The sequence below is a fragment of the Pseudopodoces humilis genome, chromosome 1 (genome assembly GCF_049639895.1).
Source record: "Pseudopodoces humilis isolate 2021_Gansu_Grassland_sample_001 chromosome 1, ASM4963989v1, whole genome shotgun sequence".
Lineage (NCBI taxonomy): Eukaryota > Metazoa > Chordata > Aves > Passeriformes > Paridae > Pseudopodoces > Pseudopodoces humilis.
In genome coordinates, this window is record NC_142200.1 from 48,954,694 (window position 1) to 49,026,782 (window position 72,089).

Below are 72,089 nucleotides of genomic sequence, written 5' to 3' on the forward strand. Positions count from 1 at the left end.
GCCAGCCTGTAAAGCCACCACCTCGAGGTATTTCCATGATTTCATTAAAATGCACCTTTCTGAAAACTCAATCAAGATTATTTTTCTTCTTAGCAAGACATAAAAATGCTTTTGAACAAAACAGAAAGGAAGAGGCCAAACTAAAAGCTGTGGCTCAAATTAGTTTTGAAAACCAAGGAAGTGAAACTGCCTCAGGACCTCTTTCATGCATGATTTTTATCTGTCTGTAGAAGTATGGGTAGCAGCTATTTGTTACAGCGTCTATTTATTACAGAAGCAGCCTTCCCCTGGGTTTGATGACTTTATTTCCCAGCAGAATTACCCCCTTACATAATGCACTGACAAAACTGAGACTCCACGATAACCCAATGGATACATGCAGAGCACACATTTGCACTACCGTCACCAGAGAAGTTTCACAGTTACATTAATTTTTTTGGAACAGGCACAAATTAACCTTGCAAATAAGAAAAGCCAAAGATGAGGGAGACAAAGAGAAAATAGGATACTTTAGGTCAATTGCAAGCAACTTTAATTAAACTTTCAATATATTTCTGCACTTGTTGCCCTTTCTTCTTGCTTAAGAAACTCAACTGAAACTCAAACCTCCCATGGCTGCCGCTCTATGCTACACGCATCACAGGAGTGACCATGGGATCATGGAACTCAAGGCCACCAACACTTCAACCAAGCCAGAATGCAGTAAAATATGAAAGCAGACATTGGTCTCTACCACCTGCCTCCACCCCATGAGCTGAGACAGTGAATTACCCTAAGGGGAGGGGTGGGAGCTGCAGTGGAGGTAACACTGAACAGGCACCAGATAACCCCAGAGACTCCAGCCAGAGGGAAAGAGACTTTGTGCTGTGGAGCATGCAAGATGTGTCATACTGTAAATCACAACTCCGTGGCAGTTGCTGTGGTAACCACACCTTTTTAAAAACACTTGGCAGATAAAACACTTACACACTGTCACACCCTTCTTTTGCACATAGGTGAAGGCTACAAAAGTGTACAGCCCTCATTTGGCATAGGCTTTTATTTTCCTTCCATGAATTCTCTACCACCACCCCCCCAAGTACTCAAGACCGGTCAGCAAAGAACGAGGTATAGACTGGTTTCCCCAATTTCTCTGTACGGAGATGAATAGCAGCATCCACTCAGGAAAAAAAAAAAACAAAACAAAAAACCACAAAAACAACAAGAACCAACTTTAATCTATTACTGCCTTTTTCTCCTTTCCTGATTTTCTCAAGATTATGAATGCATTGTTCCTAACTTGAATTTCAGCTAAGCTGTCTTGTTTGTTTTGATACATAGACAGTTCTTTTTCATGAGTTTACAGAAATAAATGTTACCATACTACAGTGCTGCTAGAATGCTTTATCACTTTTATTATTAGAAGATACTATGCTAAATGTCTCAGTACAATTCCTTATCTGTTACAGAACCTTCCATAGCACAATAAATCCTGATGCTCACCCCACAGAGGACAAGTGTAAGACCTATATTTGAACTTGATCCCAGTGCACTCTAGGTGACTTTGGCATGAAGAATCCTCTAACACCATTTGGTACTCCATGTAATGGAACCTTCACTGGAATCTCTCCTTTGACCTTGCTCTTGGTCTGCTGGATCTGCTCTCCCCCAAATTAATTACAAAAGACAGAAATGAAAGGGAAACCCTGGCAAAACCACTACTAAACACAACCATAGGTTGTACAAGGACAAAATTCATGAGCAAACATTTCTGTTACGCTAAAATATCAGTGTCCTACAAGAGAATTCATGATACCCCACAAGCCAAACTAACATAGCCAAAAAGCTTATGTGTGGATTATTTTACATGTACTAAATTCCTGGATGTTCCCAGGGATTCTGTGTATTTATTAATGGATGAATTATCGCAAAAGCCTCATGGTTAGCTGCTGCTGAAGGCCCGTTCAGTGTACTTAACTGGGCCTGAAAGCACAATACAATATATAACAGGCTCATATGTAAAATGCAATTTTAAACGCTGAGCTCAAGATGCATAGATTTTTAACTTACTCTCCTCAGGATCTTGAAAATAGAAATCTTATCTGTGGTGTCATGGGGTCTGTATAATGCTCCTTGGTATTAATCAGTATTAAGTCAAAAGGAAGAAAAACCCAATCAATGGTACACTGCTCTTTTCCTTAAGAAAATCAAAGTACAACAAAATACAGTCCTTACCCATTTCTGTTTTTCTTAGGGGGGGGCAGGAAATATGACAGAAAACAAGCCAAGCATTCCCTCTGCTAATCTATCGAAATATATTAGGAACTTATTTAAAAGATTCCTTACCAAATAGATGTTTTATTGAAGCTGAGAGTGAGACTGTGTATGAGGTTGTTCACCACCCTCAGAGGCTATTTGTGACCACAACAAAGAAATAGCAGAGATCAAGATACTTGCAGACTCAGAACTGAAATTGAGGGCTTGGTAGAACAAATGTTCCGGAGGTCAAAATGCTGCCATGGCTCATACAGCATCTGTATGCTCATGCATGAGAATTCGGGACCCAATTTATTTCCTGATGATATTCACAGAGAGGAGACAATTTTGAACCAATATTGTCATTGCAGTTTCCTCATTTTGAAGGAAGAAAAGAAAGCAGCCAAAGCTGTTTTCTAGCCAATGCATGGGAAGGAGATAAATGTGCATTCCCAGAACTGCATTGTGCCAGTGGAAGGTGGCACCTCCTTCCTGCCAGCCCACCCAGCTGTTCACTAGCAGGTGGTGCTGGGGATTTCTGCCTTCCTCAAATCCCCTTCCATCAAATCACACAAAGACCAATCTTCACAGTTTGAACTAAGACAGATAATTTTGCTTGATTTGGAAGGATTGCTCACTTGTACAGCTCAGCCAACAAAAATGAGGGAGAATGGCATGGGGTGGGGAAAACAAGGCAGGTTAGCAAGCAGAGGTTTCCTGCCTGCAGTTTAAGTGTTGGTGAGATGACACCATTTATTTTTTTTTTATTTTTATTATTTTTTATTATTTTGTTTGTTTGTTTGTTTCTTAACCATGAAATATTTCTCCAAATTAACATCTCAGAGTTAATCTAATGCTGAAAAACAGTGTTGAGGATTTTATCACAAGCAGAGTATAGCCTATCTTTTTGAAAGGGTAAGTACTGTCAGTGAGCCAGCAGCTCAGGGGACATGCAGGAAAGATGGTGCAGCTTCACTGACTTTGTCCTTTAATGCCTACCTGCAAGGATCTTCTGCATTCTGCATGTGTGATAGATGATCATTCCTCAACCACTATGGGAGGTGGTTCTCGTTATCTTCATTTCATATGGTACATTTCCCAAGGTATTTATATTATTTTTCCTGTATCTGATTTAAAAAAAAAACAAAACAAAAAAAAAACCCAGAGAAAAAAAGTCCCAAAATTCAAAAGCAAACAAACCCCACTGTCCCACTGTTTACCACAAATCAAAACATCTAAACCAGCAATGAAAAGCTTTATTTCAATTATAAATTACTGCTGTTATGCTCTACTCATTGATTTTATTAGCAGAGAATTAAAGTGTATTATAAGGTTATTTGTGTCACTTGCAAAGTTGGGACTTTTATCTTATTCATCTCTTGAATGTGTAACTATGTTTACTTTCAGTGTAACCACATTTGCTTTCATCAGGAGGGAGTCTGGCTTATTATCTCAAATGTTATTGCCATGAAGTGCATGAAAATCCCAGTAAGAAGTGCTTTCAGAAAACAGAGATTGTTTTGCACTATTGAACTTGCTTCTTAGTGGAAAAGTGAAAAAGGTAAGAAGTAATAGTGTCCTTCAAGGAGGAAATAAAATAAAGCTTCCATACGTGTCGCCATGACACTTTTCTACAAATAATGATTTCTGTCTATGATATCCTAAATATCAAAACCACTTCTAATGCTGTTGCTATAGCAAAGCACTCTGCCTCTACTGTAGGAAAGATCTTTTACCCCCCTTTTTCACCAGTGGTTTGTATACAGCATGTCTTCAAAACCCCATCAAAGCCTGAAAAACACAGCACTTACTCACTGATGATTCCAATATTGATTCAAAGGCATTCAAGTTATTATTAGTCTCTCTCTGTGGATGCACCACTACTACTAGCTGACTTCCAATGGTAGTAGTCCACCTCTGTGAGACTGAAACTGTCAATATCTCAAATCAAAACAGCTGGCTTGAGACCAACTTAGATCAATAGAGCTGATGGATGATGCACACTCCCACCCCACTTAGACTGGTAATATAAGCAATTTAAATGTTTTTTTTTTTCATTCTTTAGTTCCTACAACCCAGTCATTAACACTCTGAGATAATTGGGGTTGATGGATTATTGAAGTGAGCACTGTACAACTGATCCAAGGTGACTCTTTCCCCACACTTGTCTCCAACCCCTGTTAGATGTACTACAGCCTGAGCAGCTGCTGTGTTCAGCCCATGCCAGGTATGAAGCAATTCAGCTCTGCCTTTAGTTGGTGATCATTACAGCAGGTCAATGATGTTGCACACTGAAGCAAGAGAGAAGCAAAAGGAAGAGACAGAATAGAAAAGGAATAGAAAAGATTGTAGGGTAGAAAGAAAAGTCCACCATCAGCTACTGTGTTCCTTTTCTCCAGCCTTCTTTTTGTTATTATTAGCTTGCCCTCCCTTTACAGCTTATGACACCCTTGAAATTTCTATGTAACTATTTATGAATTAGGCTTATTCTGTAATTTTTCTAACAGTTTAGGAACAACATAGAGACTCTGGAATCCTGCTGAGCCTGAGAGTCTAGTTTCTATTTTTTTTTTTTTTTGTCTGAATATAAAAGGTAGTTTCTGAAGACTAAGGAAATGAGAAACGTCACTGTGAAACAGAATGATTTCTGATGCAAAAAAAATCCTTTTTCTGCTTTTAGATACCAGAGACATGGGTTGTTGGCATTTTAATATTTGGTTGTTTATTCTTCCTAAAAAAAAAAAAAATCACTTAGAATCACTATTTTCTTCATATACTGATTACTAATGATTATGTATAGCTATTAGACTGATACAGTTTGCCACAGGTTAAATGTTCCCAAGCTGTGGAATTATGTTAGAAGTAAGCACAGAAATATCTGCAGTACTAGGAATATCTGCAACAGCTGACACACTGCCTCTAAAAAAGGATTTTGTACAAGAAGATTAACAAAAAAAATTTAAAAACCCCAACCTTTCCAGTTTTGAAGGCTCAAGGTATCTATGAAGGCCTAAACCAACCCAACTCCAACTCAGATCCTGCTTCAACTGCTACAAAAGCAGCTTTGCATGCTTTGAAGTCCATGACCTAGTCCCAGCTTTTACTTACGATTTATGCTCCGTGTCACACTACAAAAGATAATCACAGAAACAAAATATTTGGGACTTATGATGGGCATCAGCTCCTCTCCACCAGCACCGAGGTTCAGACCAAAGACAGTGTCATATACTTCCGAAACCAGATTTCACTGGGCTGCATTTGTCTGCAACAGTGTTTCCATTGACACATCCTTTTAATTTGTAATGTGACTAATTTTTAAATAGAACCAAGGTCTCCAAGAACAAGTACTTTCATCTCTGAAACTTAAACCTCAAATTATTTTTTTCTCCCATCTTCTCAAGGACTCTGCCAGCCATTTTCCTCAACACTTTAATGCCTTAGAGCATCTTTGATCTTGCTCCTATAAGAGCACTGCTTTTTTAGTCTTATGCAGACATTTAAAAAGGTAGCATCTTATCAACATACTATGTGCGTAGTAGGAAGTTCAGAAGGTCTTCTCTCCAGAAACCTTCTCTACTTCTCAGTTTTCCCTGCTGAATTCAACATCGGTAACTTTCCACAGAAGGGCTTGCCATTTTAACATAGTTGCAAGATCACAAGCAGCAAATGTCGTCTAACATGAATATAGTGCTTTTCTCTTCAATCAGCAGCAACCCCCACCAAGCCCTCAGTACTCCTTTTTTTTTTTTTTAAATTTTTTTATGTGTATTTCAGAACTGAGAAATCAAAGTCAATGCCTTTCAAAATGAGGTCATGTATAGCTCCAAAATTATTTTCCTGCCAGACTTCCATTTTCAAATAAAAATAGAAGAATTTATTTTTACAGCAGAGGAATAGTCTCTGCTCAGGGGTAGAAATTTTGTTTTTTCAAACATCTGAAAACAAACATCTGGCTCCAAAGGGAAGGCCGAATTACAGAAAAATATCAGTTCAAAAGACGAAAACAAGAAATCATTGCTGGCAACTGGAAAAAGGAAGCTGAACAGAGAATATTATGCAGCTGATGCTAAAACAAGTCCTGCCAAGCCCCAATAGTAATACTTCACATTCAACTGGTTGTGTCCTTAGAGGCATGCAATAGTGCACACAGAAATTTCTGCATGGAACTAGAGCTCCGACTTCAGCCTTGGAGTGTTTTACTTCAGTATAACATAATAACTCAATTTTATAGTGCTCTTGGACATTGTAGGAGAAAGTAATTTATAAACAGGAGGACATGATGTGCTCCAACAGGAAGCCTGCTACCTCACAGCTCCGTCTGATTTATTAATTTCAAAGGAAAAAGAGAATGGCAACTGCAGCCATAACAAGTATTTTATTTTCTTTTCAAGTCTACCACTCATTAATAAAAGTAGAGAAAGAAACTTTCATTGGTCATAATATAATAATATACACCTCAACATATCCAGCACACAAAACAGTGATGGCAATGCTTGCACAGGCCCTACCTTGAAACAGCTTATTTTGTACTGTCGAAAAACATTTTTGTGCCAAAATGATAGGTGAAAGTATCACCAGCAAGACAATTTTCAGTAAGATCCCAGAGTAAAGTGTTTCCACACAATGCCAGAGGTAGGTTCTGCTGTTCAGCCCTTCATATCCAGACATTATTTCCATCATTATCTCCACCATGATGTATGGAAATGGTTGTTTCAGTGGCATACAGGCGTGTGTTTTGTTATTTTTTTAATCTCTTTAAGAGTGGAATCAAAGATATTTTTTCTGTCTGACCTTTCTTACTGACTTTGGGTTTTTTCAGCTCTTAAGTTAGCCATCAACATCCTTGAGAAGCAGCTCCCAAATAGGCAATATGTACCTGTGAGGTCTTCTCAGAGCTGACTGGAAATCACAAGATGTAATGTAAATGTAATGAATGTAAACATTCATTATTAGTGTGTTACAGTTTTATGTTCCTGCTAGGTTACATCTGGGTGAAGCTATCCTTATATCAGTAAACAGCAGCCTCCTGAAGTCCTCCTGAGGTTAACTGCTAAAACTGACTCTGCATCTTGTCCCTTTCAGATTCTTCTTCAATTCTTCTTAATTTTTATTTAGAAGAAAATGCTAAAGGTTTCAGAAGTTTTCAGTGCACTCTAATGCATAAAGTAGAATTCTTATCCATCTGTCTTAATTTTCTTTTACAGAAACCTTGGCCCAAAAGGAATCTATTTATTCAATCCTGAGTAAAGTAGTTTGTGACTGTGTGCAGTTTTGACAAACTGCAGTGCCATGTTGATTATAGTATCAAAGCTGGCTATCTGTATGTTCTATGAAGTGCACAGTCACTATGCAGTACCACACTCAGAGCTAACAGGCTATTCAAATTCTTAAATACCAAATGTCAAATACTGCCCTCAGCATCCAGATTGTTCTCAGCTGCCAGAACTATTGGCACTTTCTCCTTAAGCAACTCTTTCTCCATCTTTTCGGAAGCAAGGAAGAGATCAGCAAGAGTCAAAACCGTGGTTATTGCTCCCTAGAGGGATATAACAGAACCCAAATTTTACTAAGTTCCTAATGAAACCTGATTTCTCCTTCTACCCATCAAGAAAAGCCCAATGTAAATTTAGTTATACACAGTCTAACTTGCTCAACAAATAAAATATTCAATTTAATGGTCTTTATTGCAGCCATGGAGAAAATTGTGCTGAGGTTTTTTGATAACTCAGTAGTAGGTCCACTCACAAAGGATGATTCTGAAAATCAGCTGAAAATGTAAGGTTTCATAAAGTCCAAAGCTTTAATTCTTCATCCCTGACTTAAGAGTCTTTCTCTCCCCACACTGTTTCTCCCAGTTTAGCTATTAAGATCCACTTCCAAGAATAAATTTTCATAATGGCACCATATTTTTATAGTTCAATTTTCCTGCTTAGTGATTTCAAAACATTTTAGACTGTTATTTTACTGAGTGCAAAGTCTTGCAAACTGTAGAGCTTTGGCCCCCTTACTGTTTGATAGTGCCAAAAGCTGCAGCTCACAGACATGCCAAAAATATGTTGTCATACTTCAAATAGCATCTTATGCTTAGCATGATCAATCCAACAAAGAAATTATTTTGGGAAACAATTGGCACCTTTGTGTTCAACTTCAAACAACACCAGAGAGATCTGTATTGAAGACAAATATTTGCTGTTCTCTGAGATCAGAGGCCTATTCAAGGTCAACTGAGCAACAGATTTGCAGCAAGAAAAATTTGATTATTTCTAGAAACCTTGGCTACATAGCTTGAAGTATGTTGATTAGTGATGTTTTATTGCCATGAAGTTATGCTAAAACCATGACAGACATTGCTGCTTCTGTATAAACAATGCATGAGAAGCGATTGCTGTTCCACTCAGGCGCAGTGTGATAAGGCACAAAAGAAATGAAAAAACAAAATATTCCTACACAGCCATAAAAATAGTACATCACTTGCTTAAAAATTTTAGATATAATTTTAAATACATGCAGAGAGCAGATAACACAACCTTGTAATGATTGTAATAATTATCAAGTAAGCTTTTTAAAATTGTAAGGCTAATGGCATTGGACCTTGAGCAGAGACTAAGCAAAGAAAGCAGCAATTGAAAAGCAATTAACCTTGTTCTACTGCTGTAACTTTTTAGGATAATATTAAAAGCCACTTGCCATTTTAGACCTTTAGAGAATAATGAAAGACTAGGAGATATTATTCAACCAAGAGAAAATTTTGCTTAAATGTGTATTTCCCCATCATTGTTTGGAGGAATTAGATCCTACTTTGAGCTCAAAGAACAATCACGTGCTGGTGTAAATTGCTGGTGAGATATTAAACTTTTGTTACAGGCCAGGTTACACTTTGTTTGGATTGCTGCATTTAACTCTTTGCTCTAAATAGATAGCTTTCTAACTTCTATCTTTTGATAGCTAGACACATCACAGTTGAAAGGGCAAGTGCAAGGGACTTCATGAACAGAGTACTCTGGCTTGAGAGTCTCCATTAGTATTATATGAGAATCAAGGCAGAGAGGAAGCAGTAGAAATGGCATTGTTTGAACAAAGTAAAAACTTCATATCTGGGAGGGTCTATACACAAGTTTGGATGAAATACAAAAGCATTTGAGACAAAATATATTAATGAATATTATTTCCAGGCTTGGAGAAGTTCCTCCAGTGCAAACCACCTATGCAGCCTGAGTTGGTCTCTCTACTGCATCTCCCCCGATGACTTTGAGGAAAGAACAGATATAGCATTCATATAAAAAGTATGGAAAAAAAGGGGTATGTAGATGACACCAAGATGAAGAAGTACCAAAATACTCTGGAGGACAAAGACAGCATGACTATGATAAATTGGACAAGTGGTGGAAGAAGATGAAGGACAATAAAGAATTAAGTGATTGATTTTTCTATTGCTAGATTGAACACCTAACTGCAAAACAAGGACCATTGTCTCCAAGGACTGGAGTTTCAAGTGCACAAAAACTAAGTAAGAGTCCTTCTCACCAAAACCACCATCTAATGCAGATGAAATTGGGTAGATGTACTGCATTTATGACAGGCAGATGGTCTGTTCTACTTCACACTGATGACAACCACTGAGTCTCCAGTTTTAAGCACTACACTTAGAAACAAAGAGAGTAAAGTAAGACACCAAGGTGCTCATTCCTATTGTGAGAGGGGTCACCAGTGTGAGAGGGACCAGGCTGTTTGGCACCTGAAGGGTTGGGTCCTAATGTAGCTGCCATCTCTCCCACTCTTCCCATTTTACCGAGCAGCAATGATCCTTCTCCAGACATGTTCTGTCTGCCCTCACCCTCCTGTGTCTTTGATCTCTGCGTGGCCAGTGTTGAATTGTTTTATTTTCAGTTCTCATGTAAGTATGACTGTACTCAAATTGTACTTTCCAAACTGGAAATACACATTGAAATCAAGGTGCACTCTTAAGTCTGATTACCCCAGCTAGATTCATGTTGCTCAAATGATAAAAAGTTTTACAATTAGCAATGCTACTAACCAAAGAGATTAAATCAACTAATATTTTAGCCTTCTTGTGCTCAATCCCTAGAAAGGGGGGTAGATGTATATATCAACACAAATAAACAAATAGAAAACAATCTTCCTAGATTACTAGAATAACAGTTGGATTGCACACTACTAGAAAGATAGTTTTGTGTTTAAAATTTGTCCAACACTCCCCTTGGATTGATATTCATGCTGTATTCATGCAGTCATGCAATTCATGTAAACAGCCTTGAGGGAATTAAAAAAAATACCTAAGACACTCTGGTTCAAATATTTCGGTGCAGCAGCTTCCTGTCCAATTAGATTTTCATGCCTTGGGTCAAGTTCTATGTCAGATCAAGCTTTTTGTGCTGTTCTGTACACCATCAGCATTGCAATATACACCTCTATCTTTGAATTTTATGTCATGATATTATTTCATTTGAAAAAAATAAACAAACCTCTTTTCATGGAGCACTGTTACAATTATTCTATACTCTAGTTTAAACTTCTAGTTTGTTTGAACAGCATTGTCAGCCTACATGTTCCCTCACTGCACAGCTTCTCTGATAACTACTTAATTGTTATAGCAAAATAAATTTTAAAAAGTGAAATCTTGCATGACATATATTAATGTTTTATATTTTTCTTGGCTATCTTACTATTGAAAAGACATCATCCTAGCATATAGTGACACTAATTCTTGTTGTGACCTTTGTCTGGCTTTGCTTGAAATATCATCTACAGTTTCTGCGTGTTCACTTCAGAGCAAAATTCTGCAGGGCCTTTCACATAACTATATTGCACTCAATGATGCCATTGAGGTGTGAAATAAATGCACTTCTTTAAACTATAAAACAACCTATAAGATTCATTTTTGAGGAAAAAAAAAATCTTCTATATCACCACAAACTTGTATGCTTCTCTTCACATTTGATGCTTTTTACATCTTTCCAGAGACATGGAACAGCAGAGTCCAAGACCACCATGATACTCTCTGTGTTCACATTTTGAGGAATTCATGTGGCTCAGGTATTACCCCAACATTTTCAGAAGGACCATTTGTCTACTTTTCTTTCTAATTCAATGTTGATATAAATTATGGTTATAAGCATCTTCAGAAAAAAAAAAAAAAAAAAAAAGCAAAGTTTGGAGGGGGTCAGTGTCCACCTTTCACCCCATTTTTAAAGATATCCACTACTCCCAAATCCAAGTGGTTTGATGCCTCCCTGAGCAGAAGTGAGACAGAAAAGTGGATGGGATGGGAAACTAAACACATGTCCTCCTAGTCCAGAGCCAGCTGGCTCAATCCCTAGACTGAATTTTTCAGGGGTGAACCAGTAACACTTCTCCACAGGGAAATTGTGGAGAACTTTTCTTTTTCCTGTCTGTCCTCCACCCAAACTTTTAGCTAGTCTGTAGCTACAACATAAAGAACTAAAGATAGTAAGATTTTCATTAGCTTCACCCTGCCTTGTATAATTTGTCCCAAATGACCAATACTTCAGGGACCTTGAGCAAGCACTGATTCAGAACATGAACAGAGGCTTTATGAAGGTGGATGCTTACCTTATCACACAGAATAGTTAGGGTTGGAAGGGACCTCTGGAGATCATCTAGTCCAACCCCCCTGCCAAGGCAGAGTCTCCTAGAGCTGCTGACATAGGAACACATCCAGGTGGACTTTGAATGTCTGGACTCTCTCCAGTATCAAAGAACGGTTTGGGATGGAAGGCACCTTAAAAACCACCTAGTAAAAACCCAACCCCTTGCCATGGTCAGGGAGACCTTCCCTTAACCCAGGTTGCCCAAAGCCTGGCCTTCTACACTTCCTGGGATAAGGCATCAGCTACCTCTTAGGGCAACCTGTTCCAGTGCTTTACCACCCTCACAGTAAAAAATTTCTTTTTAATATTTAATCTAAACCCACTTTCTTCCAGTTTAAAGCCGTTGTCCCTTGTCCTGTCACTACATGCCCCTGTAAAAAAAGTCTTTATCTATCTTGTGGATCCCCTTTTACATAGGAGAAGGACACAATAAGTCCACCCCAAAACCTTCTCTTTTCTGGACTGAATAATCCCAATTCTCTCAGTCTTGCATCACAGGAAAGGGGCATCATCCCTCTAATCATCTTGGTGCCCTCATCTGGACTCATCTCAGTAGGTCAATGCCCTTTCTGTGCTGGGGACCCCACAGCTGGATGCAGTATTCCAGGTGGGGTCTCACAAGAGCAGAAGAGAGGAGCAATATCCCCTCCCTCACTCTGCTGCCCACGCTGCTTTTGCTGCAGCCCAGGACACGTTTGGCTTTCTGGGCAGTGAACACACATGGCTGGGTCGTGTCCAGCACCCCCAAGCCCTCCTCAGCATGCCTGCTCTCAATCTCCTAATTCTCCAGCCTGCATTGATGTCATGTGTTTTCCTTGCAGTGGGTCATCTAAGAAGACATGAGATTGCCATGGACCCACTTCTTGAGCTTATCCATGTCCCTCTAAATGGCACCCTATCCTTCAGGTGTGTCTGTGTCTCTCTTGTACTGCAGGGCAATGGGACACAACACTACTGGCTCTCCATAAGTGTTTTTGCAGTACCAGGCTAAAACACACAGAACGTGGCAAATTGTCTGCCATGATTTATGACTTTCTTGTGTGAATGCTGCTTACAGTCTTCCAGTTCATATTATGCTCTTAGTCTTTACAGTCATTCAGCATTTGGGCTGAGCAAACGTAACAGGTTCTGTTACAGACACCTCACAGTGTCTGCCACTGACTTTTTTTTTTTTTTTTTAATTGATAAACCTCTGTCTTTGCATTAAGCAGGACATGGAGAATGTTCCATTATGGCTTTCTCTAGCAATACAGCAAGAAGTTTGCTTCTTTTAAGCACAATGACATTTTACACAAAGCTAGGCTGCACACAAGAACTGTGGGCAGAAGTCAGGGCCTTCTCAAAAAGATCCACCAAAAAGCCCAGTTAAAACAAGAGCTGACAGAACAAAAAGAATCAAGTACTTGGTAATAGCTAGTTGAAATGCTGCTTCATTTTACAATTCTCTAATGAGGTGTACTATAACAGAGTGACCAAAATAACTTCAGGTAATGGGACTACCTCTATTAATCTACTTATAAGGAAGTTATTCATTAATTAGGGCGGACAGAGCAATCACAGGGTTGCTGAACAAAAGCAATACCAATTCACACTGTTGACAAGTATCTAATTAGAAATTAATGGCAGAAAACTGTCCAAATATATAAGCCCCATCTATCAGAGAAGTACATAGCACAGGTGTACATAATGAGAGAATCTAGCACATCCATCTTCAAAATAGATTCAGGAATCTGTTTAGAAAACATTAACCCTTCATTACACAACCAGCTCAAAGCAAGAGCCTTGTTAAAACAATCTCATTACTTCAATTGTGAGTCCTTTGTAAACCTCCAGATTTTTACTTACTTGAAGATTGACAACCTCAAATTCATTGAGCCATAAAAAAAAAAACTCCAAAAGACAACCTGGCAACCAAACCAAAACCAAACTAAAGCACAAAACCCAACCAAACCCATCAGCACACAATACTCAGGAGTTACCAAGCACTCTGAGCAAAGATGGTCAGGAAAGAGGATTTTTGGAACTCCTAATGTTTCTGTGTACAATGAGGAGTCTAATATAGTCTAACTCAATTTAATTAGGAGACACCTTTACACCTCTGGGCAGCATGCTAAGAAAAACTGTTTATGCAAGACTAACCTAATGAATTGTACATGTGTTTAAATATCTGGATTTGTTTGGGGTTTTGCTTAAACTTTGAGGAAGTTGAATATCTGGCAGTCGTATTTTCTGTCATCCATCTCAAGCTGGGCACAACAAATACTTCACAAACAGTTTATTCATCTGGAAATGCTGATATGCTTTAAAGATTGAAAGACCAAGGGCTTGATAAGCAAGCATATTGCAGTGCATATCTTACCTCCCCAAAAGTTTTTTTTATTTTTTAATAACAAACTACATTTATTAATCCCATATCTCCTAACACATCATGTGGAACTAAGTAATTAGTGCAACATCTTTCATAAGCTATATTAATAAACCCTAGCATCTCTGTGCATGCTTTGGGAGAGATTCAATAAGCAAAAGGACTTAAACTTCCAAATGACATTTGAGAAATTCATGTCTGAGGCAATTTGTCTTCCCTCACAAAAAACCTTAAGCCTGTCTTTCATTCCTGATGTCCTAGAGAAAGAGGGAGACCTGACTTGACCTCTTTGCAGGCCTCTGTTCTGGAAGTGCAGCTGGGCCAGACTGCTCCCCTCTGGGGACCACAAAAGTATGCTTATTCCCTTGAGGTGTGTTAACCTTCTCAAACAGGACAGGGATTGCTGCCCTTCAAAAGCCCTAGATGCTGACAAAGCCAAGGTCCATCAGGACAACAGTGTATACATTGGCAGTGTTCATGACTTCAAGTCAGCATGAGGCACATCTTGCTCGCTCATACTCGAGGTACACTCTTCCCACACACCACTAACCGTCTGTACTTGTGAGGAGTAGGGCTTTGGTACGCTCTTGATCCCTCTTCTGGCTTTGTTCCTGTGACAGATTAGGATTTGAAGCAAATGACAGGGGTATAAGGTACCTGAAGAGAGTTTTGTAGATCCTTTGGACTAGGCAAATACTCTGGCTGTACTTTACATGCAGGTGTTTGGGTGCTCAGCCCCAGAGGTTTTCAGTTTGAACTCTAGTTTTTTTAGGATGAACAAGAAAGGATTTGGTTCTTCTTTTTTAAACTGAAGTTTTCTTTTTAGTAGATGCCTGTTTTCTGATCTTCGGCTGTCCAGAACTTGTTTCTGCTAGTGCAACAGACTATTCTCACAGACAGAAGCAGCTTCTGCTGTAAGGGAAGGGCAACACCTAAGCCAGATTCTGAAGGTGGGAGGCAGGGTGCCAACCCATGTGGAGGCACAGACAGACTCCAGCTGCATCCCACAGAGCACACAGCTGCAGTAGCACTCACTTGGTTATTTCTGAATCCTTGGCTCAGGTACCAGCTTTTCATCTATATGAAGGACAATGCTGACAAGTTGGTGTTTTTGTTTCACCTGAAATAGAAGAAATTTTCTTTCATATATCTGGCACACTGCTATGTTATCGACTTAGTATGACAATGTTGAAAACACAACTGATGTTTTAATTGTTGCCAGGTAGAGCTTCCTCTGAACTAAGGTATTTTCTGTTGCCCAGGCTCTGCCACAACACCAGGAGGGAGGCACAGCCAAAACAGGTGACCTGAACTGAAGAAAGGGATATTCCATACCATGGAATGTCATTCTCAATAGGTACACTGGGAAAAACTCACTGGGAGCCACAGAGAGCTGCCCAGGGACAGGCTGGGCATTGGTCAGTGGGTGCTGAAAAATGGTATTGCACATCACTTGTTCCTCTTGGATTTTATTCCTCTTTTTTCATCATAGTTTTAGATTTATTTTTGTTTTGTTGCTTTTGGGTTTTTTGGGGGTTTTTTTATTTGGTGTTTTGTTTTCTGGGTTTTTTTGGGGTTGTGTTGTGATTTTTGGGGGTTTTTTGTTTGTGGTTTTGGTTTGTTGTTGTTTTGTTGTTTTTTTTTTTTTTTGTTTGCTTCTATTGTTAAATTTATCTCATTGCACAAGGATCATCTTTAGTTTCTGATTCTCCTCTTCACCAGGGAGGGAGGCAGTGAGCAAGCAGCTGTGTGGTACTTGATGGACATCTGGGGTTAAACCATGACAGCTGGGTAACTTCTCCTAGCCTGGAAGCCAAACCACTCTGCAGTTAGCTGAGTGCCACTTACACTGTAACCCTAATGCAGATTTGACAGCTTTTTACCTTGTTTACAGAAGCCTGCAGTAGGAAGACAATCAACTTTCCAGCACTGTTGTTCACAGATGTCTTAAATCAAGGCCAATAAATTAGTCCCCTCCTTGCTGTTCTTTGCACACCTTTTGCAGGCTATGGAATGCAGTGACCTCCTGTCCTGGCTCTGTGATACTTGGTTATGAGAGAAGCGGTGCAGACTTCTCTCCTCCCCTCTGAAGGTGAACAGAGAAAGAAGAGAAAACTGCATTTTCCTCACTACTGTAGCCCATCCTGCTTCATGCTTGAAATTAAAGGTGGGGGAGGAGGCAGAGGGAAAACAGACCACTAACTGTGAATGTGGTCTCAGCAATTTACTTTGTGCATTATTGTGAACATATCCCTCTGTTTAAGTGCTGTACAGCTTTACTTCATTATTTGTAGCTAACTGTGATGATGGAAGATAATGATTCTGCACTGTAAATTAGATACTATTATATGAGTTGTTTCAGATTGTCATCTTGACATTAAGACAATGTTACATTTTTAGAAGTAGACAGGAAATCTGCTCTTTTACTTTGGAAACTGTAAGCAAAATTCTGCTTTTTCAAAATGCGTGCATTCATGAATGGCTAAACAAATCAATTTCCCCATGGACATGCATCATTTATCAAACATACTGGAGAATCTGATCCTGCAATCCCTGTCACACAACAGTCCCACAGAGGCCAGTAAGGTCATTCTTAGAGCTACAAGACCAGGCTCTGCATTTGCTAGGAAGCAAGAATTTTGCAGACTACACTGGATCCACTCTCAAGAAATACCCTGAGTTTCCAACAGTGACCTTTGGATAAGCCCTCACTGCTGATCTGTCCTGACAATCTGGCAATAACCTCCAATCTCAGCATTTCAGAATTGCAAGTAGAGATTGAGAAGGTGATTTGTCTGTCTACAGAATGAGAGTACAGCATGTTTTTCTGAGGGATGCAGTTCATCCTAAGAAAAAGGCACACCTAGAAACAGCTAAAAAAGGGGTAGAGAAAAGAGAAAAACAAAGGAGATAACACTGAAAGCCAATGGAAAACAGAAGAAAGAGAGCATGAGCTGCACTCAGATGCAAGAGGAGTGGTGCTGCCCCAATCATTTATTGTTGGGTACAAGCCATGGACAGGGGTGAAAGCAGGAAGGTGCATGGTTACAGCCATTCCTGTGCATAAGTAATCTGATGCCACACCAACAGCTGCTACTATCAGGAGCAACCCACATTTCACCAAATTAATATCTTCAGATGACCCAGTGCTTTGTTCTTGAGCAAAGACTGGCCGGGTAAACATCGTCAGATTTATAAAGCTTCCTTCAGAGAGAAAGTCAGTCAATTCTCTATATGGGCAATGAAGACATAAGGGCTTTTGAAGAGTGCTCCAGAGTCCTTCAGGACGTCACTGCCTGTGGAGTTCATCTTCTGAAAGACCTCAGAGGCCATGAAGGACAAGCAGCTGAATGTGAGCCAACAGCATGCCCTGGCTGCACAGGAGGTTACACAGCAATCTTGGGCTGCTGGTATCAGAAGCACAGTCAGCAGACCAAGAGAGGGGTGACCCCTTTCAGATAAGCATTCTTTATATTGAGTTTGGAATATTGAACACAGATTTTGGGTCCCCCAACACAGGAGTTCAGCAAAGGAGAGCTAGGTTGGTCAGGGTTAACACATCTGCCCTCTGAGCAGAGGTTGAAGGACCAAGGCACGGTCAACCTGAAGACAAGACAGCTCCAGGGGCATCTAAACAGGAGACCCTCAGTACCTTTGAGGTTACCCAGTAAATGGAGGCATTCTCTGCACAGTAGTGGACAGTGGGAAGACACTGGGTATAGGGGCAAGTGAGAGGCACAGACTGGATTCAAAGAGAGACTTTTGCACCCTGAAAAGAGCTGTGCACTGATTCAGATTGGCAAGGAAAGCGCTGCAGGATATTTCTTGTGGTTTTCAAGACCAGAAATCCCATAGTAATCTGATCTGATCACTCTGCTTGGAGCAGAAGGCTGAACCAGAGATCTGCTGAAGTCCATGCTCTCAATAACACCTTTTTTCTTCTGTGTCCATAGAATGACCTTGAAAGGCAATAGTACTCTAGCTTATCATCCTCACAGAAACTCCACCTGGATGTCATAGTCCTTCTGTTTACTCAGGGGACATTTGCTCAGGCTGGTAGCTCATCTTCCTTCCTTTCTTTCCTCACCTTCCTTCCTGCACAAGCAGGTCTCTAGTAACTGGGGCAAAACCTTGAAGCTGTGAGTTGTCAGTCCTGGAACAGAAGGGGCTCAGGTCCAGATCTCCTGCTTCCCAGAGAGGTGATGGACAGAAAGAGCAACAGCAACACTGACTGCTCTAGTGGTTTCTCCAGCAAAACTGAAAGACTAAGTGGAATTTAGGTCTGCATCAAAAGCAAACTGGCTGATAACAAAAAATACCCGAGCCCAGATTATAAATTTTCCTCATCAGCTGAAGAGGATTGGATCTGTTCAGATTTGGGGGGTCATCACTGCCAGATGACACCATGAATAGGCAGACTGAAGAGCATTCTTCAGTGCTGGAGACAATATTTCACCTAAGATGGACTTATGCCCCTCTGTAGGCAATCCATAGCTTTCAGTGGTTTGGGGTGGAGAACTTGTCAAAATTCAGTGCTTGTGGCACAGCAGAGCTCTCAGGAGAAAGAAAAATCTCATACTTATATTTAGCAAGTGAGCAATGAAGCAAAATGGCATAGCAAATGCTGACGGTAGTGGTGAGGCTGTGGAGGTGGGAAGGGGGTGTGAAAACTGGCAAGAGCTTCAGAAGAGCAAGTTTTGGTATTTCAGATTAGGTGGTAAAGGCTAGCTGCTCTGCAGCAGGTACTGAAATTCCAGTGCTGTAGAAATTTAAACATCATCTGAGCTTTCTCCTATCTCCCACCCTTCTGTCTTGTTTGAAAAATATTTACAAGGGGGTGAAAGGCAACCTTCAGACGTGTGACCATAGCTGTGTGCTGATGGTTTCTATAAATATGGGTTTGCTGAAGCACTAAACTATGTTCTGCTGCAGTATAGCATTATGGCTTCTGCTCAGCAAAAGCTGTTCTTATTCTCATTTCAGACCCCTGCTAGTGTTGGCATCTGGCTCTCAGCTACATGACTTTTTTGCCCTCCATCATCAGAGCAGAGAAAAGCAAATACTCTCAAGTCAATCTTTGACTTGAGGAACAAAGTTTGGGTTTGTAGCTCAGACCTACATAATCAACAACAAAATAAAAGTGATTTTAAGTCTGATGATTCCAGACTTTATTCTGGGCACTGCAAATAATTTCATGCATAGCCATCACTCATTCTGTGGTTTTGTCTGTGTCCACTCAGTCCTCTGGAACAGAGACAGAGCAGTAAAGACAATTTGCATTTTATTTCCCCTCCCCCCTTTTCACAGCTTACTCCTTCCCTTTTTTCAATAATCCTGCTACCTGCATGTCTGTGGTAGACCCATTTGAAACCAAATTGCCCTGGGATACAAATTTATCTGCACAGCTCTTCAACAGTGGCAGGAGGCTTGCAAAAAACTGCATTTTTTTTTCCCCCCCCAAAAAATCATATCTCTTTTACACCTTCTCCATACTGTGGAGTGGCAAGTCCAGTTCACGTTACAAAGAGAAACTTCCTAATTATAGGAAAGGGATTGCACAGATATACGTGCTGGAGAAATCATTTTATATTGGTAGGCTTGAAACAAAATGGCTGCAAGGTCTAAAAAAAGTCTGCAGTTAGAGTTATATATGGAATCAGTAGCCAGGAATTTATTTTTTTTCCTTGATTGCATCATCATCCTCCTCTATTTAGAAATCAAATGAAGTCAACAAAGCATGCAAATGTAAGACTCAAAATTTCCATTTTACTCCTGCTTTTCTTCTATTCCCTTTCAGCACTACTAAGTACCCTATTTTTCCCTTGTATTTTTCCCCTTTTAAATGAAAGGGAATTTGTTTATGTGCTTATCTCAGCCTTATTTGAGCTGCAAAAGTAAAAGACCCAAAACAATATTTTTCACGCCCTTTGTTATTGAGCTTCTTCAGTTCATACACTGTAGTTTCACAAAGCCTAAACTGATCACCATGCAGATTATTCCAGACTAGATAGTATTGTGTGGACCTGGATGTGTCCACCCATGAAATAACCTCATGCCTGACCTAGAAGCAAAAATTACTGCCAAATTCTATTTTTCTAAAGGCCTTCCTGCTCTGGCATCTATGCTGATTTGCATTGGTAATTTGGGGAGCAGCCAAGAGGGAGATCAGTGTGGTTTTTTTCTTTTAAAATCTTCTTCCCAGAAGCATCTGTTTCAGACATTCCTGGAAAGAGGCTGTTGGACACAATGAACCTCTGTTCTGACCCAGTACGGGTGTTCTGCATCCTCCAAGGGCAGAAGTTCGTGTCATGTCTAAAGGGCTTGCAGCTAAACAAACGCTCATTACAAAGAGCGTTGAGATACGCATTTGAATCAAAATATGACACAGGCTGTGAAAGTCAAGGAATTGGAAGACCTGGTCAGGAACTGATAAAGGTTTTGTAGACAGACGTGCAAGGAGCAACTAAAGCAAGAGAAAGTGGTGAAAGTTGTTAATCCAAAAGTTCGGGGCTTAATCAGTGAGGCCAAGCTTACTAATTAGACTTTAGTATTCCCTCCCTCCCAGCTGTGCTGTTCTTTTAATAAAACCTGTTCTAATAAGCAACACAATTTTGAAAATTAAATACAAAGGTTATGAGTATACCTACATATTTCAGATTTGTTCATGTTATTTTAACCTAGCAGCAAGGATTTACAGAAAAAAATAGAATCTGAAAGAAGAGATAAATCATGAAAAAAAACCAAACCCTAAACCAAAAGAAAAACAGCTCTACAAATTCAACCTTGAAACAAGATGCCTTTTCTTAGCTGTGAGGATAATTAGACATTGAAAGAGCTTATCTGGTAGGTGGTAGACTCAGCAGAGGCTGGAGCCTTTAAAGATTAAATATTTAAAGAGATAACTCAATCCAATGTAGGAAATAACCCCTTGAAGTCCATAATGTAAAGAAAGCCCCAAACACTAGATGACCAGAATTGTCTCTTGTGACCATAACATCTGAACATATAGATAAAGCTATATATTTCCTCCTCCAGAAACCATGCAGTGGACAGTTTCAGGTGCTTTGGAGGCAGCAGAAAATAGAACCCTTCCTTTCTCCTGAGCTCTGTATCATGCTGTGAGACAGGGGCTTGCAGCCTCCATAACCCTGCAGAGAGGTCTAGGCTCGCTTCAGGCACACACGCTCGGGAGCAGAAAAGGCTCACCCAATCTGTGTCACTGGGTGGACACACACCAGAACTTCCATGTGGCACTTTCCCCCGGCAGGAAAACCAGCTGGATGAAGGCTGGATTGGGCACTGTAGCCTCTAACTGAAGAGCATGATGGTTTGGGGCTTTTTTTAAGCAGACACACTCACTCCAGCATAATTCTACTTCTCATACAAGCTGCATATGCCATTTCACCAACTTTCCTGCCATTTTGGGAACATTGTGAGCATTGTGAACAGTCACACTTGCTCTCTGCCTGCAAGCTTCTTTTCCAGGGACCAAACTATACAGGGCTAATGAAAGTACCACAAGTTAGGTCATCTGAGGGAAACTGGACAGCTTAAAGCTCAGAAGCCGTCAGCCAAGCCAACAGAGAGGTTTTTGTAATTTAAGACCTGAAAAGCCTTTTTAAGCTGCAGGTTTGCTTTTCACTATAGCTTTCCTACAAATCATGAGCAGAGCAGCAGCAGCAGGAAAGCACAGTGCTATTCTTATGAATCACTCCCCTGTTCTGCTGCATCTCTATTTGTGCTTAACATGTGACATTAAGACCTTTTCAGAGTGTCTAGAATCACAGAGAAAATGACAATAATACCTCATCAAACAGTCTCCCAAGTATATAAATAACATTTCATACAAGTCTTCCCATAGCATACATTTACATAACTTTAAAATGAAAAAGCCCACAAAAATTTACCTGTCTCACACTGTTCTTCAAAACAGTAAAAAAAAAAATCTATTCAAGACTCTTGGGAAAATGAGTGAGTACGTAGCAGACTAACATGCTGTGAAGCAACTGTTCTCCTGGAGCTACTGGGGACCTAAAGATATTTTTATCCTTTAGAGCTGTGGATTTTTTCTTGCTCTTTTGGAGAAGGGCCACTGTCAAGTCCAGGTTTTGCTCTCCTAACAGATGTAGGCAGCAGTCAGCCTAAGACTCCACTTTCTTTTCCAGCTGTATCCCTCAGCACATCCCCAAGCAAGGGCAAAGATTGGGAAAGCTCATGGAGCTATCAAGGGACACAAGTGACACACATTTCATCAAGGGCTGACTAGGCGTCAGGAAACACTTAAGTCAATGATAACAAAAAGCTGGTTATAAACCAGATAGAAAACAGAAGCTGATTATCTTGAACCAACAAATGTTAGAGGATACTTCTAATTTAAGAATCTTTGACACTGGAACATCTTATTGCCTCAGTGTCCAGGTTTATGTCTGCCTCAATTTCTGCAGCTCCTCTAGGCCCTCCTGCTGCTGGAGCACTGGCCTGCCTTTCCACAGCAAAGATGAAGTCCAGTGCAAGCCAGCTTACGGCACTATTCCAGCCTCAGCAGCCTCTTGGGACATTGTCCTTGGCAAGAACCCCACAAAAGAGCCCCCTGACAAGAACAACTAAATATATGGGGTGGGGAAGAAGTTTGTCATGCTAGGTAGACTCCCTCTTTGGGAAGCTGATGCCCTCTTATTCAAAATTTAAGAAGACCGGGTGTTGGTAAACCTGATCTCCTACCCTTCAAGGATTGACAAGTCTTCATAGAATGACTCTAACATGCTTTTGCCCAACATTTTTTTGAACATCCAATTATTAAACTCAATAATTATTAAACTCAATACCATAACCTTTAGGAAAAAATCACAGATTTTTCAGTACTGTTGCCAACTTGACCCCAAGTCCACATACTCATGCCCCAGCTCCACCAAAGCAAAATCACATTTGTCATCCTTCCAATAGCAACAAGCATCATGGCTGTCCACAAAATAAAAATTTTCTCCAAGTTCTTAAGGGAAGAGATGGGGAAAAAAAAAAAAGTCACCTGGTAGATATTAGTGATGTGCTCTGTTGCACAGGTAAGTCATATTTTGCTGTCACACACAGCAAGAGTGGGGATGCTCCAACAGATTAGGGCCCAACAGTTCATATGGTCCCTACCTCCATCCCTTCCTATCCCTTGGAAAGGAGAATATGGGAAAGTTTTAGTCACTTCTATCCTCCAGCTTAAATTTCAGTTTTTTAGGTAAGTGATAATCAGGAGAGAGTTGCAAATCAGTTTTTACCAAGAATACATGCACTAAGAATAGAGTCACCAGCAATTTGGATACATCTTCCTTCTAACATCCCCGAGCAGCTAGAAGTTGCTTCTAGCTACTGGAAACTACACTTCTGTAGCTTCCCCAAGAAATATATTCAGACATTTTACAACTCTCAGCATTGATTTGTCACTGAAAATACATGGATTATCAAAAAATTCTTGCCTGACTTTCATTTTTATGAAATATAGTTTCCCACCTTCCTAAACCAGGAGGGATTTCTGTTTAATGATTATGGTTATTGAAAACTCTGTGCAAGTCAAGCTAAAAAGTTCTTTGGCTTCCAATTTAGCTATTTCCTCAGTTGCTTTTTATGACCTCTGAAACTGGCCCAGAATCTAGATAAAGTTTCGGTTTAATCTTTTTTACTGTTGTAACCAGGATTATGATGTTAGTGTCTCATCAGAGGATGGTTTCATTTGGTGCATCTTTCTTCCATCCTCAAAGGGCTCCTACTGAGAATTGTCCCACTTGCTATGGAATGGGTCCTTTCATTATTCCTTTAGTGATTTTTGAATGGCCGCAGCCTGGCTCCCTGAATGGTCTTGACCTGGTCAGGAGTTTTGATTCTTCTTTTTGTCCCCTCCCTGCAGTCACGGAGGTTTTGGGACCCCTGTGCAGTTTCCTCTGACTAACCCCCAGAAAAACTCTGCAGCTTATTACAAACTTGGTAAATGGAAAGTATTAGGACAAAGATTAGAACAGATATAGAATTTCAAACCCTGTTGTTGACCTCAAAATTTAGAAACTGCCCTTGTCAAGCCATCAGTGTCACTGCCAATAGCTGTGACAGACATCTGTCCCTGACACTTCGGAAGGAAAAGCAGAGAGAGGAAACACTCTTATCATACAAGTGCTTATTTGTTGCATACTCTTCTGTGGCTGACCAGCTGACCTCCCATATCCCAGTCAGATGTGCCTGCTAACATTTGCAGTTTACTGAATATTTATTTTTCTGTTAAAGGAAGACACTGAACATCCTGAAAACACATCCACTGGAATTTTCACCCCTAACTATGCTGTCTCTTCCAGATACTGATCTCTGTTGGAAGAAGGCTTCTGCTTTGCAAGTTTGTGAGAATTTCTGAGCAAGAATTAAAGCAAATGGACTGGAGACATCTCGTATAAGTAATTTAAGCCAGAACATAGGAAAGAAAATTAAGAGTTGCAATACAAGTTTTTCTATAGTAATTCCAATTAGCAAGATTAAAGAAAATAAACAAAACTCAGTCAGCTATTTCCCACTAGACTAAATCACAGTAACTCACTCCTAGTAGTTGTGTTACTCACCCAGGTAAGCTGTGTCTAGAAAAATCTGCTTTCTTAACACACCTCCAGATTCAAGTGCTTGAGCCAAAAGCAGGTACAGATGTGGCCAAGATATTTTTTAATCAAAAATCCAAGTTGTCTGCTGATACATATTCTCATTTAGCACATGAAGCCACTTGACACCTCTTGCAAACACATTTAAGTTTGCTACATCTTATAATTAGCACTAGCTGATGAAGAATCTGCAAAAAAGCTTTTTCTAGAAATGTTATATCTTACTTCAAATTCAGATCCCACAATCCATGGTCTAATTATTGGCTTCTACAAACAAAATAGAGTAATGAAAGCCTAGGCTAATAGCATTTTGTATTTACTCAAATACCACATTCTTAAACTGCTTTCTAAAATACATCTACTGAACAGCCCAGGCCATTGCATGTCTAGGTATTGGACAGACTTGATTTATCAGACAAATAGCCAATAGTTTCAGACATTCAGCAGGTCTGGGCCCAGAGCCTAATATTATTCTTTTAGCTTTTGCCAAAGGAGACATATTTTCTCTACAAAAATATTTTTCCAGTAAACCACTAACAAGACACAGCCAACACAGAGATCTAGGGACCCAATACAACCAGCTGGGGTTGACAATAGTATATTATTTGCTTGAAAATTTAACAAAGTCTCCAGGTCCAATGTGAAGATGTCCAACTGCATTTGCAGTCAGGGGAGCTAGTTAATCCTCAGTAAAAGTCCAGCTGGAACAACCTGAAAGGCCTGTGCAATGATAAAGTCCATTTCTGACTGGATCTTCATATGTATTGTTTCCATTGACAAGTTCTTCTAAATAACTGCCTGCTGTTGGATTTACAACACCATCTTCAATTCCTTTGCCCTGCTCTGGGTTTGCAGACACTAATCCCTGTACAGCTCCCTCCACACTCCCTGCCTCATCTTCTTAATCTAATATGGGAAAGGTCCATCACCAATCTATTCCCTCCTGAAGTTACTTAACCATTCTTCGGGAAAAAAAAATTCAAGCCTCAGTTTTCACCCTTTCCTCCTTTCTGGCCCTCTACTAAGCCCTGATTCTTTCTTTCTATTCCCTGCTATTTTCTATTCTTTACTGCACTTCAGCTCTGCTCACACCCCCTCTGCAACCTACTGGATTTGAGCAGCTTCTTCCCAGCTGAGCATTACCTAAATATAGTGGGGCTGGGGAGAAATTAAAAAAAAACCAAAACAAAACAACACAAGCCAATCTCTGCTCAGTAGACACCGTCAGTCTTGGGTGCATTAGCAAGGAAAACAAATGCTTTCAAATAGGGAAAAAAAATCCCAATGACATATCAGTAAAACTGATACATCAGATGTATCAATGGCATTTTTATAATTGTAGACAGTACCCTGGAGGGCAATCACATAAAAATAAATACAATTTTTAAAATCATATGGGTTATATATCGCTATTTGGAGTGAGAGCAGCCATCTAAGATGAATGTCAACACAGAACAACTTAAGCTTTTTAAGCTCCTCTTTCATGTATATTTGAGCTGCATATAGCCAGGGACACACATCTTAGAAAAACATTCTTCCAACACAGTGAGATTACTGCTGCCTGGAAATTTTTTCAATCCCATTTCATTTATAGCTTCTGACAATGTTAGTGACAGCCATGTCACAAAGCCTTAGGAAAAATTGTGAGAATTAATTATGTGCTATTTGTTTAACTTCTCTTGTCATCCATCTCCGCTCCTTCTATTTGCAAATTCACTCGCTCACCTAAATCATCTTCCCCTCACTCACACTGTGTGTTAGCCAGTCCCACATTTGCATTAAGCACTTATCTCCTTTTTTTCAGGAAAGGAACAAATCTGAAAAAATGGAAAACCTTTAAAGTGTTTATGCTCCATTAAAACTTAATTCTGCTTTTAATCCCAGACCTATCTATTGATAGATTAATTCATATTAAATGGAACTTGAGTCTCCATAGTACCTTTTTCTCTAATGAGAAAGCTAGCACAGAAAGAGGAAGCTACTCATTGTGAGCAAGAATATTGCTTTCTGGTCCCACTATTTAATTCTACCTTATTATGGGTGTTCAAAACCGTACTTCATTCTCTAGCTCCCATTTCAACTTTCATTAACTACATAGTCACAGTTCACGGAACAGAATTGGAACAATTACTATGAGGGACACAGTTATTTAGGAAAGGAGAAGCAGTTGAGAATCTTCCCTGGCTGTTAAAACATAGCTCTTTGGCTCAAATATTCCTTTTACCATGCCAGGCTATTTCTAGACCCCACATACAGGTCCAACATTTACCTTAAGACAAGCTGTAATACTGGCATGCTTGGCAATATCTGTTAGTGTGACTTGCTATTGATATGATTCCTCAAAATAAGCCCCAAGCAGAACATCATTGAAATGTCAATACATCAGGTGCTTCTAATTTAGAAAAACAAAACACACAGACATGTACAAGCACAGTTCAACCCATTCTGTTTCTATTTCTTAGTAACATTTAATAACTTTATGCACCAAGTTGTCTTTCTAAACATTTCCATTCCTTGTTTGAAGACATGACATGACTGTGCAGAAAGTCTCATTCTCTAAACCCCTGCAATGCCAAATCCTTCCCTTTGCACTTGGGAGGGGTCATGGAGAGGAGTCACCACAGAATGAATCTTTGCCCTGCTATATCACAGCTCTGCTCAAAACAATCCCACACTAGACAACTTTCTGGGCTCGGCTCTGCGGTGCTTGCTCTGGGGTCACTGCAGTCTCTGGAGCAGGCAGCAACACCACCAGCTGCCAGGGGCCATGTAAGCACTTTCCTGAAACACAGTTTGCTTCCATCCACACATAAAAGAAATAATTTCCCTTGTTAACAGCATCATGCTGACAATGGAGACAGCATCTTGCCTGCCAGTCAGGCAGCTGCTCCCACTCCTGTGGAGCTGTGCATCAGCAGAGCCTGCCTCTCCCCACTGCCCACAGCACACTGGACAGTGCTGCCTGTCTCCCACAAATATCCCTTGGCTTTCTGCACCCCTCAGGGCAGGATGGAGGATTGTGTGTAAATTGTGGTATCTTTGTCACCTCTACACTTTCACCAGCCCTCTGGTAGATGCCAGACCATATTTCCTTCTGCTGCAGGATTACCCAGAGGAGTATGCAACAGGGCAGACCAGGCTGTGTATTCTGTTAAGGACAAAAGCCATGTGGGATGACCAGGACTTGATTGCCACACAGATTTTCTTAGGCTTTTCCAGGAAAAGTATGAGGTATTTCCACAGAACAGCTCAGTCTAGCTGAGGCCTGATTAAGCCAGCAGCCCTTGTTATTGTATGAGCTTCTGCTAAACCACCCCATAACACCAAATTTAATGGGCAGGATTTAACTGTGCTTTGCTGCCCACCAGATGTGTGTAAAAAACAAGCACTCCAGCTCCCCAAGAGAGTAAACTCTACTGGCAGTCTGGAACTTTTAAAGCTTCTCTGAAATATTTAGCAAAGAGTTCACCTGAACACAGAAACACAAAGTGCTGCTTTCCCTCTGGATAGAAGGTCACAGAAACAAGGGGAAAGGTAAGTGGAAATAAAAAGAAAACCAAAGATTAACTGTGGGTTTAACTGCTCATATTGTACCTTGCAAGTTTACAACTGTCCTGGTCAGCTGCAAGTAGAAGCAGCAGGGTACCTGGATGCAGAAAAGAGCCTGTGGGCGCAGACAGTGATCCCTTGGAAGCTAACAGCAGGAACTAATAGGATAACACATGAACAAACCCAACTAAGTCCATATACAGACATTTAGGTGTGCCTGGAAAGGCATAAGACTCAGGCCCACAATCCTCACCACTGCAGCACTTAGATCACATAGGCTCTCTGACTACTGTGGCAACATCCTCAAAACAGTTTGCTTTTCCACACTAGTAAAGAATGGTGATTGAGCCAGTAATTATTTATTGCCTTATGCCAACCTTCAGGAGAGAGGAAAAGGTATGTTCAGCAGTATGGTAATGCGCAGAAGGAAAACCATCTGCACTGCCAAAGGCCATGGAGCAACCTGTAAATCCTGAGTTACAAGTAACAAATAAAGCACAGAAGCATCTGAAGTGACTCAGAAACCCATTAAAAATAAAGGAGTCCCACAATACTATCCAATAGAAGAAATTAATTATCTGGTTTGGGTAATTTAAGTAATAATTATGTTTTTGAACAAAGTCTGCAAAGTGATAAATGCAAAAAATAAATCACAACTGACGGATCTTTTTTGGCAGCACCAGGAAACTTCCCTCTTGGAGGTGGAAGAGGGGGGAAGCCTCCTTCTCTAATAAAGATAAACTGGAAATCTTAATCATAGTCAGGTCAAAATGCTATTTAACTGTTTTGAAAACAGCATTTTACAAGCTTTCTGTAAACACATTTGCTTTTGAATTCATCTATCTTTATAAAATGTCTCCTCCCCTCTAATCTCCCTAGGTGAAACTTCCTTCCACTCCACTTCTGCAAACACTTGCAGACAGCATTACACCAAGCAGCTTTAATTATCTGTCAGCAGCTATTAGCAGCAACCATCAGGACAAGGAAGATGAGAAATGGGAATATTTACCAAGCTGCAGCCAGCAGTGCAGGGTAGGCAACCATGGCCAGTTTGTAGCCCAAATCCTACACTTTTCATCTCTCACCTCATTAGACTGTTGGAAAAACGCTTGGACAAGCACCTTGGCACTTCCTTGTGTTTGCTGACAGCACATCTTTATTCTGACCTATATGGTATTAACTTTTCCTTATCAAAACAGGGGTATTTAGTCATTTACATCCCTGGTGAGAAAGGAGGAGAAAAAAGGTAGTGTTCCTACTCAAAAGAGATCATTCTGTGAATTATATCAGGTACTGTTCAACAGCTTGAACACTAATCCAAAAAGATGTACAGAGAGGCAAGGGGTTGCAACTGCATACAGCAAAGCTGAAGGGATTTCAGTGTGACACATACTTTGCTTTTGGTTACCTCAGTTATTGAGCCATCTATCTAAACACAAACTGAACAATCCACAGACAAATCCCCAGTGTGAAATTTAAAGGCAGCTGGTGTAAATAATGCATAAGAATAACGGTGGAGCTTCTGGCCAGCACAGGGCAATTCACGTTACACATCCTCACACTCCACTCTCAACCTGATGTACAGAAACCAATTGCAGTTTCTGAGCTGAAATATTTGTGACACTTCACTGCCACCAAGAGCTTCAAAGGACATACTGTGCCATTTCCTTTTTGAAATAGACCTTTTTCCCAGATTCAGGGAAGAAGACAGTGACAGACAATTAAGAGATAATGCTATTTTGGTGGGAGTAATTTTTTTTCTTTGCCACTGTAAATGTTCCCTCTCCCAGCCTGTTAAACATTGCTTTACACAGGGAAGAAAATGTTCCACTTCTAGGATTTCCTCTGCTTCTGTTAAATGTGACTCTTAATTCCAGTGCAGAGATTGTTACGATTAAAGCGGATTAGCACTTCCAGAAAGAGTCATCAAGAACACATTATTTGTACAGGAGCAGAATACCATTAGCAGGGATCAATTGTAGCAATATAAGTCAGAAGACAGGAAGGTTTGTACAGAAATATATCAGGATGTTTGGTAGCAAATCCTGCCCAAAATCGATAGGTACTTTATGAAAAGGATGCATTCACCTCCACAATTTTAAGTATAAAGAACTCTCATTCTAATTACATATCCAACACATCTTGCAAGACACCTGCCACCATAGCAGGATGCAGCAGCAAAAGGGTGCACTCTTACTTTCCTACCCATTGCTCAGGTATATCTTTTCTCCTCACTCACCCACATGAGATGAGGGCCCACACATTGTCCCAGTGGTCTGGCTCACCACTCTGCTGCCGGTATTACTGCCAAGTCATTACATAAATTACTAGAAAGGCAAACATGTGACAAAGCACTACAGCACCCTAACAACCAAACTCTTCACAACAGCTGATCTAGAGTTTTACTTTCCAAAGAGCAAGCATCCTGTATTTGTTAAGGCAGAGTGAGGAAAAACTTGGAGAAAATATCAGTTGTCAGATTCAATGCTATCTGGGTTCTTTTCAGCATATAACAAAACCAAAACCACAATGTGACTCTTTTGTTTCTTCCCAATCCTCTTTTTAAATATGGGATCTTGCATATATCAAATTGAGGTTTCATTTTAAAGCATCTTGCTCTTCGCAATTTTTTCTATCATTGCAAGTAACACAGAAACAAAAATTCTGCTTTCTGTAACATCACTGTTTCCTGTGAGGCTTTCCACCACGATTTGGAAACCTCATGGTACAGGACACAATAAGTCACTAAGCTGTATACCCTAGTTATGCATTTCCAGAATAAGTAGAAATCATTTAAATGACAATTTCCCCTTCTAGGACTTTTTTTTTTTATTTGATTACTGCATAACAACTCCATCTGAGAATTTCCTCCTTGCTTAAGCTGACAGCGTAATGTCTGCTGTCTACGGTCTGGAATAATTCAGACAAATTCATAGTTCTGATATTTTACAAGCACAACAAGAGGAAACAATTTTGAATGTTCCTTAATTAACCACACGTTGAGTAATCATTAGTTGTGCAAGTGATAACAGTAATAAGTCATCAAGTACGTGAAACAACATTTTCACTTCTTCTGCATGTTAGAACAATGCCTGAGCGCTTCTAATAGAAATTCACTGTTCCAACAACTCACAAAGAACTTATCCTTGAGAGGCTTTAGGATTCAAATGCATGAGAACAGCAGAGAAAAGTAAAAAAAAAATAAAATAGGATAGAAGCAAAACAAAACAAGAGTTATGACACACAAGTATCAGATTTTTCTTAACTTCTGCTTCATGACTCACTTAGAAAAGGAGCATTTTAAGAAGACATAAAGCCTAACAAAAGGTAAGAAAATAAGGGAAGTAACTAGGAGAAGAGAGGAGTCAGCCCAGGGCACAGGAAGAGAGAAGCTCCTTTCAAAAAGACAACCAACCCTACAAAAAGCCCCCCAGACCACAAGTGTTCTGAGCACACTACTGGCAGCCACAGTACCTCTTCACTGGTTGTAGTTTTTCCCCTGGATTGCTTCAGTTAAACTTTAAGAACCAATTCAGTTAAGATAGACAATGACTACCAAGCCTCCCAACAGAGGCACATCCTGCTCTCTTGTAGCTGTGGGTGGCAGAGAGGTGAGTAATCCCAGCTGGAGCCTGTTGCCTGAAGTAGGTCTGCACACCTGCTTGCCTTTCTTCACAGGTGGGTATAGATCTATTGTGCTTATTAAAGAAAACATTCTGAATGATTCAGTATAGACTTATTATAGAAATGTTGCAACAATGAAATCATGTAATTAGACTATGCTTAATTAATACAAGCCCATTGAGCACATTTATGCTCTTTATCTTTTCCTTCTTTGCTTTCCTGGGTGATAAAGTGATGGAGTGTATCAGGGATTACCAGATGGTGCACAAAGGGTGAACAAGCATAGGCATGTGTGTGCATTGAGAAATGGGCAGCACAGTAAGTGCAGTAATCTAGACTGTGATGCTAAAAACACTGTGGGGAAAACAAGTGCGAGCCTTGAGCTCTGAAATGTGCTTGTCTTACTTTCCAGAGAGGAGTAGAAAGCAATTTGCTGAGATTTGCTGTTCTAATAAAAAAGAGGTTGCACTTCAAATCTCTGGCTGCAGCATGCCCAGATGTTTAGCTTATGGGTTAGGAGCAGTTAAAATCTTTCAGAGTGAGTACCACCAAGCTGTAAAGTAGCATGATGTCTTCAGGTTGCCTGAGTAGCCAGGGGCTGCACTCCTCTGCTGTGTCTGCACCTGTATTTAACTGGTACCCCAGGGATATCTCTGCATTCTGCTTTAGGACCTCAGGTGGCCTCTCCCAAAGCAGTGTCTGTGATGGAAAGCAGATTGGGCAGCACTGCACTGGGGCTGCAACTGAAAAAGCAACAGTGAAAGCATGACAGGAAAAAATCAGAATAGAGCTGAGAAAAAGAAGCACATGAAATGTCAGCAGTGACAGCTCAGGCAGGCCTATGTGTTTGGTAGGCAGGTGCAATGTGCATTATATCAGAGGGAAATGAGGCTTCATGTGGCCATCACTCTAACAAGAAAACTCTAATTGTCACATAAGCCACTCATGTTTTATTCAGGCTGAAATTACAGCCTCAGAGTGTGGTTACTTGCTGATAATTGGGCTGTGTCTTCAGCCACTTTAAATCTGCATGACTCCACAAATGCCAGAATAGTTGTGCTGGTTTAAACCAGCTAAGTACCTGTCCCTGAACACAGACCAAAGAGGCATCCTGTGCCTGCTGGATTTATGGACATGCTGTGCTAGCATGGATGAGCTCCTCCTTACAAGTCACCCCTTTGTGTCGTCCTGATGCTTTGAGCCTGGGCCCAGCTGGGCCATGCCCGTGCTGTAGAGTGTGCTGAGCTCAGGCCAGAGCTCCCTGCTTGTGCATGTGTCGTGCAGGGAGGCAGGCACAGTGCATCCTGATGCCCCATTGGGATTCATCTGAGGTACATCGTCAATCTTGGGGCTCCCTGGTCCCTTCTGTGACCCTGCTCTTGCCAGGATGAGGAGCATCCCTGTCCAGCCCAGGTTACCAATGCTACAGTGGGAGCCAAGGAGACCACAGGGCTGTTGTGCAGCACTCCACAGTATGCACATCTGGGTCTGGTCATTAGCAAATAAAAGAGAAGCATCAGAGGTTGAATAAAAAGTTGCAGTTTACCTGGCTATTTTCATCTCAGGTTCCTCTGCATAAAGCCCGCTTGGTGCTGGGTCCCCTACAATGCCTATTTAATAAAAAAAAAAAAAAATGTGGCTTCTGTTCTAACCCAAAACCTTTTCTCTTGGCAGAAGGAGGTTGAAAAGTGCACCTTGCTTTTGAAATCTGTCTCTGAACATTTCCTTTAGCTGCAACCACCAATCACATCTCATGAACAACCACATTTTTCAATATAATTTGTCTTTGTTGGTTCTAATTATTTATAGAAACACCCTTTTCCTGTGATCCATAATCTTCTCCAACTTCAGTAGGTTTCTTGCTGTGAAAAATTATTCACTCTGGGCTGACTGTATGGTGCTAGCTTCATAATGGTACATTGTAGGGCAATTTTTTATTCAGAAAAGTAAGTCTGGAAATGATTCCTGGGTAACAGCTCCCCTGAAGAGCTCAGCCAGTAGGCTAATCCAGTCTCCAAATGTTTAGGATCCTCCTGAAATTAACTGGAAGTGATTGCAGAAGTGTGAGCAAACATCCTCAGCTTTTTCTGTCAAATATTTATTGCATCTATTTTCTCCTCATTGACAAATTATGCAACTGGTGCTTCAGGACATTTACACACATGAAAGATTAGATCTTTGAATTTACAGAGTTAATTCTAGTGGTTGGAAGGACCCACACAAGCTGAAGTTTGCAGTCAAAATAAAAACCGGAAAGCTTAAATGCTTGTTTGAACGCCTATCAAATCTTTCTGATCCTTGAAACCAAACATAGACCAGGTTGCCTGTGGGACTGCAGCTACAGTCCTTGCAAGGCAGGGGGTAAATGCAAAGGAAAAGTCCTTGGGAAGGAAATTTACCCCAGTTTTGGTGAGCTTAATGAGCCTCATTCAAGTCAAGTTTACTGCAGAACCACAGCATTGTGCATACAGTCAGAAAGTTCTTTCAGATTTTTCGTGGTATATTTTTTTATAGTATAGCTTAATAGTCCTCTTCAAGGTAATAGCTTGTAACCAGGGTTTTGTTTTTTTTTTCTTTTGAAGGTAGATTTTTACCTTGGAGTTGAGAAAGAGGCATATTTTTTTCACCATAGAGAAAGATCCCACCCATACATTTCAAAGGATGGAGTTGTTTGTTACAAGAAATCACTTGGACAATCCCTATTAACATATTAATTGTGATTCAACAAGTTTTCCATGGCAGCCTAACATCAGTGCTAATTTCTCTGGGTAAGTTTTGTTACGAACTACTGCGTCATGGCAAACGGAAAACAGATCATTGCTGGAAGGGTTTGCTTTGTCAGATGTCATCCTAATTGGTGACAAATGCAGCCTCGTGGGGAGCGTTAGATGTGCTGGGCCAGGAGCTGGGGAAGGTTTCTCCCAGTTGGATTGAGCTGGGTTATGTGGCCCCAGTGCCCTGCAAACTGCACAAAGGAGCATCACAAGGCGGTTGTGTTCCTGTCAATAACTGGACTCGTTAGTGTTGCATGGTGAGTTGGCCTCCTGTTTACCTGCAGTAGCAGAGTAATGAATTTGTGTCATTTCTGTTTTCTCCCCTCCATGTCACAGCTGCTCAGTGTAGGCACTTTTTCCCTGGCAATTAGAGAACCTAACACAGGAACCAGAGTCAGATGGAAAACACTGTGTGTTAATTAGGGTTTTTTCAACTAATTGACCCAGTCATGAAAAAGGAATATATGAGATTTGGTGTTGCTTTTGCTATTTTCACCACTCGCATATCTGAAGCAATTTTCCATCGAATTGACTTAAAATCTACCCCAGATATGCAAAAGTTCAATAATGAAAGGTTTTGCTCTGTGGGAGTTTTGATGTGGAAAAAAGGAGCCACTTACCAACTATATCTAAAATACTTGAAAAATTCTACAGCAAAACAGTATTAGCACTGTTTTCTAGAGCAGGGGATTATGAAAATATACAGTGAAACAATGAATCGAATTAAACATTCTAGTATTTTTACCCCCGTAGTTAAAGGATTTGTACTGTGCTTAATTTCCCTAATATAGTCCCTCAGATGAGTCTTTGGTGGCAAAATCCTGTTTCCTATCCAGTCTTTCGAGGTTTACAGGGGCACTCAGTGTTTGCACATGCTACAAACCTTTTGGTTTTGGACTCATGTGATCTTCTTCCACAGGCTTCATTTCAATATCAGAACATGTATCTTTTGTCCAGGTACAATGATGAGGCACTACTTCATGCTATGCTGTCTAAGGCCTACCTCTGTCATCTGGAAAGCCACTGTCACCACTCCCAGGGATGTGTGACTTCTGCCCTGGCAGTAAGGCTCTTTCACCAGCAGAAAGGGGACAGACTTGTGTGAGCAGCCAGATCAAGCAGAGAGGCTGAAGAATTAACAATCAGAATCTGTGGGTTTGCCAGAAGCTATTTAGATTAGATTAGAAAAGGTGTTAGGAGAGATTAGCTGGGCATGGGCTCGGAGAGAGTGATAGGGGTCAGTGGGGACATTAGAGGGCACCCAGGGACAAGACTTTCTGGACACTGGCATTCCCCAGTCTCAGGGGAAAGGTTGTGTCAGGTATTGCTCAGTGCCTCGGAGGAGGAGGTGATGGACACAGCCCCAAGTGACCATGCCCCACAGCCTCTGGCAGAACATTACTACTGTACTCCTGTCCCAAACTGTAAATTGTCCCTAGAAATCAGCTGGTTAGATACCTTCAGGATCCTTGAAGACATTTACAGCAGTCCTGTGAACACATGGCAATGTTGAGCACTTCCCTGCTGGACTTGTGTTCTCTGGGCTTACCCATGAAGGGACTTTTCCAGAATAGGCGGCTTTCTGAGGACAATGGAATTTCCATCTGGACATCCAACAGGAGATCATTACCTTCCACAGTGGCATTGTCTTCATCAAACAAGATGATCTTCACTATGAACATTGCCTGACTTTTCATCCTCTCCCTTAGCCCCTATTCTGTGTTATTGGGGGTCTACCCATGCTGCCATCCCATGGTTGCAATTCTGCCCCATCTCTGACTTAATCTGGATATAATTCTTTTTCTTTCCTCTGCTGCTCTTCCATCTCTCTCCTGGAGTTGTTGTAAATGAACCTGGAGGGGAGACACACCTGGCTTGTTTTTCTTGGTCCTTGTAGACAAATGACTGTTGAAAAGAGTCCTCCATTTTTTTATACTTTCCTCGAGCTAATATTCACCTGCTTCTTGATCCTGGATCCTCCTTCCACATGTTCTCCTCCTGATATGTTCATAACACCCCCAACAATTACAGTAAAGAGATCTACCACAGGGTGGGACAGGAGACTTGTGAATTTGCAGTTTTCACTGCTGGTATCTGTAGTAGTTCAGGAGGCTTAATCCTTGCTCTGCATAATACACTCATGTCTCAAAATCCACCTATCCTCTAGTTAATGTGGAGAAACATCAGCAAAGTGACTGTGTGGACAAGGTGGTCCTCATATACAGAGGCCAAGGTCAGCCAAGTCGGGAGAAGCATGACAGGTGGATAAAGGGCACTCTGCATGGAGGAGAAGCCCCCATATCTTTAGGTCTAGATAAAGATTCCTCACAACAGGCCGCCTTGAAAAATAAGGCTCAACAGACTGGGAAGTAAAATGCTTTAACAAATTTAGAAAATTGAAAATGTAGAGACTGATTTTTAACAGCCTTAGCTCTGCCCTCAGCATATAATGAATGTAAATTCCAACTGGACAAAGGTGGTAACAGGAAAAATGTAGGACATGCCAAACATTTTGCTGTTTCAAAAAATGCAGATGTTGCAGTGAGCATCCAAAGGACTGTGAGTCACTTCGTTCAAGTATCTCCCCAGAACAAGGGGGCACACAGAGGACAACAGCCCTGAAGCATCACCAGCTCTTGAGGGAATGCAGCCACACCACAGCAGCGTGGTATCTCCACTCCTGCACATCTGATTTTTGGACATAAATTTATTTCATAGAGCTAAAAAACAATAAATCAAAACCCAAAACCAAATCAAGGGGGGAAAAAGGCCAAAGCCCAAATGAAACAAATATAAAGCTATACAAAATGTAAAACTGGGATAGCTGGGCTGTTTACACCAAAACAACCACAGCACTTTTACGGATATCAGTTCAGAAGAGGAAAAAATTATTTGGGACAGATAAAGGGAAGAAGATAAAGTTTTCAAAGTAACAGAATAACAAAGCTCAAAAACACAGTAAGTTTTGCTGAGGATGCGCACATTTTTATTGGACTGTTGTTTTAACACTATAAAGAATTTCTAATCTTGACAGCACAAGAGCTGCCGGCGTTGCTTTCGCTCCCGTCACGCTTTGCCGCCGATTGTCGGAGGTGCTGAGGGCAGCGCCGAGCTCGCCCCGCGCTCCGACCCGGCCGGGGAGCGGCGCTGTGTCCGCGGGCGGGAGGGGACACACCGCGGGCGGGAGGGGACACACCGCGGGCGGGAGGGGACACACCGCGCGGACACCGCGCGCGCACCTCGTGCACACCGCGCGCACACCGCGCCTGCGCAGGCGGCAGCGCCGCGCCAGGTGGCGCCATCACACCGCCGGCCGCCTCCGCGGCCCCAGCGCGCCGGGACGGCCCCGCCGGCATATCCCTGGCACCCCGGTATGACCCTGGCACCCCGGTATGGCCCTGGCACCCCGGTATGGCCCTGGCACCCCGGTATGGCCCTGGCACCCCGGTATGACCCTGGTACCCCGGTATGGCCCTGGCACCCCGGTATGGCCCTGGCACCGCAGGCACAGCCCGGGCACCCCGGTATGGCCCTGGCACCCCGGTATGACCCTGGTACCCCTGGCATGGCCCTGGCACCCTGGTATTGCGCTGGGACCGAGCTGCCATCTCCCTGACACTGCCTAGCATCGCCCTGGCATTGCTCGGACACTGCCCTGGCACCGCTCAGGCCACACCCGCATTGCCTGTTTTTGCCCTGGCATCACCCAGCAGCAGTGCAATGCCCAGCAGCACCTGGTACCACCAGCGCCAGTGGGCATCACCCTGGCACCGACTCGCCAGCACCTGGCACTGCTGGTCTTTGCCCTGGTGCTGACTTGGCAGCACCTGGCTCTGCCCTGCCCGCCACTCTGGCACTGCCCTGCACCACTGCAGCTTTGCCCAGTATCAGCTGGTACCAAGCCTGAACTGCCCTGGCATGGCCCAGCAGCAGCCTAGCACTGCCCCGGCACTGCCCCGGCACTGCCTTGGCATCACCCCTGCACTGCTCCAGCACTGACCTGATCTGGGGAGACTCTGCAGGACCTGGACATTTCCTTCCACATAATTAATACAAACACAATTTATTAAATGCATACATTGCTTTCCATTTTTAATCCAATGAATTATTCAGGGTGAGTACTTTATTAGGCTGTTTGTCTTCTCTCCTTCCCCCTTTTGCTGGGTGTCTCATATTCATCACAGGAGGGACGCAGCACTGCTATTTCTGCAGAGAAATACTTGTCTGGGGACCGGTTCTGGGTTTATGCTGCATGGGCAAATTTTCAAATAAAGTTAAATTTTTCTTCTTCTAGAAACAGAGGTGGGGTACAAAAGTTTTGTGTTGGAAAGTTGCAACCCTGTTAATCACTCAGTGATGCAATTCATTGGTCTGTGGTGCTTCATGTGACTTGTACCTTAGTGCATCCACATAAATCATGGAATAATTTAGATTGGAAAAGACATTTAAGATCATCAACTCCTACTATTCAGCCCAGTGCTGCCAAGTCCACCACTAAATCACATCCCCAAGTGCCACACCTACAAGTCTTTAAAATCCCCCCAGCATGGTGACTCTACCCCTTCCTTGGGCAGCCTGTTCCAGTGCTCAACAACCCTTTATGTGAAGAATCTTTTCCTAATATCCAATCTAAATATCCCTTGGTGCAACTTGAGGCCATTTCCTCTCATCCCAGCCATTGTTACCTGAGAAAAGAAACCGACACATACCCTGCTCACAACACCCACCTTTCACGTTATAGAGGGTGATAAGGTCCCCCCTGAGACTCCTTTTTGTCAGACTAAATAACCCCAGCTCCCTCAGCTGCACCCGTAACACTTGTGCTCCAGACCCTCCACAACCTCCACTGCCCTTTTCTGGACACACACGTCAACCTAAGAATAACAATGAAATGTGCAAAATAACTACTTTCTCCCTGAGCAAGTTGTTCTTGGTTTTCTAGTGCAGACTCCAAAGTGGCTATAAAATATCTGTTTCTGATTTAGGGGAAAAGCTGCCAGATCAGGAAACAGTTTGATGGGATGCTTCTGTCAGCAGTGCTGGGTGACAGCAAACATGGGCAGACACAGCTGCACAGAGCTCAGTGGGATTCTCTGTGAATTTCATCTGGCCTTCCTACACATTGAGACACATTTCAAGAGAAAAAAAAAAAAAAGGAAGAATAAAAATATCAGGAATTAAAATATATACAACTGCTTATATATTTTGACAGGTTTTCTGTGTAAGTTCAGTATGTTTTTTCAACAGCTTTGTGAAATGTGATTGCTTAAAGCCACTTGGCCACAACTCTTTCCCTGAAGAGAAAGATTTCTGAAATGCTTCTCAGGGTCACAGTGGAAATAATTTTTCAGCAGAGGATTGTGAGGATTTCCATGTCACAGCAGGCATAGAAGGAGCATCATCCTGCAACCTCTTGTTCATACAAATACTAGATTATTTCCAGAGGGTCCCTTCCAACTAAACTATTCCTAGATGTCTATCCCCTTCCCATTGCTCTGTTTTGCTGCTTCTGGAAGGTATCACTTATTCTCTGTGCGTGGTAAAGTTCATGGGACCTGAACCATTCAGTGCTGCCCTTTCCCAGACTGAGTTCAAAAACCCTACAGCTAAGCAAGTCTTGGAGAGTTATTTCCCAGAAATGGTGTTGAAAACATCAGTTCTTTCAAGAGCTCTCAAACCACCATAGCAGTGACCCATCTCAACTGGGCTGCCCAGAAATGCCCACAGAGAGCAGCTGAGGTGCCTGACACCTCAGTGAGGAAGGACAAAACAAAGCGAAAAGGCCCAAACACCAAAACTGAGTTTCAAAGGAAAGTGAGCTGGCCCAGCTTTATGCTTATGAAGCATTAACTAACCAGTGCCAGCCTTGTTTATACAAATTCCTCTCCTTAAGGGAAGTTAAATATGCTCTCTAGCTTCTACAGAGAGATCAGCAAAGATTTATTCTTTCTTTTAAGCATATAGTAGAATGGCCTTGGTATGTATATAATCAGTAACCCATAAAACCTTAAAGGGATTTTTTGTCCCAGAGACTCATTTCTGTCCTTAATGATTTAGTTGTAAAACTACAGTCAGGCTTGGGACACATGGGATTATGAAAAAAGATTTAAAATATTTCTTAAAATGCCTAATAACACAGACTCTTAAAGCATTTTGAGAGAGGAATTCTGGAATCTTTTGAAGTGACTCTCAGTTAAGCTTTTAAATGAATTAGGATGTTATTTCTATGTAACAGCTAGACCATAAATTTAGTTTCTAATTAAAAACTGTGTGAAAACTTCACATCACACATCACTGCTTGCAAATTTATTAACTGTTGGATTTGACTGAAGTTACTTAGAGAAATTCTCTTTTCTTCTCTCAGGGGCACAGCAACTGCCCTCTGGGAAAACAAAGGAAAGCTTCCATTGTGCTGTTCTATGGGAAAACAGCAGTTTCATTACTACAATAACCCAACTCACAGACTTCTTTTGCAGTTCTGGTCAAGATGTCACTCAAATTTCTCTGTCATAGTCCCCCAAAGCCTGTCTCTCTTTGGAGGAAGCCACCAGTTCCTGGTGCCACATTATTCCACAAAGGGTTAATGAAATTCATTTTTTACTGGACCATTTTCAGTCATATCATACTTTAAGAAAAATATGAGCAGCTTTCACTAATTTGTCAAAAAAGCTAAGGAGCAGATAATGCCAAGTCCTATTGGCAGCATTATGGGGCAATGTATTTCTAATAATTACACATTATTACAGGTATTACTATTTCTCTGAACATTAGGCCTGATAGCTCTTTTGTCTCTGTCCTTTCTTACCCTTTATTCCTCCATCTCTCTACTCATCTCCTCAATTTCTTCACCTAATTTAAATTAAACTACCATATTTCTGGCTGTAAAAATAACCCTACCCTTTTAATTTTGTTCTCTCTTCTCTGATTCCAAATGACATCAGTTCAAAGCAAAAAGTTGAACACTTGAACCCTTTTTTCCAAGGTAACTCTTAAGTATTCCCAGAATTTAGTGATGACCAGTTACCTGTATAAGGTTAATAGTTCACTGTGACAAAAAGAACATAAATTCCTTCCTTTCCTTCATAATTTGGTGACAGTAGTCACCAGAGAATCACCTGAGGCTGTTTTTTGAGCTGCTTAGTTAAAGAAATGTGTGTCTCTCCATGAACCAAGCTGCTGTGGTTCTTTCCCCTGGGCCATCATTTTAAAACCTTGTGTCTGGCCAGCGAGGTGAGTGCAGTGTGAGCAGGAGCATGGCACGGGGCGAGGGACATGGCACAGCACAATCCCTGCCCCTGCCTCTTGCAGCTCCCTATTCAGAAGTAAATCACCACCTTAAGATGGCATTGCAGAATTACTTGACCTGACACACCAGCCTGCAGCCTTCTCCGGAGGTAACTTGGTGATACATTGCTAAGAAGCTCATGGAAACATCAGTAGCACACATTACTTCCCCTGTGCTGAGCAATGCACTATGAACTCTACCCTGAATTTCTGTCTGAGGCACTCTTGCTATCACAAGCCTGCAGGGTCACCAAAGACCCAGCCACAGGTTTATGCTGCTGAACATTACACTGTCCACTTGATCTGCCTTGACCTTGATTCAGAGGGGCTTTGCATAACATTTCACAGTTTTTGACCTAAATCTTCTCATGAGTCTGTGGTTTAGGATTCCCCATGTTAACCATATATAAAGAGTTTCAACAATCACTGTCCTTCATCCTTGAAGCCAAGGAGTAAAACTGCTTTTGTTTTTTGTCCTAAAAGCAATAGAGTACAGATGGTTGTTAATATTTAACTGTACCCTAATCTTTTTATTCATGAAGACTATTTACCTGTACTCCATGAGGGTGAGAGATGCCTGAAACAATCAGGAATTGGAAACTGTCCTGTACTTTTCTTTTTAAACAACTGAGCTGGAAACAGAAGTGTTCTCAGTCCCTACCATGCAATATAGCCTAATGCTGGAAGTGTGTGGTAGACACTGGTCTGAATAATCAAGCACCCGGAAGCAGACCTTTGGTTTAGAGATGCTGTAGGCAAATATTGTCTTAAAAAACGCCTCAACTGGGGCCTGTGCTTAGACTGTGATGTAGAGCCCCCCAAAAAGCCTACATAGGTGTTGTGCCTGAGGCAATTACTGCAGTCTAAATCCTACCACTCTTAATCAACATTATTTTTCCTACCTCACAGGCTTCACAGTTTTCCTCCTTTATTTAAATTTAATTTTTATATGAACATAAGGCAAAATTTCAAAACTGTTGACTGATTCTAAGTGCTTGATTTACCATCTCTCCAAGGTCCTTATTTTCCTAGTAGGCGAGGCCAAAATTTTGTGAGTTCAGACCACATTAAAATGTCAGAAGTCAGACAAAATACAGGCTCTCAAAATTCAAATGACAAATGGAATCACTAGCAGACTCATAAGTGAGATGAAGAAATTTTATTACCAGAAAATATCATTACCAGGTTCCATTAAAAGAAATGTTCAAATTAAGGCTTTTCTAAATATGTGTCTAAAAAGCTTTGAGAGCAACAGAAATGGGAAGGTGAAGTTTGCTGTCTGCTTTCATTTATGTTTAACAAAAGGTCTAGCAAACAGAGAAATTAGGCTCTTGCAAAGTCTGTGAAAAGAGCTAGCTGCACAGACCATTCTGGGGAGTCTGCAGTGGGAGATGCTACATTACTAGACACTGGAGAATGCACTTAAAAGAGAGATTTGTCCAGATGCCATTGCTGGGTTTTTGGTGGTGGTGGTGGTGATGGTTTGTGTTGTTTGTTTTTGTTGTTTTGTTTTGTCTGTTTTTTAATACATCAGCCGTAAGACTCCAACTCTGAAGCCAGTTCTATTTAGCATTATGCTTTCAGAACAAGCTTTCCAGCTTTACAATAGTTCATTATTCCAGAATTTTTCCCCTAGATATCTTCTGAGAAGTCCTTTTTCTGGCCAGCATTTTAGAGGATGTTATATTACTTTTCAGGGTAATGCAGTGACTTTGTTGCCACCCTGTGAAAGTCACAGAAAGGCAGGTTCCAGCTGTACAAAATCCACTACATAAATGAAATGGCTGCTCAGATGTCTCTCTTGCCATTTCTAAAAGGACTCAACTTCTACTAGAAATAGTGCACGTACATGAATCTGCTTATTGACTACACTCCTGCTGACTTTTTGCTTGAGACCAAGTCTTTCCTGTCATGATATTTACCCTGTGCTTGGGTACACAGTTCTCATTAACCACAGGGTGGTATCCTCCATCTTTATCGTGGAAATCCCTCTCCCCTCTTTCACAAGCTTTCACCAGTCCATCTTCTGGTGTTTCCAAGAGGAAGAAGAAAAAACCCTCTCTTTCCCTTATCCTCTGTGTGAGTCATATATCAGAATTAGAAAAAAAGATTATTCTAAAGAAGTAGCCCAGTGATGTCAAAATAATTGAAATATTTTAATGTTCTGTTTGAAAGACTTTTCAGCTGAAAGATTTATGTTCTTTTATCTACAGAAGACATTAAAAATACTCAGAATTGTGCTAAATATACAGAATTAGAATGATGATTTGAAATATCCTGTGGTATTTCAATATGCAGTGGCAAAAAGTGGAAAAGGTGTGTGATGTGGAAAATTCTTAATTAACATTTGAGTAAGTATCCTCTGTCTACTTTCTTCTCAGATCACTGTGCAAGACTTTAATATCTTCATGTATCCTCTGCACTATAAATCCTCAGTTCTACATCAGGGAGTGTCATGAATGATCAACAGTTTCTTATTATAAATTGTGATGGGTACTATTGAGCTACTTACCAACAGGATACTTGCCTCAGACTTAGAATGAATATTAATAAAACTGTTAGTCCTCTGTCAATAAAGTAAGTACCTTCTCAGTTTCAGTAACTGAGCACAGTAATTGCCATCAGTATCCCTAAATGTCAAATTCACTACTTCACCTCCAGAGCAGTCAACCTAAAATGCAATTTAAACATCAAAATGATTTCATTTCATTTTGAGGGATCTTGGAAGCACCTTCTCTGTTTCTCAGGTGGCGAAAAGAGGTACCAAACACCACTGAAAATCTGTGTTTTCCTCTTTGGCTTTCTATGCTACCAAGGCTCCAACTAATTTCTGATCTGTGAAGACAACAGTAGATGAAGAACAAAAGTGAAGGATATTTCTGCAGCGCTGAGAGGTATCTACCACATAATTCTGTTGATGTTGGTTTTTTTCTTTTTTTTTTCCCTATGTAAAATAAAGGAACCCATGGCTGGTGATCAGGATTGCCACCTGTTGCTGGTTTCCATTAAAAAGCCTTTCACTAGCTCTCCCAGTTTTGCAGCCCATCCTAAATTTTCCAGAAGAGACAATTACACGTTCCAGAGGTGCAGCCATGAACACCCTGGGGCTGTTGGGGCAGACTGGCAAAGATGGGATAGAGATGTGGGAGGCTGAACTGCATCTGTCAGAGAGGCATGAGACAACTCATACCACTCCTGTCTCTTTTCAGCTGGATACTTGTCGGGGTTTTGAACCAGTTACTAAAAAATTACTTATTTTTTGCTGTGAGATATGGATTTAGAACAAGAGCAAAACAGGCTTAAAACTTAAAAGGAATAAAGACAGTTTGTTAACAAACTACAAGAATAAGAACACCAGAATAAACTTCTAGAAAACCCTTTTATCTCCCACTACTTGACTATTTCTTTGTACACATGACAACATAGAGACAAAAAAAACTTTAGAACTTTGGTGGTTAAAAACAGTCTCAATTCTTGCTACAGTCTTTTCATCAGTCTTTGTAGAGAAACAGAAGTCTCTTTCTGCTAACTTATGGATTTTCTCACAAGAAAACTATTGCTGTTATAGTTTCCTATTGCTCTGATGTCAGCTGCCCGGAAATCTGTCATCAGAGTTCTCTCCTCCCATTTCACATCACTCTGAGGTGTGTATGGGCCATGAGTTTAGGGATGTCATTTTAAGGATGAGTTATTCAAAGGCAAAAGTCTTCTTCATCTGTCTCTGTGAGCTTTCCTGGAAAAACAGTTTTCTTTTTGCCCCCAAGGCTTCAAAATCTTCACTCTACCCAGTGCCAGCAACTCACAGTATCACAAGTACTCTCTTTTTCCTCAAAAGTCCACACTTTGAACACTCTATTCCTCCCAATACTCTGTCATGAATTAAAGGAGTCTTTTTAAACTACTATTGTCCATCTCCATAGCTTTAACAGAAAGATATTTCATCTGTAAGCATCTCCTTATTCTCTCTCTTATTTAAAACTTAACTCTTTTCTTCACTGTTTTTGGTGGTTTTATGATGTCTTCTTCATGTTGATTGTCTCTCTCTTTCTCTGTCTTTCTGAGAAAAAGGAGTAATCTGCACGTTTTATCCAGGTAGTAAAAGAATTAAAAGCTTTAGAAAAGCTGCAAGAGTTCATGGTGTCAGGTTTCAGTCCAGCAGCAGAAACTGAAAACTAAACCAGGCTGCCATCTCTGCTTTCCTTTCCTCCCCACCCCCCCCTCCCTTTCGTCCTCTGCGGCCTTGTCCGGCCTGGAAGGGGGAGGGGGGGGATGGAGGAGGCTACCACAGAGCCTTGTTACCTTCTCAAAAGCCGGAAACAAAAGAGGACAAGAGTGCTCTGACTGTACCTCTTAAGGGGGTGTTCACAGGTTGAATTCACTTTTTAATGGTCAAAACTGCTGTCAATTTTAGAAATGACTGATAATTAGTCAGGAGAAAAAACTCCCATCAGCCACCAGCAGTTTCAACTTCTTTAGCTCTCAAAACCACCTTAAAGGTAAAGCTACCCCATGACAATACTCCACAGGAATCAGAGACAATTGGGTTAGAATCCGGGAGAGTGGTTGAAGTGGAACAAGAAAAATAGCCTCAGAAATGATGGTAGGAAAGGTACCCAAAGAATCACAGGAAATCTTCCTTTTCTTTCTAGACAGTCAAATTTTGAATCTAATTTTCACATAAACTAATAAAAAATATTTAGTTTACAAGACCTCAGACTACTCTGTAAAAACACACACAGAGTGAGCAGAAAAACCACAAAATTTCCTGTGTTCGTAGATGAGGAGGCTAATTTAGGGATCTAATTAATGGCCAGTTAATGTCTGTGCTGTGCTCAGAGAAGCTATGCACTTTTCAAAACCTCAGCTATTGCCTCACTGGTTGGTGAGAAGCTCAACATGAGCCAGCAATGCACCTTCACAGCTCAGAAACACAACCATATCCTGAGCTACATCAAAGGAAATGTTGCCAGCAGGTCGAGGGAGGTGATTCTGCCCCTCTACTCCATTCTTGTAAGAGCCCACCTGTAGTTCTGCATCCAGCTTTGGCATCCCCAGCACAGGAAAGGTGTTGGAACTGTTGGAGTCAGTCCAGAGAATGGCCATGAAGGTGATCAGAGAGTTGGAGCACCTCTCCTATGAGGACAAGCTGAAAGAACTAGGGTTGTTCATCTTGAAGAAGAGATGGATCTAGGAAGTCCGTGGAAGGCCTTAGGACATCTTCCAGTGCCTAAAAGAGCCTACAGAAGAGCTGGAGAGGGACTTTTGGTAAGAGCATGTAGTGATAAAACAAAGGCAAGTGTCTTTAAAATGAAATAGGCTAGATCTGGATTAGATATTTGGAAGAAATTCTTCAATGTGAGGGTGGTGAGGCACTGGAACAGGTTGCCCAGAGGAGCTGTGAATGCCCCATCCCAGGAAGTGTTCAAGCCCAGGTTGGAAGGGGCTTTGAGCAACCTGGTCTAGTGGAAAGTTCCCCTGCCCATGGCAGGAGGCTTCTACTAGGTTGTCTTTAAAGGTCCATTCCAACCATTCTCTGATCCTATGATACAGCATCAAGAATAATTTAAATTTAATTAATAAAACATATATATAATTTAAATTTAATTTAATATTTGGCCTGAAAAAGAGTGAAGAAGGGGACACTGAGAATGGCTCATGAGCTGCCAGTGACAACTAAATTATCAGATCAAAAAACTGCTTGGGGTAGAAGCAGTGTTCTTGCATCCATATTTTCAGGTCTCTTTTCATCCCAGGAAATGGTTCCGAAAATGCCAAGACTGTGAGGGCAGCCAAGGCAGAAGAGCAGGAATTCGGTTAGAGCTGTATCAGCCAAGTGGGCCAACCAAACGAGATACTGCTCCCTGGGAATATTCTTCCTGCACCCCCATGTGGAGCTTGCTCTGCAGCAGCAGCCTTTCATCATCCTTATAACTGGTATGCCAGTTGTGCCATTTTGAACAGCTCTAAAATAAATCAGACTGCAGCCACATTGAAAAAAAAATTATACAATATGGCTGTGTCTGAAACCTCACTACAGTCTAATTTCTTCAAATGTTGCTGTCATGTCTATATCACAAGAAACTGTTCTGCAGCAGCAGGGATTGATTCCACTTCCTCTCTTTTCTCAGGGAATAACCTTTGAAAAACTTTCAAAATGATGGTAATTCACAAAGGCCAGACAAAACAATTTTTTAATAAAAACATTTGCCCCAAAAAGGAACAGGCTGTTTAAAGAGCTTAGACCTCCAAATTGTCACCCTGTGTGCTCTCTGTAATTTAATACTGGGGATATTGGCTAACTTCATTAAGAGGATGACAGTGAAATTGAGATAAATTATCCTGTGGTGAGGGAGGGACTGATACAGAGAAAATTACAACCAGCAGGACAAATAGGTTATACTATCACACAGGTAACTTACTTCCCCTTTAGTGTTAGAATGAATTTCATTAACACAAAATATGTATTTTGGATTTGAGACCATGCCATTGTGAAATCAAGCACATGATTCACACAAATGCATCCACAAGATGCTGGACCATTCTTATGTTTAGTTCTTGATTATTTTCATCCTACTCATTGAGTGGGAGCTTTTAAACTTTTTGTAGTAACTTTTGAAAACATGTTGAAAACATGACTATTTAGATTTTTACATCTTTACTAATATCTCAAAAATATATTTGCTAACTCTGTAGCTCAATCTCAGAGTTTTTAATTCTACAATTGGCTTGTGTTAAGTTTGAAAGAAATTCCACTAAGGAAATACTGCCTTTCTCTACTATTTCCTAATACTCATACTAGGCAAATTCTTTTGAAGACTTCCCACATAGTTCGGTTCTTGGTGGCAAGAAAAAACCCAATATTAAGAGGTTTAACCCATCTCATAGAGTTTTAGATCTATCTTGTAGCTGCTGTCTGTTTGAGGCTTTGTTTCCCCTGCAGGGAATATCAGTGATTCGTATACTTTTCCTCCAGAAAACTGAGTCAGTTTTTTATTAAATTCATTCAGCATAAACCATGCATTTTAATAACAGTTTTTCCATATTTTGATGAAAATTGCACTGAATAACCTTCAATTCTTCCTCCCTAAAAATAATTTAGAATTAAGTAATTTAAAATTTTATTTCAGGCCTTGTAACAGCAGCTTCTGAACTCCAGCCCTCCATTGTACTTCATTTGTTTGTGTCCATTCCTTTCCAAAGGCAGATTCTTGATGCTGAGGGAAAGGCTGCCCTGGCTCTGACATTCTTGTATCTCATTTTTGGGCTGTTGGTGGTGCACATCTACAGGACTGTTTCCATTCCATTTTTTGGAGGTGACCTGGGGGGGATAGGTGTGGATTGTTTTTGGCTGAACCCAGCCTTTCTGCTCTCATCTTCTCCCCTCTGCACTTCCCATGTGTTACTTGTCCCCTCTGGATGGGAGTCTCACTGGGAGTACAACTTTTGACAATGCATAAACACTAAACATCACAAGACAGAGCCCCATCAGTCATTTCCCAGTGCATGATGCAATGCTGCATTTCAGATGGCAGCTGCCTGACACCCTGCACTTTTGGACTACAAACACAGCTTTAGAAAATGAATCAGTTTAGTCAGTACAGCTAAGGAGGACACACAACAAAACGAGTTCTACTCCTTATTCAGTCCTACTTATGGACTCTGTCATTGTGAATTTACTAATTTCCTGAAATAAAGTTTATATTTCAGCATAAAATACTGTAATGTAAGACTGAATGATGCCCAAGAGCCTTGTCTGGACTAGGAAATCTCTTTTTAATAGTTTTATCCCATTTGCATTGAGTTAGAATACATTTCCTTTAGTACAGGACACAGGAAAATATTCTTTTTATAATTGATTGATTTAAAAGGGTTCTGCTCTATATCAGCAAAGGGGAATAATACAGACCTGTTGTGGCAGACAACCTGAATTTGAAATAAGAACACTAAACATTAACAACTGCAGAAGCTGACCTGTCACATCATCTACATAAAAAAGACTTGAACAGTTATTTTTAATCAAAATTGCAGAGTGGAGAATCACTGGCTATGTCTGACTGATTCCTTGCAGATGGGTGCTTATGTTAAAACTGGAGCAGTCACAGGGGTTACACAAACTCTTATCTGCTATCACCAGCCATGACAGATCTCCTGGCTCTCTCTCATGGGCATCCCCCTGGGCCACGAGCTGTCCTTTGCTTTCCTTGGACAGGGACAGGAGGTGGCTGGTCCTCCCTTGGCTCATGCCTGGGGGGAGAGTCTGTGGTGAGCCAGTTGCCCAGGATAGCATCTGTGTCCAGATGGCCTTTTGGTATCTCCTGGGATGGTGACTTCACAATCTCTCTGGGCAACCTGTGCCAGTGCCTGGTCACCTTCACAATGAAATGTGCAGAACAACATTAAATAATCACAGAATAAATAATAAAAAAAGTCTGAAAAATTGCTGGAAAGGTTTCTGAACCATTCTGAGGATAGGAGCAGCTGTATCTAGGGTGGCACTGCCACAAGGGCTCCCTGAAATTTCCACACAGAGCTACTGGTCATGCAAAAATTCATGAGACATCTCTGGGTGTTCTGTGATATGGCATGGCACAACACAGCAGAGTGCAGTGCTGCCTGCATGGCTGAGGAAGATGCAGGGCTCTGTGATGGAAATGACACGGGAAAGGTAGGGCTTTTGAGGTTAAAACAATGTTAAAAGGGAAAACTAAATTGAAAACCTTTGCCAAAAAGCCCTCTGAGATAGTGATCTTGTTTGGACTGCTTGACTTCAAACACAGATGAAAAAGCCTTTTTTTCTAGCATCCACAAAAAACAGAGCTATGTAGGCTGTTAAAAAACCCAACTTGTTATATTGCTGACATCTCTTTATAGAAAGGAATTCAAGACTTCGTTAGCAAAAGCGTATTCCTCTGATGCCACAATTCACAGAAAAATAAAATATTCCTAAGAGTTATTAAAATATTTATAAGAGTTGAGAATATTTACAAATTTAGAGAATGACTACATTAATTTAGCTATGGCAAATCAAGCATCAGTGACTAATAAGGAAAGAATTTTCATGGGAAAATATGGTGTCATCATTTGAATTTTCAATCATTTCCCAACTGTTTCAGACCACAAGTAGAGTTTTGTTTAAATGTTCAGAAATCCTGAGGCATATCTTTACTGTCTGGTTAGTTTAGCATTTTCAGCTAAAGGATCTTAACAAGTTTTCTGTGTTCCTGGGACTTTTGCCTGTGCAAAAGGTAAAAAATGTTTAGCTGCAATTTGTATTTTATATATTAAAAGGATTGCGAGTAGTCTTCAGTGAATAAATGGATAAATAAATAAATAAATAATACTAGTATTTTTTTTACAATGTGAGAAGTTACTCTGGATGTTAAGACCAGTCAGAGCCTGTATTTGCTGCAGGTCATTATGCAATGCAATCTTTGAGGAGTAAGCTTTAACAAAGATTAAATAACAAGTTCTTTGGTTGTAGATACATCTTCTGGCTAAAAATCATAATTGCAATGGGGAAGAAAGAGAAGGAAGTGTAATTCATTTGTGTATCTTGGTACTAAGGAACAAATTTGATTCCAGCAACTGTTTCTGATTTGTGTGTGTGTCTTACAAAGTCTTAGGCATTCTTGAAGCCTGATAAAAGCAGGAAATACCATGTTTATATGAAGAATATTATATGCAGTGAATGATTTCCCATATTTTAGTAACGGATTGTTCTCTCCTTTTTAATGTGTGAATTTACTCTCCTTTTCTCTCCTTTAAAATGTGTAAATTTTGATTTTTCCTTTCCTTTGTTAAAGTACCTATGAGAGAATGCTTCCCTGTTGTAAATATTTGCTCAAATAGCAAATGTTGCTGTTTAGGTATCAAATAAAGAGTGCTCCTGTAATTTATGTAAAGAATTCAAAACCTTCAAGAAAACTCCCCAATCTCCAAAAGCCCAGGTGTATGGAGATGTCTTAAAATGAAATAAGACCTGTTACAGATAAGCTGTAGAATAATCGAGTTATATGTACAGTGCATAGCTCAGACATGCTCATGGGAACTGCTTTTTCCTTAAAGCATCCCTCAAAATCAGACCTTCCCCACTACTTTTGCCTGGATGCTCCATCTTCAAGCAGGAAGGGGTGTCATGTCCCAAGACCGTTCTGTCAGGTTTCGTTGCATGGGCCAACAAATATGAAGGATTTCAGGAGGCACAAGTCCTGACAGCTAATGTGAGCGTGTAAACCTCACTTTCTCAGGAAGTCAGGCAAAGAAAACTTCACCACTGACCCCAGATGATCACATAGATGGGTAACTTGGGTTCAGTTGAGCTCATTGTGTGTTGCTGCATAAGGTTTGTTGCCAAGATATGGACTGCAATTTGTACAATGTGAAAGCAGCAGTCACAGCTTTGAAGCCAGTGTTGGAAGTGTAATTGGGTAAAATCCAGGCTTCTTTCAAGATGGTGAGAATCCTGCCAGGATTTTTAAGAGCCTGGGTTCATTAACTGTAACCGAATTCAGAAATAAAGGCAGACTAATATTTTCTCAGCTCTTAGGAAAAATATTCTATAGCTCATTCAAAGTATTGATTTATTTACATGACTCTTCTAAAGCAATAACAATAATTTTAGAAACATGTAGACTGCAGACTTCAAAATGGGAATGAGCTAGAGCCAGTGCCCCTCCAGGTGCTGTTCTTACAGGAACATCATGTACCTTTAATGCAATTAAAACATACGCACATACAATTTCTAAACCCCAGCTGGAGCCTTTGGCTTTTCTTCTTGATTTGCCCTGAGTGATGCATAATGGCTAACTTGGCAGGCTGCCTTTTTTGCAGAGAGACAGGTAGAGCTAGCATGAGAAAAGAGATGACTTATAAAGTCCCTTACCCCATTTGTTAGAGAAAAAAATACTCCCTATCACTGATTTATCTCTAGGTTCAGTTGAGAATATATGTTGAACCAAGAAGCTGCTCATATGAGATTTTAGGACTACTATGGATGATAGAGAGTAAGACCTTAAGAAGTTCATTTATAGTACCAGGAAAGTTGCCTGTCAAAAGTAGAGCCTACTGAATATTTATCAGCTACTCCTGCTCTGACATGTTCCAGAAAACACCCTTAGAAATCATTGTGTTTTGAAGTTACTAATGGCTTCTGAATCTGTCCATGTACCAAATGTGAACACAAAAGTGCAGCTGCTCCCTCACCCCTTGATTTCTTTCAGTTTCAGCCAGAACAAGTTTTCTTTGTTTCCAGATAAGTTAATGGTTTCCCCTTAACCTCAACAGCAAAAGAAAGACATTTTTAAAAAAAGACAAGGACTGGCACCAACCTGTCTCTCTCTCCCACAGTACAAGCAGAAAATTAGTCAGCAAACCACCAACAAGGAAGAGAAGTGTGCAAGACTTTTGGAATGGAGTTGACTATAAAAACAATTCTGACAGTCTGACCCATATGTTTAGTTGTGGGTTTCATGTCACATAATATCACAGGCTTTCTGCTTTCATGCATTAACCCTAACAAGAAAAAACTAATGGGGATGTGATTTGACCCATCACAGAGTGTTCACAACAAAATTACTGTATTTGGGTTTTGGGTTGTTTTTTTTCCATGCATAATGCAAGAAAGACTGAGCAGTGAGGATTTGCTCTGGTCTGGGCAAGTTTCTGTTGGAAAGTAATTAATCTTCCCAAAAGAGACTGCTGTTTCATTTACCCCAAAACATACTGTGATTTATGTTATAAAGGAATAAGGATTTGTAGGATGCATCTGTAGCACAATTGTTTTCTCAGAGCACCCCTGTAGACCTAATGTCCCCTCAGAGTTTGGACGGTTTTCAGGGGTTTTCACTGCCCATTTATGGCCTTTTTTCCTGTTCCTTTCAGTGTTGGTGGTCTGGTGGTGTCCTTCTATATTTTGATAAGGAAGGTAATATAACAGAAGAGGCCAGGGTCCCCCAACCCTGTTGCTTCATTAGTGCATGCCAGAAAGACTGGGTATGAAACAGAGTTTTTAGCTCTGCTCTTGGGCAGCTAGGCCAAAAATGTGGTTTTATCATGTCTCTTTATAACCCTGTTGTTCTCCATGTTACTGCACTGTTGGAGTCTCAGACGAAGGTAAAGGCAAAATGACGACATGAGAGACATATTATAGTCTAATACCCAAAGTGACAGTCACAAAACAAAGAGGAGTCGTCTGTCTCCTCTAGGTGTCTGCAAATGTACACTGAAGCCTTAGATTGATGTGTTGTTCCTCTAGAGAGGCATACTGTGGGGGAGATGGGTTTCTTTTGGCCTTCTGCAGAGCATTTGGCATCTCCCTGCGTGATAGCAGCTCAACAACACATTTGTTGTCACCAACAACATGAAAATTCTTATGTGAAAGTATTTTTTGCCTCTGTAGATACGAGTGCTTGAGTGAAATGAAGTGATCACAAAATAATAAGGAACATGGCAATTACCAGCAGAACTCATTTGTTATCTGTTGTCAAGCCTCAGCAGTGGAAAAAACAGTCATCTGGGCGCCCTAATGAAATGTGACAGACATTCAGAGAGCGAGGGCTGATATTTCCTGACAGCATCACCATCTGCACTCTGAAGGATGTAGTATCTGGACATCATAATCTGTTATGGGCTGTTTATCATCGTACCTCCACGTCGCAGGGCACACAGATCCTGCAGTTACATGTCATCAGCTTTGTTTGCAGCCCCCTCTCCTCAGCTAGGATCCTAATCCATGTTCTCTCACCATGCTCCCTCGTTGGATGTTTAGCTTTCCAAATAACCATGTCAATAGCCTCAGACATAGATATTTGAAAGAAGCAGGTAACAAAAAAGGAAAGAAAGAAAGAAAAAGTCTTCTAGCCTGCCAGCAGGCAAAATAGATGTTAACCTAATTCTTATAAGGGCAGATGGAGTTGTATAATCTGATTTCCAACAGTAAGGGATTTTTCAAGAAGTAATGCTTTAATATATATGATATTACAGCAGTTTTCGCAGCTTCAAAATTCTAATGTAGCAGTGGTTTCTATGATCCTACTGCTACGCACAACACAATTGTTAAAGAAAATTGTTAAAGAATGAAAGATGCAATAAAAAAAGGGTTCTGCCTAAATAGTGGCAAAACATGTTGCCTCAGATATACTGGAACACAGAGATTAAAACAGAGACTAACCCAATCTTTTTTTTAAGCATTTTTTTCAGAGCAAGATAATAAAAGTGACCTTGAGAAACAAAAGTATGGCCTAATTAAAGAAAAAAAAAATCAGGGAAAAAACCAAAAAAATCTCAAACAGTGGAGGCTAACATTACCTTGCATAATTCAGTATTTCCCTGCATTATAAGGATGAGGGGGAAAGTCTGAAGACACAAGTCAAGTTACCAAACAGTTGTCAAGTTACCATTTTGGCCTTGAAGCAAATGCTTTTTTTCTGAGGTAACTTACCCTGAAGAGTGGCCTTGAATTTCCAACTTGTTTGCTAGTGTACGGTGTTTGCTTTCCTGCCTGGTAGTGAGTTTGTGAACATGGGGCACTCAAGATCCTAATTTTTACTCTTTTAAATTAAACAAAACTGAACAGAAGACCAACACAATCCCCCGGAAGGAGGGTCTTGTCTCGCTTCTCTCTCTCATGGAGTACTCCTATCCTGATCATATGAAAGCCCAGTGTCTTCTGCAGAGCGTTACTCCTCAGAGCCCAGCTTGAGATGTTGCTTTGTCATTCACTCAGCTCCTCTGAGCACAGCAATGAGCAAGCTGTCACCTGACTCAGGCACCCATCTTTGAAGCCACCTTTAGCAACTAGAAAGAAGTGTTTGTGTTTCCTGAATGGAAACAGCTCTTCACTTGGTCACATCCCAGTGTCTCAAGTGCTGAGAAAAAAATGGAGAATTCAAGTCTTGTGTTCCTTCAGCTAGTTACCAGAAGGAGGTACAACCTGGGGATGATTTCACAGAATCACAAAATCCTTTCGGTTGGAAAAGATGTCTGAGACTATAGAGTTTAATCTTTGACTGATCACTTTGTCAATTAGTCCATGTTAATAAGTGCCATGTTCAGTTGTTTCTTGACCATGAAAAGCTATAAAATTGAGAATGATGCAGGACATACCGTTTACTTGCACTGATGGTATCTCATATCCCTGTTTTGTGGGTCTCCTGATTTGACTGATTTCTGGAAGTGAATGCATAAAAATAAAGGACCATGAGGTCAAGAGAAAAGCCACAAGAGCAGCTCAGCTCTGAGAGGGTCATTGGCATAAACAGTGCAGCTCTGACACTCCCTGCAGATTTCAGTGATCAAAATAGAGGAGGACAAGACTCCCTGTTCCTACCTATAGATTTAGGAAGTGTAATGCTCAGTGAAACAAAGTGGTTGTATAAAAGTATCTATCATCCTGAATGATGATCCTGAATGAGAAATATGATGGGAAGAATTACAAGATTTAAGAAGTTTTACTTTAAGTTGTACTTTATGAATATATATAAACCTTTTCAGCTGCTGGAGTACCAAGAAAACTATTGGATCCTCCTCAATGTAGATATTAGACCTGAAAGTCTGCTCTTGTAATATAGGGGATAAAAAACCAAATCATGTGTCCTCAGCTGAAGTCAGAAGGGTCTAATAAACTGTGACAAGTCAGGGCAAACTCTGTTCCTGGAGCAGTTTTTGCCTTCTTTTGGCTTCTACAGTTCATCTTGTAGCTGAGGATTTTTAGAATGAGCTGCTTCATGGGAAAGAAATGAGGGGAAACACCATTAGTAGGAGTTACGTTTACTAAGCAAATACAGGGGAAGGGCATCTACTATAGCAACTGAAGACAGGGGCTAAACCTTCTGGGATGCACATGCACACAGAAGAGCAGCTAATTCGCTCCTTAGGGCAGGAGCAAATGGGTCACCTTGCCAAAAGACACAATTTGAAATTTTCCACAGGCACAAGGAGTAGCATTTAAGTCTTCAGAACAATACAGTAGTGCTCATTTTCCAATTCATACCACAAAGCAAGCAATTACAGTCTTCACTACTTGGTGTTTCTAAATGGGATTCAACTCTCAGAGCACGCATGGAATATTTTCCTTAAAGCTATCAGGAGTGTCTTACTCTAACATTTTAGAATCAGCTTAGAATAGCTGGGTTCAGTTTCCAGCTTATGTAAGAGTTAATTTTCTCTCTTTCTGTACAAGTTTTACAATGAGCTACTGTCACAGTGCGTGTGAATGGTTTATGATGATTTGCCCCATGTGGCTTTCTGCTAGAGGCAACTGAAAGAAAAAAAATGAGCCACAAAAATGCCAATACAACTACAATCTCCACACAAACTCCCTTTTCTTTAGAACATCATTTATTGTTACTCATCTTTAGTGAAAGAAAAGACAAAAAACCACACCAGTATGGAACATGTAGCACCATGGGGGTTCTAGTCAAACCCAAACTATAATGTGAACAATTGTTGCTTTGGTGTTAAAACTAGCAAGCTAGTGTAACAAAATCCAAGTAGCAAGTCACTGGAGGAAAAGTGATGAGGAAAGAAAAGCTGCTTATGTTAATTAAACAAAGAAAATCTGCCTGGCAGACAAGAACAGCTTAGAAGCAAATGAATTTAAAATATGTATCTATTTCTTGGTGTTCCCTGAGCACACAGAAAATATATGTGCTCACTCATTCAGTCTTAGGGATTAAAGAAATGGCTGGGCATGTTGACTAAATCCAGGGAAGATGATCTTTAATAACAAAAATTCATGCATGTCCACCTCCTGGTGTTGTGAATGAAGTTCTGGAAGAAAAGAATAGAGATCTTGTACTTCTTTTGAGCGGCAGGATACATCACAAATTAAAATATATTTTTAAAATTATATTATTACCCAAAATAAGGAAAAAAGATTCTGCCAGACCTTACCATGAGGCACCAAAACCTCATGAAGAGAAAGCCCATTCATCAGAAACCAGGCTCCATCAGTACAGCTGCTCACTCCTTACTGAAGTAGTGAAGAAGACATTTACCTCAGGTTCTGAGCTCAGGTAGCTCAGGTTCTCCCCCCACTCCCACAAACTCTTTTGCCAACTTGATCCCTGTGTTACAGGAACCCATTGTGAAACATTAGGTTATGTCAAGAGTCAGGTTTTCATTAATTTAATTTCTTCTCAGACTTGAGTGAATAACCAAGAGAATTAGTGAATCCCATACACTTTCAAGAATGCATTTTACTACCTTTTACATTTTTCACTAATTGAAATTAAATATTTTTTTTTAGAAAAGCCTTCAGTAATGACACATTAACTGTGTATTTGACATAGGCACACATTTAAAGAACAACTGCAGCATATTCCATGGTAATCATATTGAGAATAGTTACATAGCAATTTTATATACTTACCATTGTAGACGTACTGTAATCTGAGACACTTAAAAAATGTTACAAAAAAAAAATCATACATGACTTGAGTAGAGACAGTAAGACTTCTAGGTGATTGTTTGCTATTGAATAAACAGCCAAGAATTTCCAACTCATAATATTATCACAGAATGCTTTTATTTTTTCTGAAATGATAAAATTAATATGGCTGTTTCCAAGTCACAGTTGTTGGTTTTATTTATTTTAGAGCAGGGATTTCCAGTGTAACCACACAGGACCAAAAACTTGATGTACAGTGGCATTTAGTTATCTGTTACAACATCCTGCTGTGGCCATGTGAATCTCCATTTAGGCATTTCTACTTTATTAACCTTACAAAGAAGAGTGAAATATGGTGCAATAAAATTGTTATAATCAACCTGAATGACAACATAGCAAGCATGGAACAGGATAGCCACACACACACGATTCTTCTGTTCTTCTGGAGTTGTGATAATTTCACATATTTGTACAACACTTTACCACTATAAGTGCTAATAAGTGGTGAGTTTGTTTCAAATACTTATAGATACCTTTTTGATTACCTTGTATTTCTAAGATATGAATTATTTTTTGTGCTGAATAATGCATACATTACTACAAACCTCATGAGCACATTTTACTTCATGAGATTTTCTGGTAAGCACATAACAAGCCAAGTCTTCCAAAAGCTTTTGATTTTCCAAGATATTAGACCTCTAATGGCATTGGTATTCTGCCAATGATGGCCATGGCTATTAAACAGGTGAGTAATAAATAGTGTGCTTAACAGGACTAGGACAGTAGCAAAGGGACTGTAAAGAGATATTGTAGAAGCACATAGTGGGAGGAGGAGCAGAATAGGCTCGTATGAAGCAGTGGCAAAAGCCCAGATTCACTGGTTTTTGAAATTCTTCTTTTGCCAAAATGATTAATCAAAAAAGAAAAAAAAGCCATACGAAGAAACAGTTTCAAAACTACATGAGGGTTATTAACAAAATTATCAGTAACAAAAACCAAACCAAAACAAACAAAACAAAAGAACGAAAATACCCACCCAACCAAACAAAAAACCCCAAACCCAAACATATTTCAAATGTCTGGGGACAAAAAGCATTATAAAAGTAAAATAATTTTGAAGAAGTGGAAATGTTCTCTCCTTCCTGCAGCACTGTGAGTCCAAGGCAAACACTCACAAACCACAGAATGTCTCCAAGTTTGCTGTCTCTCATCCACCAGACTTCTCTGCTCATCAGCCTCAGAACTGAGCCTTTATTCATGATCAGTTTTATTTGGCTCTCAGAGAGCAAAAATGCAAAGAGTGCTTAGAAAAGAGTTACCTCCCAAACAAAAGTGAACTGGTGAAAAAGCTAATGGTAAAAAAATTGCTATTACAAAAGCACATACATACCTCAAGACCCAACTACTTTCACCTTTCAAAGTTTGCTTGACTGTAAAAATTCACCCAGTGTCTACAGAAGTGAACCACCTGAGTACTTGCAATTCAGGTCAGCTTTCATTACTAGATGATTTGGAGCACTTTCAATCATGCTGAATTCTTCTTTGCATTTTTAAGTGAAAGAAGATTGAGCTAAATCACTATCTTGTATGAGTCAGTGCTGTTAAATTAAAAAAAAAAAAAAAAAGAAACCAAGCAGATTACAAAGACTTAATATTACAGTATGCGGTTATTCATGACTAAGCCTCTGTCCAGGAGAACGGGAGAAGGAATCCCAAAATTGTTTAACACAAGCAACAAGACACAGTAAGTAATAGCCAATTATTTAACCCACAGTCTCTCTGAGGATCATCTAGCTGAGTAGAGAAGCCATTAAGAAAGTTTTGCAGGGCATCTTTTTCTTTCTATTTCCAGGTGTATTACTACAGGAATTCATTTGAAGCAGAACTACAAGCCATTTCTAGAATTAAATATACTGTTATTCATTTCAGATGTATAATAGTGCAATCATCATTATACAAAGGGAGCATAAAAGTGAAGGGTACATTTATTTAATTGGTATTTTCAGGAACATCATGGATTTCTTCAGCTCTATGGAGCATTTGAAAGGATAAGCTCTGTATTACCAGCTTCACGCAGTGCTATTTTAGTTGAATCTATGTAACAACTGCAAATATCTAAAGTCACATTACACCCAGCAGGTGAGAAGTACCTACCATGACAGAATTCAGATACTGTATATTTTCATCCTTAAAGATATTAATATATTCAACCCCCTTTTTTAAAAGACACTTCAGTCTCCACTTTCTGTAAATCAAGACCCAGCAAAGTTGCAAAACTGGAGAAAATGCTGGCCAACTCCTTAGCATCACATCAGTTCCTTTTCTTTCAATATCAAGAAAATTAAAAGGAATAGTTGAGGCACAAGTGAATTTTATGCAGAAGTATAGAAGTATTTCAATAAGTAGGCTAAAACTTCAGTATCTAACTTCTTTTAAAAAAAGACATAGATCATAGGTATATGATCATAGTCATAGATCACAGTTGCTGCAGTCTTACTGGATTGCTTTTTTTCTTCCCCTAAGATGAAAAAATAAACTGGTTCACAGAACTTACCAAATCCACTTTATACTGCCATTTCACATAGTTCATGTCTAATCAGAGCAAAGTACAAACCCATGCTTCAAGGGCGCCTGAAAGCATTCTGCTACCCCTGACAATGAACTATTTCTTCAGCGAAGACAGCTTCAGTGAACCCAGTAATGCAGCGGAGAGTCCATCCAGCTGAACTGACGTAAATGTAGCACGTAAAACTTAGCATGAAAGTGCACTGGCAACAAGCTTTTGGGAATAAGCTCATATCATAAGAGCTTGTGCTTGAAACTACTTTTACAGCTATGGTTATTTTTTCTGTTAAGAGGCACTGCATAAATATGGAGTCATTCATCTAATGCACTTATTATTTCTCAGATGAGGACTATTGCAGTTTTACCCTATGTCTAGGTGTGATAATACTTTGGTTTGCTTTACAGCAGTAGCATTGCACTAGCAACACAGCTGATACTAAAGAGAAGGCTGAAAACATTGCAGACTGGAGCTGAAAAACCCCAGTCTGCTCCTTTACTTCTTTTCATGCTTCTTGGTTAGTTTTCCTCGTTCTAGTTGGAGACTTGTACTGGTGTTTGTTCGCTTCTCCTTTTGCTGGCTCTCCTGGGAAACTTGTTGCACTGCTCGGAGGATAGCAGTCTGCACAATCTGCTTGCTGGCAATCTGCAGCTTAACTTCATCTTGCTCCGTCCCTGGCTTCTCACCTGCCAGAGCCAAACAAAAGAGAAAGGAAACTAAGAACTTGGGGCTAGTCCATGAAAACATGAAGGACAGAAAAGGTGTGGGGGGGAACCAGAGAGACTGGGGACAGTTTATTACATAGGAAACCTGTCAATACTGAAGATGAATTAGGGTGGAAAGTGCCTCTGTGTGCTCAGCACCACAGGATGAATGACAGGGGAGACTTTGAGTCAGCTCAATTACACACTCCCAAGCTCTGGGGTAGCTGTGACTTCACAGCTGAAACAAGCACAGATGTGTTTTGCAGTCAGACGGGAAAAGAAGGTTTCTCATCCAGCTGTGAATCACATCCATCTTGACTTGAGATGTGCTTCTGGATAGGGAATTGGACTTTATTTTGCAAGCCTAACATGTACTCCCTCACCACCATATAGAAAAAAACTGCTTCATTAACATTTTTTACTTTTACTTCAGATTGAAAGCCCTCATCCATCAGATTCCAATTGACTTGAAGGTACAAAATTTTGTTTAGTGCAGTTTATTAACCCTTAGACAGATTTTAAAAAATATCTGCAAAACATTAAGGAGGTAGGTAAAACAGAGAACATTTTCTATGGCAACCTGACAAATATGTATTTTTATGTGAAACTTCCTTGTTTGGCTAAAGTGTTAAAATCTGGATTAAAAAAATGAAATAATGTAGTGTGATTGACATCTGGTAATGAAGAAGAGTAGTTTATTTTAACAGGTTTCTCTTTAAAAGTATTTTGACTCCTAACATAAATGGCAATTTGGACTATAAAGAATGCTCCGTAATGGTCAAAGCTGACACTGATTTTAAAAACATTATTCTGACATACACTTATTGGCATATAGGAAACCAGTTGCTAATTGAAATGCTTAGACTAGGTGCTATTTACACCACTAGATTTGAATTTAAAGTTTTTGAAGGTATTCATCTCAGTTCTTTCTTAATTGACTGTTATGCTTAAGCATTTCATTAAATAGGATTTTTAGTTTACTGTCTGTTTTAATGACATATATTAGGGATTGTGTCCTGAGAGAAATCAGAGTGAATTAAATGTCAGGTGCTTTTATGAGAGGCATATATCTGAAATTGTGATAAATTTACAATGTTCTTTCAGATTTATTTTTTTTCAAGGAAACTTAAGATAGGAAGAAAAGAATCACTTGTTTCCTTAGAGAATATGCTATATGCTTGAGGGAAGAGACAAGGTCCTGCACCTGGGTCAAAGTAATGCCTGACATCAATGCAGACTGGGCGGTGAATTTATTACCAGCAGATTTGTGGAGAAGTACTTGGGGACACTAGTAGATAAAAAACTGGAATTGGGATGGTGTGTAACCCAGAAATGTGTGCTGGTCTTTACAAAAAGAGTGTGGGCAGGAGGCAAGGGAGGTGATTCTATCCCTGTGCTCAGCTCCTGTGAGACTCTGGTGTACCATGTCCGGGTCTGGGGTACTCGTGATTATAAAGACAAGTAAGAGGTTAAAACCTGTGAAAACATAGAAAACATGTTTTAAACTGGAAAAGCTGACTGAAAAAAATCACTTGAGTTCTTGGCACAGTCAGCTTTCCTGATTCAGTTTTTTCTGCTCCTCAGCACTTGAAACAGTGTGGTTTTGGATGGAATTAAATGTTACTTAACAGTTACAGTACACATAATTCTTTACTACTCAAATACAAACTCACATTTTAGCGCACAATGAATTAGTCTTCTTGCTTGGCTGAAAAAGATTAGTCAACACATCTGATGTTCAGAAGATAATGTATTAGCAAAAGCATGGATAAACATGAAATTTGAAATACAAATGAGTATGTTGGAATAGGCAATGAGGTTATATGAAATGTGAAAAATGTGCCAATTGTCAAAGCCACAGACCCCCCCAGAATTTATTGCTGAAAACATACTGTCATTAAGCACATCACTATGGAAAATTACTGTTTGCTGTCCTCAGGGATGCTTCATTATTTATTTGGTCCTTGCCAATTAATCTACAACATCTGATGTTTAAATATTTTTACTTCAGAAAGGTCATCCATAGCAACACTGAGTTGAAAAAAAAGTTTTCTAGGGCACTTCTCCCTGGGCTTTTCAGTTGTTTATTTAGGAGAAAAACCTGTTTGAAAGCACCACACAGATAAGTGAGATATAGATATGCCTTCTCAGCTCTAACTCATTAGGTGATTCTTTTATTTGATAACCAAGAACAGAGAACCCAAAGCCTGTGGACTACCTCTGCCCAGCCTCTGAGGGTTTAGGTATGCATAGAAAGGAAATGAAGCCACTTGAATAAACTTATTTTATATTTGTGTGAAATGGTTAGGATGATGGCAACCCAGATAACATAATAAATTGGCTTCAGGCACAGAGAGAATCAAAGCTGTTGCCTTGGGGTGATGTGACCAATGAGAACTTTGGCAGCTTGTGTGGGCCATCTAAATTAGAAAGCAGGTGAAAATTATAATTATTTTGGAGGGTGATATCTGACACTGTGTTTGACCAAGGTCTGAGCCTCTGTTGGGGTTCTTACCATTATTTGTAGGAGCTGGACTGCCAGAGATTTCAAGCAGTCAAACATGAACATCCAGTTTCCCTGGGTGTATGGTATCTATTACAACTGGCCCAACAGGACATGATCCTGGACAACTGATTCTAGATGACCCTGCTTGAGTAAGAATTGGACAAGATGACCTTCAGAGGTCCCTTCCAACCACAAACCTACTGCATTCCTGTGATTTTAGCTGGTTAGGCTGCAATAAATCACAACTTTTCCACTTCCTGAATGAGTAAACAGCAATCTCCCAAAAAGCATCTCCACTACATCCTCTTCTAATTATTCATTTCAAAAAAAGCAGTTAGGTGGTTGTTTTCTGAGAAGCTCATTTATTGATTGATACACTGGGCCTACTCTGAGCAAGAAGAAAGGGATTGACTAAGGAAAGCAGAGATGACTCATACAAGAATCCCAAAGGGGCTGATCTGGAACATATCAATATCCACCTTGCTGAAATACAGACTGCTGTGGACATCCAGGCAGAAATTTGAGTGCCTACAGAACTAATTAGGCACTTTAAGAACTGCACATTTTCAATCAAGTGAAAAAAAAGACATAGCACCTGCTGGCTAGGTATTTGGTGTTTACCTTATCAAAATGAGAGTTACTAGGATGATAAAATACAATTAATTTTTATCTACCATTTTTTAAGATCTGAAGTATAACTAAGTTAAGTTAAAATTCCGTGGCAAATAGGTAATTTGAAGTAATTTCTGGGAAAAACTTGAACAACATCTGAAACGTACTCTGCCTATTAGTTATTCTTATCTAAAGACTACATTTTTCTCTTGATCTTAGAAAATCTTTACTTGTTTTCTATCTTTAAATGCTCACTCCTCATATGCAGCACCCTAATTCTGTAAATAGAGAACTGAAATATCTGAGTTAAGTGATGTTAAATACAAGGCAGCAATGTTATCATCAACACACGATGAAGCCTCTTTAGCATGTTTTTATTACCTTGTACTACTCTATAAATTTTATGTCAACCAACTCAGCAGATGATAAGTAACTATTAAACTCTGGTTCTGCAATCCAAAGTATAGTTTGAGAGATCCAAAATAACATTAAAATCTTGGACTGGCTGGAAGAATCAGTCACATATTCCACTTCCACCTAAAACTAGTGGCATGTATCAGTGCCTTAACATTGGCTTGCTTGAGGGATGTTCCCCTTGAAGGGAAATATGGTAGAAGCTTGGAAAAAGAATAAAAATATTTGAATTAAATTCTAAATATGTATTTCAATTATTAGAACTATTAGTTTAAATTCAAGAACTCCTTGTGTGTAAGACTTTACATCCTCCAACATGTTTCTAGACTATGGAATATTCTAGAAAAGTATACATGGAAAAAATTAAAAAACTACAGAGAAAAAGCATTGAGCATATCAAATGTTTAAGAACTTCATTCTGGTTGCACATGAGCCTGTTCTCATTTACACACTTCACTTTCTTCAAAGTATCCTGAGTCACTTCCTCTCCAACCTGCAATCAAAGTAGCCTCCTGCACTTTCTGTTCATATCCCCTGGGGCTATTTCTTTTCAGCTTACTAGAAGTTAAATTTATTACACCTTATAAAACCTCCTTATAAGTAACACTCAATAATGGGTAATTTTTTTGAACTAATTGCTAAGATCTCTACTGTACATTTTCATAGGATTATTTGGAATGTTATCATAGAGATAAACTATGACAGGCATGAACTTGCAAAGATGCAAGTCTATCCCATATTCACTAATGCTGTCAGTAAACAGTGGGGGAGTTAAACACCTTTTCATTCATCTTTCCTCAAAGCTTGTAACATTTATTCTTCCTGTAGGTTGCATAAACCACTTAGAACTTAACCATATCTAAAACAAAGAATAAAAATAATATTCTTCTAAACAAACTTCTGATCAGTTTAAAACTCAGAATTACCCAAATTGCATTCCCCTATTAGCTACAATTTAAATTTATGCAACCATTCTGAAGCTAAAAAAGCCAAGAAGTATCTTCTCCTTCAAATTTACATAAGATTATGCAGGTATAGTCTTTAACTAAAAATTTACCGCTAGTTTTAGCAATATATTGCTTTGGATTACAATAATTAATGATTGTTCTTTTCTGCAGCACTGCAACATTAGAATTAGTTTTTAAATAAAAATTGTTATTATTATTATTATTAATTCAACAAAAATATTGATCTCTGGAAAATCTATTTAAATTCTATTGAAAATTACTACTATAATTTTTATAATCCAGCTGACGGTACTAATGAAAAATTTAAAGGTACTGAAAGTGTAAGTAGACAAGACCATGATGATTAGACTTCATCAGAAGGTCCAGTATGGACGCATGGGAGCTGTGTATACAGAAAAAAGCTGCATGTTATTACCTAAATTGTGTTTATAAACTACAGATACTGAAAAACCTTACAGAAACTGGCAGGTTTGTAATGACATCATTTATGTGTGTATGTTGTAATAATTAACAGTAACAGTCTTTGCATCAATATCGACATTCTACAAGAATCCAAGTTCAGTTCTTTAGCTTCCCTTTGGCTTTGGGCAGTGATGTATCTCTCCATCTTGTTGGCCACAGCATGGAAATTTCAGGAGAGCCTTCTCTGGCAAATATTTTGTAACCTGTGAATTGAAGTGGTTAAAAAGTCTCCTTCTTTTATATTTGCTTAAGAATTTTTTTTATATATATATTTTTATATTTTGCTGGGATTTCAGCACAAGAAGCCTAATTTGAAGAGAGATCCATAATCAGGAAATGTTGATGAGTCATGTTAATTACATCCAGAATGAATGAACATGGCAATCAGCCAGGGCTGAAGACTTTCCAACACATGTGCATAAACCAACTTTGCACATGAGAGTCATTAAACTGTTTTACAGAATTAGAGACCCAATTTGTCTCAATGTTAGTAATGATGCCAGCTGAGAGAACTAATGAAAAGGTCCTACAATGAAGTTGCAAATTTAATCTTTAAAAAAAATAAATAATAAATGTGTTCTTAACTGCACTAGAGTTAATTCTGTCCAGTACCATTTCTGATGCTCTTAAATAGAGCCTGGTGAGGTCCTGACTAATAGCTGTCAAGCATCAGGAGGCAATACTCACCCTGATTCCTTGAGGAAGAAGAGAGGACATTGAATATATCAGAAATGCCAAAAGTACTTTAATGTAGGATCCTGTGTTTTTCCAATTCCCTGACCTGCTGTGTGCAGGGGATGGCAACATTGACTTTCACTAGAAAAGTTAAGGTTCAGTTCAGGTTTATTTTCTGCCCTAACCTCATTCCCAATTCCTGCTGTTCAACCAGCATGGAAGAGGAACTGTATCATGAAGGGGGCCAGCACAGACTTCTTTGCCCTTCAAAATAAATTTTACGAATTAAGCTGGAATAACTCTGCTCTGAATACAAATGTAGGAGGAATATAAGGGGAAAAGAGAAGAGCAGAAATGCAGATAAGCTGTTCTCGAAGGACGTACTAGTATCTCCAGAGCAGTACTTCTTTGTATCTTTTTATCCAGACATTAGCTGTATCTCATCTCAGGTTGCATAATTTTTTTCCCACTGAGTTTTTACTCTTTATTAAGAGAAAAGAAGATCAGGAATTCTCTTTGGGTTGTCTTTTTTTGTTTTGGTTGTGGTTTTTTGTTTTTTTTTTTGGTTTTGGTTTTTTTTTGCTATATAAAGCTATCTCTTTAAAGACTCCAGCAAGTTATTTCACACTATTTGAAATATGCCAGTGAAAATGATTTTTTTAGATTAAGAAATTGCTGAGACCTACATATTCTTAAGCATTTTGTCAATGTTTTAGTAAGATTTCTTGCTGTAGTTCAATAATATTAACTAAAACCAGATGATACACTTCAATCTACGTATTTTCTAGGTATTTGCACATATAGCAATAAATTCACTCCTTAAGGACTGTGTCTTTCAGCTTTGAAGACTGAATGTAGTTCAAAATATTATTCACTGACAATTTTGCCACACCCAAACCCATAAATATGATACTTGGATTTTGGTCTCAAAAGGAATATTTCTGGATTCAAGACTGTAAACTAAGATTAATTTAACAGCATTTTTGAGTCTTAGGTGGCAGTGCAGTGTATTAAAAATAAGATATTCCCTAAAGAGCATCTGGGACCAGCTGCTTCAAAGTTAATGAAAAATTTATATTCTCTTCATCTGCACAATTTTTTTACTTCTTTTAGAGAGCATGTTTCAAATACTAAAATAAGAAACCTCTCTACATCAAAAGCTGTGATTCTTCCAAGGCGGGAGAAGTCCGGTGGCACAGATAGAGGTGACCCATATCCTAGAATCACAGATTGGTTTGGGTTGGGTTGGAAGGCAGCTTAAAGAACATCTAATTCTAAACCCCCTACCATGGGGCATCCAGAACTTCTCTGAGCAACCTCTTTCAGTCTTTTGGTCACCATCCTCACAGTGAAGAACTTCCTAACATTTAATCTAAACCTTCCCTCTTCTATTTTAAAACCATTGTCCCTTGTTTTATCACTATCTGCCCATGTAAAAAGTCACTCTCCCTGTTTTTTATAAGCCCTTTTTATGTACTGGAAGGCTCCCTGAAGTTTTCCCCAATGTCTTCCCTTCTTCAGGCTGAACAACCCCACTCTCTCAAACTGCCTTCAGTGGAGAAGTGCTCCAGCCTTCTGATCATCTTTTTTTCCTCTTCTCTGAACCCACTATAACAGGCCCATCGCTTTCTTATGTTGAGGATTCCAGAGCTGGATGCAGCACTACAGCTGGGATCTCAGCAGAGTAGAGTGGGGGATCCACCTCCCTTGACCTGCTGGCCACACTGCTTTTGATGTAGCCCAGGATATGGTTGGGTTTTTGGGCTGAAAGTGCACATCCAGTTTTTCACCCACCAGTAGTCCCAAGTCCTTCTTATGGCTGCTTTCAATGAGTTCTTCTCCCCATCTGTGCTCATCTCTGGAATTGCCTCAACCCATGTGCAGTACTTTGCACTTGGACTTGTTGACTTATGAGGTCCTCAAATCTGTCCAGGTAATTCAAATGTCCAGGTCCCTCTGGACAGCATCCCATTCGTCATCTCATCATCTTAACCCCTCTGCCTTCTATTTGCTACCGTTCAGATGCTCAGAGATTCCTATCTGAAAAGAAAACATTAAATACAGAAATCTAAATAACATTTATGTAGGTCTTCTGAATCTGTATCAAAAAGCTCATTTTGATCTCCATTGAAACACATCTTTTGTGCTAGAAAACTTTCAGTACCCACCACTGTATAGCATAAGCAAAGGGCAAGTTTTCAATGGAGGCTTATTTTGCTAGCTGCTGTGTTTGTATTTCTACAACCTTTTGTGGGTTTTGGTCTTGAACTATATAGACGTTAATTAAAATTTGTAATACATGAACCTGTTTTCCTTTTTTAAGTGTAGAAAATAGAGAAGAGGTTACACAACCCGTAAAAAGTCAGCAAACACCCTGCTTTAGCCAGTGAAAACATCCTGCTATGTTTTTCTATTTCAATTTATATCAGATTATTCAGAGTCAAAAATTGTCTGGCCAAATGTCAAGTGAAGCAGAGCCCTTCTCTAGCTCTAAAATAAACCCCAAACTCCACAACAAAAACCCCTAGGAAAAATAACCCCCCAAAATAGCCCTAAATTTGCACATGCACAGTAGTACAGAGAAATTTCCCTGCTTATTTTAGAATGTGAGTGGAGCATGAAAGCTGTAAATACAGCTATTAACAACTGAGGCTGAGGTTATAATATACTCATGTATATATAAATGTGTATATATATATATTATATGTAGAATCTCAGAATTACAGAATATGCTGAGTTGGAGGGGGCCCATCAGGATTGATTCCAACTCCTGCCCTGTTCAGGACAATACCCAAGAGTCACACCATGTGACTGAGAGTGTTGTCCAAATACTTTTGAACTCTGTCAGGCTTGGTGCCATGACCACATCCCTGGGGAGCCTATTGCAGTGCCATGACCACCGGGTGAAGAACCTTTTTCTAATATCCTACCTAAAACTCCCCTGACACAGCTTCAGGCCATTCCCTTGGGCATATATACATAAATGTGTATACACAAAGTGATAGAAACTAAATCAAAGTTTATATAAACCTAAAAGGCACTTTGAAAGAGCAAACCCCTTTTTTTTGGTATTTTTTATTTCATAGCTGTAATCTTGATGGAATCTGTCTACAACAGGATGCCATCACATGCTGTTTTCCACTCTATGAACCGATTTTCTGTCTTCCCAGAGAAATATTTTCAGCTCTATTAAGAAAATTTACTTCAAGACAAAATGTAATGTCAATCCACAAGTATTTAACATAAGTGTTAATGGATATCTCCTCTGTACTGATAAATTCTGAGTAAATTCACTGCCCAAAGACAGAAAAGACAGGGTTATTCTATCAAATATTCATACTACAAAGTGAAGCAAACACAAGTAATTCACAGGAGGTTATGTCTGCCTCACCATTAGAGAAATACCTGAGTAGAATATGGCTCAATTTACTTGCTCAGGCAAAAAATTTCAAACTCTCTTGAAGTAGGAAAACAGCATCTTCTGGAAACACAGCTACAGGATTTACGAGGGCAGACAACAGCAACACAGAGCTCACTTGCCCTGACTTCCCTGGCAAGGCACTTTAAAGGAACCTGAAGCATTTTAGGGATGTTCAGGTCAGCTTTTCATTTCTGCTAACTTCAGTAAAGACTCTGTTCCAATTGATATCCACTAAAGTTCTGTAGAATCTTTCAAGTTGTAAAACATTGTAAAAAACAGAATGCAGATGGCCAACTAGTAGTTAAAAAAAATCTCACAAAGCCTATAAATAAATTTAAATGCATTAAATTGCAAATGTTGCACATAATTTTTGCTTAACCTAGTATTTTTAACATAATACAATGTATTATGTCCTTAACAAGATCTTTAATATACAAGATTGGAGGTATAGAAATAAATCTACCTTCCACTCTATTTTACAGCAAGGGCATTTATTTCCAATAGAACAATAAAACTTGCAAGATTGGAATGATACTATATATGTCTATAACAAGTACAAGAGAACAATTCACCTGCAAGCATAATGATTTGGAGGGACAAACTCTAGAGGTCAGTGTAATTCATTCCTTTTCTACATTCACCATTTGACTGTCCTGCTCAATAAACAGTTCCAGTAAGGATGTTAATAAGAACTGTATCACTTACTACCACTGTCCTCCAGCTATGAACAACTCCTTCTATATAGGCCATACACAGCCACTGTGATAACAGAATTCTTCTCACACCTAACCTGAATAGGATTCAATCCAGTGAAAGGGAAGTGAAAGGTGCCAGCCTCACTTATTCAAGCCTTCAGTTCTGTTAAAAATAATTTGAAAAAATAAATTCTGTGCCATTTTTAAACACTGTGTTGATTCATACTTTAAAGAAAGATTGCACTTAGGACTGTTGATTATTTTCTTAATTTGCTAATTTCATCACATTTCTGAATATCTATGAACTAAATTTCTTTCACCTCACTAATGAGGTCTGCTAGTGGAGTTTCACAGCAGGGGAAAGATCAATGTGTCATTGGGTAAAGGTCAGAACAAGAAACATTTTTCCTCAGCAAAAGAGAATAAGGAATTCCCTCCTATATGATTTCTTCCTACCAGGTGGCAAACACTTTGAACTACTGTTGAGAGCTGTAAATGCATTAAGACATGTTTGGGCAGCAACTGGCCTCCATACTCACTACCAGCCATAAAAAATACTGGACAGAACCTCCATTATATCGGACTGCAAGAGGTTGCCAA

The 72,089-nt window shown here is 39.9% G+C and overlaps 1 protein-coding gene and 1 long non-coding RNA gene across 2 annotated transcripts in view; both read right to left on the minus strand.

Annotated features, from left to right (window-relative positions):
* Positions 1-12,691: 12,691 nt before the first annotated feature.
* LOC148185093 (uncharacterized) lies at positions 12,692-32,005 on the minus strand. The gene is made up of 3 exons (XR_015773365.1): positions 31,875-32,005; positions 15,265-15,349; positions 12,692-15,141 (listed from the first exon to the last, which is right to left on the minus strand). It is a non-coding gene; the product is annotated as an uncharacterized LOC148185093 (long non-coding RNA).
* A 29,284-nt stretch (positions 32,006-61,289) lies between these two features.
* AKAIN1 (A-kinase anchor inhibitor 1) overlaps positions 61,290-72,089 on the minus strand; it is a 15,742-nt gene continuing 4,942 nt past the window's right edge. Inside the window, exon 2 of the mRNA XM_088063875.1 lies at positions 61,290-61,718. Coding sequence (XP_087920001.1) covers positions 61,528-61,718 — 191 coding nt within the window. The 3' untranslated portion in view covers positions 61,290-61,527. The remainder of the gene's footprint in view (positions 61,719-72,089) is intronic.